The sequence below is a fragment of the Diabrotica virgifera genome, chromosome 1, assembly GCF_917563875.1.
Source record: "Diabrotica virgifera virgifera chromosome 1, PGI_DIABVI_V3a".
NCBI classification, from domain to species: domain Eukaryota; kingdom Metazoa; phylum Arthropoda; class Insecta; order Coleoptera; family Chrysomelidae; genus Diabrotica; species Diabrotica virgifera.
This window is the reverse complement of record NC_065443.1, coordinates 278,756,804-278,828,892: the sequence shown is the minus strand read 5'-3', so window position 1 is coordinate 278,828,892 and position 72,089 is coordinate 278,756,804. Positions and strand designations below refer to the sequence as shown.

The following is a 72,089-nucleotide window of genomic DNA, read 5'->3' as shown; positions in this document are numbered from 1 at the left end:
CTCCTCGAAAGCATAAAAAAGCTGGGTCTGAATGAACATCTTTATAAGACCATGCAGAAAGCTGTATTACTCGCGACGCGACGGCCAGAAGTGTACGAAAATTTTTGGGAGATACACCTGCATTCCAAGTCACCTAGGACTCGATAACACGGAAAGAGTCCCACCAGAGCTCAATCCTTTTGATACCGTAGGTATCAGGGATGAGTCAATTTTCCCCTTGGAGGGAGTGTGAGCCGTATGGCTAAATCTGGTTAATATTAATATTTCATCTAGTGATGAGCGAGACTGGTCTTGGTCTTGCGGTTTTGGTCTTGGTCTTGCAGCAAGACCAAGACCAAGACCGCCTTTTGGTTTGCAAAACCAAGACCAAGACCAGGTATTCAACACCAAGACCAAGACCAAGACCGAACCTTGCAAAACTACGAAAGACCAAGACCAACCTGCAAAACTCTTGTACTTTTTTTGCGAAATTGGTTTTTTATTATTTAACTTTATTTTTTTAGTTCAGTAATATATACTGACATTTTAATAAACCTTAAATAATATCAAATTTTTAAAATAAATAATATTTTGGTTATATTTTTAAGTCGTTTAAGTCAAACAATTTGCATTTTCTCAACCTTCAAAGTGTCCAGAAGGCAAGTTTTCAAACGGCGACAGTTCAAGGACAATTGAAATTACTTGTAAGACAAAAAAATGTAATTATAGATAGGGTAATCCATTTAAAAAAATGCCATTAAAAACGGTTTTTATGTTCCAGTAGTTTTCGCTTTTTTGTCTAATAAAAGTACTGACACTATTTCAATTCTTTTTGCATAATCGAGGAAAAATGTAGGTCGTTAAATTTAAAAGTAATACCAAAAAATATCACAATAGATTTTGACAAGGGATTCACAATGCTGTGAAAGCATTGTGGTCTGAATAAAAAATAACTCGTTGTCGATTGTAATGTGTCAAGCTTGGTATCGCAAAATCCAAAACTTAGGTTCAGTTTCTGAATATAATGACAAAAATTCCGATACTGGGAAATTTTTAAAATTATTTTTTGGATTAGTTTTTTACAATCAACGAAAGTTGGAAGTTGAATTATTTGTGAAAATCCCGGATGACTAGTGTGACTTAACATTTTTATGTTGACATATATTTTTGATGGAATTAAGCCGCAATTGGTTGTAATGATAATTACATTTTTGTTACGTTGTGACGTTTCAATTTCCAATCCGGAAAACGTTCTCAAAAAGGAAAAAATTAGAAATCAACTAATGTTGGATTCCACTTAAAAACATAACCTTATTTTAGGTTAATTTAAAAACGTATTTACCATTATAACCAATTATGTCCCATCAAATCCGATCAAAACTATAATTTTGTCAAACATGCCACAAGAAACCAGCTTCAGAACATTTTTATGTTGATTCAGAACATTTATTTATATTATTGTTAATTATATGTCGAACGATTTAATATGCTTAGAAATGAGAAGAAAGCATTTAAAAAACCCTACGATAGATTCAATACAATAGATCAAATACGATACTTGAAATACAGAAACGAAAAAAAGTCCACGGTTTGAGTTCCATCCAGAGTGCATCCATTTTGGATGTGGTATTTGTATTACGCTCTAGAATTTTCGACTTTTTTTGTCCCACCAATTCAATTTGATGTGAATTCTTGGACAAATAACGTATTCAAAATAGAATTTTACCAAAACGTTGAAAATTCGGATGGCCCGGAAGCCTTGTCCGGGACGCCGGGACACGACTTCTTAATTCGGGCCATGTCCCTTATTTTTCGAACTAGTTGGTCACACTACGGATGACAAACGAGTAAAGAATTTTACTGATTTCATAGTTGAAAACTATTTGGAAGAATCTAAGTTTTCCCCAGAAAGAGCCAGTACTACAAGTACAAATAGGTATGTGTCGTACTTGAAATGCATGCGAATCATTTTAGTGTATTTTAAATTCTAGTCTTTACTACCCACATCCGAATATTTTCAACTTTTTAAATGTCATAATGGGTATTCAATCCAAAAATATGTGAAAATAAAAAGTGCGAATAACTCGTGCTACGAGAGCAATGTAGTTTAAATAAAATTAAAGGACTGCACGATAACAAATTGCAGAATTAAGCGTTTATAACTCCCCTTAGGTTTAGTTATTATGTTTATATATAGTATTATAAGACCGGCTAGTGTAAGACCAAGACAAGACCAATACTGCCTTTTAACTGCAAGACCAAGACCAAAACCAAGCTTGCAAGAACAAGACCAAGACCAAGACTAGCCTGGTCTTGGTCTTATTCTTGTTTCGCTCATCACTAATTGCATCGTCTGCATAGCAGATTATTTTTAGTTGTTTTTCTCCCATTTGGTATCCTTTTTTAGTTCTTACTTTTTTTTAATATTTCCTCCATGATCAGGTTGAACAATAAAGGACTCAAGAATCGCCCTGTCTTGTCCCATTGCCGGCTTCAATTAGGTCAGTTAGTTCATCTTCCACTTTTACTTTTATTGTGTTGTTCTAGTAGATGTTTTCTAGATATAGAAAATGGATAACGTCCTTTAATTTGACCTTGTCAAATGCTTTCTTAAGGTTCACGAAATATAAATATGCCGACTTGTTGTATTCCAACGATTTCTCTTGAACTTGCCTTATTACAAATATAGCGTCGGTGCAAGACCTTCCCGACCTAAAACCTTGTTGTTCTTCTGCTAATGGTATAGTTCCTTTGGTTGTTAATTTTAATGTTGTGTTTAATAAGTTAATTTCTTTGTAATTTTCCGGGTCCGATTTGTCTCCTTTTTTGAAGAGAGGTATTAGGATGCTTGATCCCCATTCTTGTGGTATTCTGTTTTGTTCTATTATTTTTTGTATTAGTTTTATCTGGAGTGTTTTTACTAGTTTTATTAGCAGTTTTATCTGGAAGAAATAATTCCAGATAATAATATAATAATATAATTAGTTTTATAGTTTAAACACTCTGTATAGATACGACGTTTTAATATAAATAAATATGTGACATTTTTAATTATTAATAATTTTAATGATAAATAATTACCAGTGACTTCCATTTGTGCAAGGATACGACCTTTATCAACATTGTTTCTAATATTAAATAATCAACTACAATTAACTTTTTAATATTAGTAATCGACAACTTGCAGCAAGCGAAATGTAATGACTTAACACGTTGGAATAGCTTTGAAAAGTGTTAAACAACAAGCTTTGGTGAACAAGTCAGTATAAAAGCAAATATTTTTGGCAACTTACTATAATTTTAATGAGAATAAAAAATATTTTAATCTTGTTGATTAGAGAACAAAAAATGGAAGAAACTAATAAAAGATAATAAAAAACAATAAAGCGACACAAACGGACGGAATTTCGGCAGAAATATTAAAACATCGAAGATCTCAACTCTGGCAAAGGATTCACTATCTAATAACATTAATATGGACAAACGCCGGCAGCAAGAATGCCGGAAGAATAGGCAGTTAGCATTATACAGTCAATAAGATAGGAATGCCAGAACTATATGAAAATGAGAAATGAATGAAAATTAAATGAAAATATAAGAGACAAAATGCTGGAAGACTTTCTTAATCTAGGTATACCTAAAAAATATATAATAATAATAGACTCCCTTTTATACCCCTACCGCGATTTTGGGAATATAGCAGGGTAATTGAAAAGGCATTTGATAAAGTTCAACATAAAAAGCTTGTAGATGTATTAAAAAGCAAAAATATTGACAGTCGTGATACGAAAATTATATCTAATATATATTGGAATCAAACTGCCAAAAAATACAGAGAGAGGTCCGTCAGGATTGCCTGCTGTCTCCACTACTTTTCAATGTCTACAGTGAAGCGGTATTTCCAGAAGCGCTCTCAGATTCAATAGAGGGTATATCTATCAATGGAGAAGTTTTGAACAACTTACGTTTTGCAGACAATACAGCAATAATAACGGATAACAACAATGATTTACAGAACGTAATGCAACGACTTAATAAACGCTGTCATGAGTACGGATTGAAGATGAATTTAAAGAAAACTAAATGCATGATCATGACTAAATCAGCACACGCAAACATCCAATTAACTATTTAAGATGCTGTAGTTGAGAGTGTGGATAACTAAAAATACTTGGAACATGGATAACATCAAATGTAGACCAAACCAAAGAAATTAAAACACGTATTAAAATAGCACGTGCATCATTCATTAAACTTAAAAAGTTTCTTTGTTGTCGGGATATAAGGTTAGAACTACACCTAAGGATGATTCGATGTTACGTGTTCTCTACTCTTCTTTATGGCTTGGAAGCGTGGACATTGAAACATGTCCATTTGAATAAGTTGGCCGCCTTTGAATTTGGGTGTTACAGAAGAATCCTACGAATATAATGGATTCAAAGGATGTCAATCGTGGAAGTAACTAGAGGGATAGGAAATCAACCAGAAATAATACTAACTATCAAAAGATGAAAACTTGATTACTTGGGAGATGTGATGAGTGGGCAAAAATACTCATAATTACAACTTATTATGCAAGGCAAATCCGAGGAAAGCGAAATGTGGGAAGACGAAGTACATCCTGGCTTAAGAACTTACGGGGATGGTTCGAATGTAGTAGTGCAGAGCTATTTAGAGCGGCAGTCAACAGGATCCGCATTGCCATGATGACTTTCAACCTTCGATAGAAGATGGAGCTTAAAGAAGAAGAATCTGCTATCTCTAGGAGCTACGGTATACAAGGAAGTTAGCAAGACCAGTGCTACACTCTAACAGCCTACTAATACCCCTGGTTTTACCCAAGGTACTTATTTTATTCAGGTTGAGTCGACTTGGGGCCTGTAGACATTTTAAAAAATATCTACGTCTGAGCTATAAACCATGCTATTCAACCAAGTTCTTGAACCAGTCGTCAGAAAACTTAATGTAACCGGCCCTATAAATATCAAAACAGTACAAATTACTGCATATGCAGATGATGTAGCTATCATTAGTAGAAGCAAGCAACGACTAATAGAAACATTCAAGAAAATTCATCCTAAAAAACGAAAGAGAGGACTTAAAATAAATGAAAGCAAAAAAAGTACATGAACGCCAAAAAAACACCTGACAATGAAAACAATATTGCAATAGACAACTATAAAGTTTGTTTAGCAGTAAATGGTTGACTTCAAATAGTACCGACTATAAACATCCTGGGTTAACCAATAATAGTATAAAAGGCCCGGTTTCAGGTAAAATTTAAATATGGTTGAATGTTTGTTTTTCTATAATCTTAGCAATTAAAATAGATTAATTTATTTTAAAACTCGTTTGAAAACATTAATTTCGGGTATATAAGGCAAAGCAATATATTTTACATTCATTTTTTTTTGTTTTTGTCGTCGTAACTATGGTAAATTTTGTGGATCCTTTGCTTTATTATAGGAGTACCGTCTAGTCAGTATTAATTGTCAAAAGACCAACTCTGTCTACCTCGTTTGCTTATCTCTCCTGACCGGTTTTAACAATGGGCCAAGTCAGAAAAATTTAATAATATTTACGACCACACTAATTGAAGTCAACCATTTACTGCTAAACAAACTTTACCATTGGACGCGTGGATGCCTTCACATATCTAGGCACAGAAATCAATCAGAATTCAGAATTTCCAGTGGGAATCGTACATACCATAGATACTAAAATCACAATAAAAATGCACTAGAAATAAATAAACCAAGACACGTATGTTACAAGAAGCAATCCCAAATCATGATTTACAATGTATTGTTGTATAATTTTTTTGGGAAAAATTTAGTAAATAAATTTATATCAGAGACCACGAAATTATAGCTTTTCATCGCCATGTATATGACCAAAAATTGTAATAGGATAAATTTCGTGAGTAATCAGTGTTTTCGCGGAAAAGTGAAATCGTTAAGAAGGTGATTTTCTTAATGGGTTTTTGAACGGACTTAAACAATGGTGCGGTCAGATTAGACAATACAGTTTATTTCGCTTTGCAATGGACAATAAGACATTTTATAAAAAATTCGAAGAAGGTTAAGTAGTAAACAAATTTATTGAGTTTAGAATGTAAGGTTTTTTGTTTAGCAGTTTGAAACAACGAAAGTAATTTGATGTCTCCGAGAATTTAACAAAATGGAAAGATGTATACAAATTAAATTGGTTCTTGAGAAAGCACTGTGTAATGACTATCTGGAGACAGCAGCCCAGTTTTTGAAAAGTGAGAAGTCAGTGTAAAGTGGTGAAATTGGCCTTTGCGAGCAGAATCAAGTTGAAACGAAATCTTTGACCGGTTTGAAAAGTTAATTTTCCTGTGTCCGAGGAAGATTCCTGTTTCTGTCTAGAACGAGTAGCCGATTGGTATCTATTTGCAAAAGATATCGAGCAGAGAGAAAACTGAGTCGAGAATTCGAGCGCGTCCTGTTTGTTTGTGTGTGAAGCAGTTTGGACGTGAGGGACCTTTCGCAACATCCAAGAGTACGTGTGGGAGAATCGAGGACGACGCAATCCGGGAAAATAAGTAGAGAAGAAACAAAAAGGTTAGTCAAACCATTTGTGAAACGGAGAGATTTTGTTTATATCCACACCATATTTGCGTAATTTTTGTATTGAACAGTTCTATAACATAATTAGTCATTCCAAATTTTAAAGAAGAAATAAGTAATCAATTCAAAAAAAAGAGAAAAGTAAATTTTATTAAATTTTGTAAGAATAAATAACGAATTATTTAAATAATATTTTTTTTATTAAAACAGAGGAGATACCAGAATTAAAGCTTAATTTAGTAGATGAGAAATAGTTGCAACAAATTTAGATTTTAGCATATTTTTTAAGTCCTATGTTTATGGTATACTGGATAAATAAATAATATTTTTAACATTTATATGATATTGAGTGTGTTTAATTTCCCTGTTTTTTCCTGGACGAAGTAAGCCACTAGAGATACCAGAAGCCACAAACCAAAGGTATAGCATCAAAAATAAAATAACCCTGAGAATAAAGTTTATTAGAAAAGTTAATTTAAATTTGGTTGTGTTTTACATAAGAAGTGATTAAAATAATTGAGTAATTAATTAAATTAGAATTTGCTCATCAATCTCATAAAAGAGAGAAATGCAGAGCATAAAATTATATACATTTTAAATCCCAAATAATGATTTTTAAATTTTATACATTGTAAATCATGATTCTGGAGTGCTCCTCGTATCATTAAACGTGTTTTGGTTTGTTTAATTCTATACTACAATCACAATAAAGATACACTAGAAATAAAGAAACCAAGACACGTTAAATGTTATGAGGAGCACTCCCAAATCATAATTTACAATGCACAATGTATATGCATTTTAAACCCCAAATCATGATTTACAAAGTTTATACATTGTAAATCATGATTCGGGAGTGCTCCTCGTAACATTCAACGTGTTTTGGTTTGTTTATTTTTAGTGCATATTTATTGTGATTTTAGTATATGCTAATAAAAGTTTGATGACTAGGGAGCGGATTTATATGCGATCAATTTTGATGAAATATGCGCATATATATGCAGTAAAAAATTACGAAATATGCGCAAGATATGCACAAAAATTCAAAAAATGCCCATTTCGAGAAACCACATATTTTTTGTTCTATTCTGTTCTAGGGGGTTCTTTTATAGGGGGAGCGGAGTTCTTATTTATTATCTTTCAAATAAAATCATTATTTTTTATATATGCAATTTATTCACATTTTTTACAAAAACTGGTACCAATAGTTACCTATTTAAAATAAAATAACAATGTCATTATATATTATATATCATCGATTATAATTTACTACAATGTGTTTTTCCAAATTTTTTACGAGAAAACATTTTCTTTGAGCAGATAAAGCACGAAATCTAAACCATGAATATTTCAATTTCCGTTAGAAAATCGTAAAACTATGGTTAAAGGTGTAAATTCTCTTAACAATTGACCATTCCAGGTCACGTGACTTTCGACACCGTTGCTGAGGGGCAAAAATTGTGTATTTGGTGTTATTTTTGCTATTTTCTCGCTTTATTTTAAAAAATCTGTGGTTTTAACTACAAAAATTTTAAATATTGGATATAGGACACCCTCGCAGGGGATTCAAGAACCCGGTATAATCAGAAAATCATTTTTCTTGGCCCATATCGTCGTTCTGTTTACAGTGTATTGTGATTATAGTGATTTAAAACATTTCGGTCTTTAAATGCGGCTGGTATTATAAAAAAAACTTTATCTCTTTTACCTTTACTGGAACACTTTCAAACTGAACAAAACGCTGGTATTTTAATCATATTCTTAAATTAAACAATGGTTTTCTACACTTAACCTAGTTTGTTTACAATATTTTGCCCATCAGTCGCTGTCTAATGACGTCACCCTGGAATGGTCTATAGGTAGGGTTACCATACGTCCGGATTTCGTCCGGACAGTCCGGATTTGAAAGATATGTCCGGATTACCGTCCGGACATGAGAAATGTCAGGATTTTTTTCTTTACTAAAAAAATGGAAAATACTAGGCCCAACGGTGGGAAATTTCATACTGGCAGCACCTAGGTAAGTTGGTCTAGGTAAAATATTATTTTCTAGCTCTAAAGTATGTTAAAACATAGGTGTATATATATTTTAAACTGGCAGACATTTTCGATGTTAGTTGCATATTGTAGCGAAACAGCTGTATGTACTTTTAAATGTGACGCATGCATTTCGCCTATATGTATAATCGTTGACCAATACCTCAATCAATGGTATAATGTAGAGGTAGCAACAGAGTCAAATTCACATTTCACATTTTCTACAACCCTTTGGACTACCCCTGTCCGGATTTGGCCTTAACAAATTATGGTAACCCTATCTATAGGGGATTTAAAATAATCACCAGAATTATAGGCACCTACTAAATTGGGATGCAAATTGTACTAAATATAATAAAAGTAAATAAAATTCGGATTTCCCGGTAAACCATCCTTCATCATTTTAAGAACTTTGTGTAAAGATCGGGTAATTTCTAAGAAAAAATGAAAAGGCAGTGAATGAGGCGTCTCTATCACACTCTATCTTCAGGTAGTTCTCGAATTGATAGAACAGCCTGTGCGGGGAAATATTTTGTGTGGAATTAAAAATTTAAATTTTTTTGGACGTAAATGTTTTTAAATAGGCACAAAATATGCATGTTTCTTTAAAAATATGCAAAATTTAGTAAAGTTCTCAAATATGCGAAATATGCACGCAATATGCATTTAGCATAAAATCCGCTCCCTATTGATGACATCAAAATATCAGACAAAAGAACCAAAATGACTATCTGCAGAATATTGATTAGACCTGTAGTTACCTATGGCTGTGAAACCTAGGTAATGACAAAAAAGAGAAGAAAGCCCAACCCAAGATATTCGAGAAAAATATATACAGAAAAGTATGATCCGAAAAACACCTGAAAATCCATAAAAACATTTTCTTTCATCTCTGAAATCTTTAAAGCACATGTAGCAATCCAAAAACTTCCCAATTTATCGTAACTTAATTTTTACTGTTAAATTTTTAAAATAATATAAAAAATATGTTTTATTTATACTTATTCTCTTATCGTTCAATAACGGTTTTTTTTTAATATAAACAAAGAAAGTGAATCAGCTACGATAAATAAAACCGTGAATAATCCAACGCTTTGTTTAATTTTTTTATATGGAGGGTATTGACTGTAAAATAATGTGATGTTTTTATTTGTTTTTGAAGATATGCTGTCACTGTGTCTTTTTCAATTCTGATGGACAAACTCAACGGTTTCTTATGGATTTTTTGCTGCTGATTACAAATTTCGAGGGTGGATTTCGATCCGAGTGGTAAAAAATTGTTATAAACAATTTAATTGTTTATAAGACTCTGGCTCATAAACTAAAAGAGATAAAAAAAATGTTTTAAAAAGTTATACCCTTTTTAATTTATAATTTTCTTGAAAAAATTGTACATTAATTTGTTTATAACAGTTTCAATCAAATTTGAGCTATAAACATTTATACTTTAATTAACAATAATGATAGAAGAACTTAAAAAAAACAATTTGAGTTTATGAAAATGTGCGTAAGTTTATTTTTGGCCAAGATATCGATATTTTGGCTACGAATTGTGTCATTTACTTGACTGTGAGCCGATCTTGCGCCTCATAGCGCGCCATTAAAATATCGATATCTTGGCCAAAAATAAACTTACGAACATTTTCATAAGCTCAAATTTTTCTTTTGAGTTCTTCTATCATAATTGTTAATTAAAGTATAATTGTTTTTAACTCAAATTTGTTTGAAACCAGTATAAACAAATTAATGTACAATTTATTTAAGAAAATTATAACTTCATACTGGTATACCTTCAAATAAATGAAGTTAAAATAATTTAACAACCTTTGTTTGGAAACCTCTTAACTAAGCTTTAAAATGAGATTTTCTAAGGCTGATTTGAGTTCGTAGAAGCTGAGTTACGAGAATACTTATTTTGCAATTTGCAATTTGTATTGTGCACTAATTTTACAATATCTTGAGTTACAATTGTTGGATTTAAGTTTAGTAAACGTTTTTTTCTTCGTTTTTTATTAAGGAATAAATTTTATTTGAAACATTTTTTATCTCTTTTAGTTTATGAGCCAGAGCCTTATAAACAATTAAATTGTTTATAACAATTTTTTGACCGCTCGGATCGAAATTCACCCTCGAAATTCGTAATCAGCAGCCAAAAATCCATAAGAAACCGTTGAGTTTGTCCATCAGAATTAAAAAGGACACGGTGACCCCTCTGGCGTCTAGACTATAATAAATGTGGAATTTAAATTTTGAAGAAAATGTTTTATTTCTTTTTTAGTGGACAAAAATGTTTCATCTACTGTTTCCTGTGTATATGTTCGTTTACATGTTAGTATTACAATATATCATAATCTATATCTTCTTCTTCTTTCTTAACCGCAGACAAATTGCTACTTTTTCTTAGTGGCTATTGCTACTCATTTAATATTATTATATTTTAGTGCCCCACCTCTCATCATCTCAGCACAGAGAACAAAAGTGAATTGTTCGGGAAGCCAGTGTTAATGTTTGCAGCTTATCTTCAGGTACCAATACCATGTGTAATGTGTATACTGTTTAGTGCTCCATTTCTCATCATCTCCAAGCATAGAGAAGGTGCCATTTGTTTGGGAAGTTACTGTTAAATTGCTTAAATCTCTATAAAATGCCAATTTATAGTGAATGGAACGAAAAATTTGAAAATTAATGTGAAAGAATGAAGTAATAGATGATGAATAGAAAATAGAGGAATATTTACTTAAAAAAGAAAAACAGTAAGAAGATGATGAAAAAGACATTAAATTTAGATTGGATGATTTAGGATGCTGTATTAAATAAATAAAAATGAAAAACTAGAGGCCAATACAATTGGAAGTTGACAACAAAATATAAAAAATAACATGTAGGTAGGTACAATGTACAATTACGAATGCATTTAATAAAATCAATATTTAATTGGGTTTCCAGGTTTATAATGTGATTTGGCAACTTTTAATCTTATCCAGCTACATACGTCAACAATTCTATTTAGCACATGTAATTACAATATCGTAATAATGCATATTATCAACATTTTTTGTCATTATTGATTCGTCATAAAAATTATGCAAATAAATTGGTATCAAATTATTTTTGAATACGGTTTGCATATCAGTCTACAAAATATTTTTTCTACGGCCGTGCTAAAAGAGCCACTTTCACGCACGCATTTCGTTGTCGAAAGTTGCACTTTCCCGCACGGCGTGCGTGAAAGTAAATTTTCCCGCACGGCGTGCGGGGAAGTAAAATACCTTGTATATGGCATTATAATATATTATAATACATGCAATAAACTAATATTTAGATATTATTTACTTTTATTTATTTATTTTAAATGTTTCTTATTGTGTTCATGTTTTAATGAAATTAGCGCGATTATTTCATTCATAGGAAATTCTGACCAATAGAAAGCTACAGAAATAGAAATTAAACTGATTATTTTTTGATGATTTTAACTTCCAATCGTATAGTAAAATATTTGATCACGTGTTTAATTCTGTCCAATCAGATTAAAATTATACTGATAATTTCATTCATAGGAGATTCTGACCAATAGAAAGCTACAGAAATCTGAATTAAATCGATAATTTTTGATAATCTCCCGTCGTTAAGTATATTAATCAGATGCCCTTCGTTGCTACGAAAAAATACATTCAGTGACATTAATGACAATTAATGTTTTAAAAATTATAAAAGTGATGACTTTCAATCGTCAAATATTTATAAAAACTGTGTGTTTAATGGTACTTACATAAAAAAATTACAATAAAATTTTGGTTTTGAACAGTTTTATTCATGAAATAATCGCAACAAATTGCACTCGACCTCTGAAATTAATATAGAATTTTTGCTCTCGTGACACTTTGACATAATTTCACTCGCCTTCGGCTCGTGAAATTAAAACTGTCAAAGTGTCACTCGGGAAAAATTCAATAATTTCAGAGCTCTTGTGAAATTACTACTGAGAATTATCTATTCTAGAAAATTCCCGATAGAATTTGTTTAAGTAGATTGTTTCTGTTTAATGGCAACCAGTTTCCTAGTTTTGACAACTGTCACATTTAAGAAGATATCTATAATATACGTATTAAAAAATAGTCTTACGAATATCACACGACAGTAAGAATAAATAAGAAAATAATGCTTCATTTTTACTCAAATTTGGTTGTCATTGGGCAATAGCCACTCGAGCCCTGCGGGCTATCGTGTCTATTGCCAGACAACAAATTTTCGAAAAACTGTCGCATTATTTTCAATTTATTCTCACTCTTTTGTGATATTATAGCCGATAATTTCTGATAATATCCCGTCATCAAGTATATTACGTCAGATGCCCCTCGTTGCTACGAAAAAATACATTCAGTGGCATTAATGACAATTTAATGTTTTAAAAACTATAAAAGTGATGACTTTCAACCGTTAAATATTTATAACAACTGTGTGTTTAATTGTACTAATTTGTACTTACATAAATAAATTACAATAAAATTTTGGTTTTAAACAGTTTTATTCATGAAATAATCGCAACAAATTACACTCGACCTCTAAAATTATTATTGAATTTTTGCCCTCGTGACCCTTTGACATAATTTCACTCCCCTTCGGGTCGTGAAATTAAAACTGTCAAAGTGTCACTCGGGAAAATTTCGATAATTTTAGAGCTGTTGTGCAATTACTACTGATAATTCGATGAAATAAAACTATTTTGACATAATATTTAAAAGTCAGATCAGTAGACAATTACAAAGATTTTGAATCGTCGTCATGGAAACCAATATCGTCGTCGTGGTAACCCATTATATTAAAAGTTTGGTTTTGACAACCTTGTCAAAGAATTAATTTGTGTATTTTCACTTTTAAATAAAAATTGATATAACTATATTTTTTGTGGCTTTTTTCCAAACGTACGGCCCTAGAAAAAATATTGTTCCTAATAGACCAGGGCGCATCTGTAAAAATATTAGTACATTTGGACGTTGAGAGGTGACTCAAATTTTTTTGCAGAAATTGCTTGAAAATAAGTCAAATAATAATATTTGAGTTATCCTCCCTCTCAAAAAGGTCCGGAACATTGTTTAAATAATCAAAATGTCAAAAAATGAAGGAAAATTTCGATTCTTTTCTTCGTTTTTTGATTATAACTTTAAAAGTATTCATTTCCGAGAAAACTTGTACTGACATAAAAGTTGTGTATTTAAATTTCCAACAATATAGAATTGGTTAAAAATTTAGAAAATTGTCATCCTTGTTGCAAAATAGCAATGATTGCGAAAAAACCATACAAAAACAAGTATTCGCATTTTACGTTTTTCAGTCATTTATACTACACTTAGGACCTTCATATTTCATTCACAGAAACTTTATGATACAATAAAACAATACTGTAAATTTAATTAAGATTGGTTAAATAGATTTTGCAATCCAGGTTTCGCAAAAAAAATTCATTTTTTCAAAATGTTACAGGACTGAAAATAAAGCAGATAGCAAGTTGAAATTTTTTTTGCTTATATAAGTGTACTGTACCTTTCATTCGCAATTTGCAAAACTAAAATCGATTAACTACCACGGCGTCAGGATTTTTTTTAAATAAACATTAATTATTGGTGCTACGCGCAGGACAGCGGATAATTTGCTCTGATTGGGCATTCCAATGACCTTTGATAATGATCGATACATTTTAAGTTTTATTATACTTCGATATAAATAAATAAATTTGTTTATTCCAAAATAAAAACACATAATCTATCCTTTGAAATAACACTTTTTTTAGCAAAAACTTTCTTTGTTGATATATTTTAACTTAGAGAATAAAAGTTTATTATTTTTAAACATATCCAATTGTTTAAACAATATTTCACAAACAATAATAAAATTAGTTTGATTTTTGTGGAATTAAAATATTAAAATACAAGAAAATATGGAGTAAGAAAATAATATTTTAGATAAAGATTGGAAGAAATTTTGGTGGAAATCAACTTGTGTGAATTCTACACCGCTGTCCTGCGCGTAGCACCAAAAATTAATGTTTATTTAAAAAATTTCCTGACGCCGTTGTAATTAATAGATTTTAATGTTGAAAATTGCAAAGGGAAGGTACAGTACACTTCTATAAGCAGAAAAAATTCAACTTGCTATCTACTTTATTTTCAGTCCTGCAACATTTTAAAAAAATGATTTTTTTTGCGAAAGCTGGATTGCCAAATTTATTTTGCAAAATCTATTAAACCGATCTTAATTAAATTTACAATGCGGTTTAACTATATCATAGAATTTTTCTGAGTAAAATATGAAGGTCCTAAGTGTAGCATAAATGGTTGAAAAACGTAAAATGCAAATACTTGTTTTTGCATGTTTTTTTTTCGCAATTATTGCTATTTTGCAACAAGGATGACTATTTTTTAAATTTTCGACCAATTCTATATTGTAGGAAATTTAATTACGCAACTTTTATGTCAGTACAACTTTTCTCAGAAATGAATAGTTTTAAGGTTATAATCCAAAAACCAATAAAAAAATCGAATTTTTCCTTTCATATTTTGACATTTTGATTATTTAAACAATATTCCGGACCATTTTGAGTGGGAGGATAACTTAAATATTATTATTTGAGCTATTTTCAAGCAATTTCTGCAAAAAAATTTGAGTCACCTCTCAACGTCCATCTCAAAACAGATCCGCCCTGGACTATAACTCATGCGGAAAGTGTCTTCCCCGCACTCGACTGCTTGCCCGAACTCCGCTATCGCGTCGTTCGGGTCAACGGCAGTCTCGTGCGTGAAAGAATCACTTTCCGCACTAGTTAGGAAAATAACTATATTTTTTATATATTGAAATAAAAAAATACTAGTCAACATAATTCTATTTAAACAAAATCAATGGGAAAATCCCAGTAGCTCGCTGTATACCATAATTAAAAATCATATAGAAGTAAAAAACTTCGTTTGTACAATGGTATAAATAGTTTATTACAAAACTATTAAAAAGTCATCCAAAAGGATTCGCAAAACGTTTTCGATCTAGATCAGATCATCTTCAGTTCGTTCTGCTTAGTAGATGAAACTAGCAACCTTATAAAATTGGTAACATCGCGAAATATTGTTTACATGTTAATAATGTGATATTTGTAGCGACTCCAAGTCGATGTTAAAAGATTAAATTTGTTAAAAAGGCTCAAAGGGCAACATGGATCCCTGCTCGATAAGAACGTGTGGTTCTTGCCAGTTCAATGGACACAGGAAAAAAACTGTGTCCATTGAACTTTCTTTCCTTATTAATTCTCCTTTTTTTGGGGTGGTTCGGGGAAAAAAATGGGGGTGCATTATACCAATTTGTGAATAACACCAGTACATGGATAATTGCTGAAAGTTTTTTTACTCTAGCATAAGCAGTTCAGATGGTATAAAAGCTTTTTTAAATGTAACACCCTGTAATTAAAAAATAGGCAACTACCCTTAAATGAAACCTATATCAAAAAATCAGCCACTGAATTGTGATTAATTGCCGCAGGGTTTCTTCTTGATTTCTGTTACAGTTAGGAAAAAATAATTTTTTTTTAAAATATCTTTTTTAAAAACTTGTCAACTTTCGGGCGCCACCCCCACTAAAGGGTGGGTGATAGACATATGCTGTCGGGGAATAAATAATAGGAAATATAGTCCTCTTTATTTTACTCTAAAGTAATTTTTTTGCAAAACGTACAGGAAGGGCTACGTTTCGCAAAAACCGCAAATTACCCCATTTAAAGGGATGAAAAGGGGAGTTCCGGGGCGAAATTTTTTAAGAAAAAGTTAGTCTCATAATAAGCACCCATTTATATATCAGAAAAAAAATAAAACCGGACTTCTATCCATTTTGCGAGATTCAACCTTTGTTTCCTACAATATTAGCCGTTAAAAAAATGTAAATTATTTTGTATGTAATTTGATCAACCATACTCACATTTACTAATAGCTAGGGAGCGGATTTTATGCTAAATGCATATTGCATGCATATTTCGCATATTTGAGCACTTTACTAAATTTTGCATATTTTAAAAGAAACATGCATATTTTGTGCATATTTAAAAACATTTAATTAAAAAAAAATTTTATTTTTTAATTCGACACAAAATATTTCCCCGCACAGGCTGTCGTATCTATTAATTGGAGAACTACCTGAAGAGAGACGGTTCATTCACTGTCTTTTCATTTTTTCTTAGAAAATACCCGATCTTTACACAAACTACTTATAGTGCTTATAGAACGCCGTTATAAAATGATTGTAGGATGTTAAAATGATGAAGGATGGTTTACCGGGAAATCCGAATTTTATTTACTTTTATTATATTTAGTACAATTTGTATCCAAATTTAGTAGGTACCTATAATTCTGGTGATTCTTTAAATCCCATATTGTTAGGAGAATTTACACATTTAACCATAGATTTACGATTTTCTAACGGAAATTGAAATATTCATGCTTTAGATCAGATCCCGTCTTTAAACGGCTTTAAAACTTTGGAGGACATAATATGCGAAATTTTTAATGGAAATTTTGAAATTGATTTTAGTGCAGAATTTTCGTCTTTAACAAGTTATTTTAATGCGCCCCAATTACTTCTGTTGATATTGAAAGGAGTTTTTCAAGTTATAAAAATATTTTATCTGATCAAAGAAAATGTTTCCTCGTGAAAAATTTGGAAAAACACATTGTAGTGAATTACTCGTATAATCGAAGATATATATAGTGATATTGTTGTTTTATTTTGAATAGGTAACTATTGGTATCAGTTTTTGTAAAAAATGTGAATAAATTGCATTGTATAAAAAATAACGATTTTATTTGAAAGATAATAAATAAGATTGCCGCCCCCCCTGTAAAAGAACCCCCTAGAATAGAATAGAACAGAAAATTTGTGGTTTCTCGAAATGCGCATTTTTTGAATTTTTCTGCATATCTTGCGCATATTTCGTAATTTTTCACTGCATATATATGCGCATATTTCATCAAAATTGATCGCATATAAATCCGCTCCCTACTAATAGCTTTTAATAGCAGATTGTAAATTTGCAAAGTTTAATAAAAAAAAGTTTGATCAAGCTAATTTACCATAATTATTGCCAAATTTAGATACTTTTTATTATTGTTCTCTATACTACGTGTATGAAATAATATTATTATTAATAAATCTTTTGGTAAACACTAAAAAACAAAGAAATTAAAATCTCTTTTAACTAGGTTTTTGTTTTTAACTTTTTATTTAAAAACAGGATACAAATTACCAAATTATTACATACTTAAAATATACAGGGTGTAACAAAAATACAGGTCATAAATTAAATCACATATTCAGGGACCAAAAATAGTTTGATTGAACGTAACTTAACTTAGTACAAATATGCACATAAAAAAAGTTACAGCCCTTTTTAGTTACAAAATGAAAATCGATTTTTCCGATATATCAAAAACTAGTAGAGATTTTTTAATGAAAATGGACATGTGGTATTCTTATGGCAGCTACATCTTCAAAAGGAATTCTGGTGAAATTTGTGCACCCCATAAAAATTTTATGTGGGTTTTGTTCCCTTAAACCCCCCAAACTTTGATGTACGTTCCAATTTAATTATTATTGTGGTACCATTAGTTAAACACAATGTTTGTAAAACGTTTTTGCCTTTTAGTATTTTTTTGATAAACCAGTTTTAATCGAGATGCGGCTTCTTTTTTAATATCTTTACATAAAAATTGTATGGGGGTTTTGAGCCTTTAAACCCCCCAAATGTTTGTGTATATTCCAATTAAACTATTATTGTGGTACCATTAGTTAAACACAGTGTTTTTAAAACTTTTTTAAGTCTTAGTGTTTTTCCGATAAGGCACCTTTTATCGAGATGTGGCTTCTTTTTTACTATGGTTCAAAATATATCTCAAACTGTAATTTATAAATAAATTTTCATATTATTACCAGGTCTCTATAATCGTACTCAGTATACAAATATGTGGTGGATTTGACAAATATTCAAAATATCTCGATAAAACTAGTTTTGCGAAAAAGTACTGAGGGGCAAAAAATTTTAAAAATCATTGTGTTTAACTCATGGTGCCACAATGATAATTTAATTGAAACGTACATAAAAGTTTGAGGGGTTTAAGGGAACAAAACCTCCATAAAATTTTTATGGGGTGCACAAATTTCACTATAATTTTTTTAAGGTTTTCCTGTCATGTCGGTTTTCAATAAGAAACCTCAAATAATTTTCGATATATTGGAAAAAATCGATTTTTATTTTGTAACTTCAAAGGGCTGTAACTTTTTTTATGTGCACATTTGTACTTAAGTTCAATCACTATTTTGGTCCCAGAACATGTGATTTAATTTATGACCTGTATTTTTGTTACACCCTGTATAATATATTCTACGATTTGTAGACATTATTTGTAGATATAACTCGACTTTTCATAACAGAACAAATTGTTTTATAGTTCCTTGGCATATTGTGCACAAATTCGAAGTTTTAAGAGCGTAGGTGCAAACTTTTGGTCAATGCTTTTTAAATGCATTCATTTTTTTTCGAATCCTGAGAAAGCTAATAAATATTTTTTAAATTGTAACGCACAATGAAAGATTGCATTATTACCGAGGGCCGAAAGTCCCTGAAAACTTTTATAAGGTTTATTTTAATAGGTTACAGGGGTGAAAAGAAGAGAAAATTGAGTGTGATTTTTCATTTCAAATATCTCATTCAAAAGAAACTTTTTGTTTATTCTAAGGTCCTCGGTAATAATGTGTAATCTTTTATTCTGTGTTTAAATTTTTTTTAAATATTAATTAGCTTTCTCAGGATTCGAAAAAAATGAATGCATTTTAAAAGCATAGGTCCAAAATTTTGCGAATACACTCTTAAACTTAAAAAGCCTTTTATAGACATCATAATAGTGTTTGTCCAGAATTTATGTTGATATTTTACTTAAATTTTATCATATTATTTTTTTGTTATTGTTTCGAAAGTCTTATCTATTTTGTCACCTGAGTGCCTACACAGTTTTTAATGCCCAAGCAAGATACCTACACTTTTTTCTATTCCAAACGCACAATCACATTTAACAGAAGAATTCACTATAACATACTTACATTATTCAGACGAAGAAAAGGAATTTGATCGAGTTGAACATGACCTACTTTTTAAATGCATGGATACGGAATGATTGGATAACGATGAATTAAGACTACTAAAATATCTTCATTATAACCATGTAGTATATGTCCAAACTGGAGACGGCTACACCAAGAAACTGCCCATATAAAGCAGAGTATGATAAAGTTGTTTATTAACGCCAAATCTTTTTATAATTTATATTCCGAGGAAATATTTAAGGACGCCTTGGATGGTAGACCAGAAGGAATAAAAATACGTGGAGCAAAAATTGATAATATCAGATTTACTGTTGATACAGAGATTTTTCGAAGTCGAAAAGCAAAATTGTAGAACATTGTCAAATACAAGTCAAAGAAAAGATCTCAAAATATATACTAAGAAAATAAAGTGGATGGCAGGCAAAAACAATAAAGCTCAATTTCAACAACTTCTACGAAGCTGAATAGCACGCACATAAGACAGTAGTCCAGGGTAATAAGGTTTTTTCCATGAGACTTAAACAGCCAGGCTACTGATGCGTTTTTTTGGCAGGTAGTACCTATAAGAGCAAATTGTAACTATTTCCTGCGTAGGATCTGGCGGCCATTTTTATTTATAAACAATTAAGTGTCAAAAATGGCATTTTTCATTATTTTTTCAAATCAATGGAAAACAGGGAAACATGGTTTTTTTAGTACAAATATCTTCGAGATTATGGAAAAAGCTTTAAAATGGCGTATTACAAAGTTTGATATACTCATTTATTCTTAATATAATTGCGAAAAAAGGTCGGAATTGCAAAAAAAAATATTTTCGCAATAACTCTTGTAAAAATTAGTGTACAGCTTTGAAATTTTTGTCAAATAAGGGTTCTTTTGTGCTTAAAACGTGATAAAAATTTCAAAGCGATTCATTTAATAGTCTAAGAGCTGGGAACGGATTTTGTGCGTGATAAGTAATATGGAAAAACTATACGGGGATATATTGAATTAGTTGTGTACATGACTTTCACCAACGGCCGGAAACCAGAGTTGGGGCCGAGGGTAGTTATAAGGGGTCAAAGTCGTGGATTTTATTATTTTTTTATGACGCTCATGATCGAGATAGTGCACCAAAATTTGGGAATAAGTAGGTCATGACGTACATAAGTAAATTCTCTAGGGGCTCAACGCTGCGTGGCCGACAAAGTGGTGAGGGTAGGGGTGAATATAAAAAATATAAGGGGGTTTTTGCGACGTTCGTGATTGAGATAGTGCACCAAAATTTGGGTATAAGTAGACCATGACATAAATAATTAAAATCCCCAGCGCCGGAAACCAGAGTGGGGAAGGAAGGTAGTTATAAGGGGTCAATGTTCCGTTTTTCATTATTTTTTTGTGACGCTCATGATTGAGATAGCTCGCCAAAATTTGGGAATAAGTATGTCATGACGTAACTAAGTAAAATCTCCAGGAGTGGAACGCTGCGTGGCCGCCAAAGGGATGGGGCAGGGGTGAATATAAAAAAATGTAAGGGGTCTTTTGCGATGTTCGTGATTGAGATAGTGCACCAAACTTTGGGAATAAGTAGATCATGACATAACTAAGTAATATCCCCAGAGGCGGAAACCAGAGTGGCGGACGAGGGTAGTTATAAGGGGTAAAAGTCGCGGTTTTTATTATTTTTTTTTGTGGCACTCATGATGGAGATAGGGCACCAAAATTTGGGAGTAAGTAGGTTATGACGTAACTAAATAAAATCTTCAGGGACGGAATGCTGCTTGGGGTACAAAGGGGTGGTAGGCAGGGGTGAGTATAAAAATATATGGGGGTTTTTTTGCCGTTCGTGATAGAGATAGTGTACCAAAATTTGGGAATAAGTAGATCATGACATTACTAAGTAAAATCTCCAGGGGCGGAACGCTGCGTGGGGGACAAATGTTGTGCCGCATCACAAAAAAATAATACAATACTGCGATTTTGACCCCTTCAAACCACCCTCATCCCCAACTCTGGTTTCCGGCTCTGGGGATTTTACTTAGCTAGGTCATGGTCTACTTATTCCCAAATTTTGGTGCACTATCTCAATCTAGCACGTCGCAAAAAACCCCTTATATTTTTTATATTAACACCTACTCCCACCCCTTTATCGGCCACGCAGCGTTCCACCCTGGAGATTGTACTTAGTTACCTCATGACCTATTTATTCCCAAATTTTGGTGCACTATCTCGATCATGAGCTTCACAAAAAAAAAATAATAAAAACGGCGATTTTGACCCCTTATAACTACCCTCATGCCCAACTCTGGTGTCCGGCTCTGAGGATTTTACTTAGTTATGTCATGGTCTACCTATTTCTCAAATTTTGGTGCACTCTCTCAATGACGAACGTCGCAAAGAACCCCTTATATTTTTTGTATTCACCCCTGCCCCACCCCTTTGTCGGCCACGCACCGTGCCACCTCTGGAGATTTTACTTAGTTACGTCATGACCTACTTATTCCCAAATTTTGGTGCACTCTCTCGATCATGAGCGTCACAAAAAAAAATAATAAAAACGGCGACTTTGACCCCTTATAACTACCGTCATACCCAACTCTGGTTTCCGGCTCTGGGGATTTTACTTAGTAATGTCATGATCTACTTATTCCCAAATTTTGGTCCACAATCTCAATCACGAACGTCGCAAAAAACCCTTTATTATTTTTTATATTCACCCCTACCCCCACCCCTTTGTCGGCCACACAGCGTTCCGCCCCTAGAGATTTTACTTAGTTACGTCATGACCTACTTATTCCCAAATTTTGGTGCACTATCTCGATCATGAGCGTCATAAAAAAAATAATAAAATCCGCGAATTTGACCCCTTATAACTACCCTCGGCCCCAACTCTGGTTTCCGGCCGTTGGTGAAAGTTATGTACACAACTAATTTAACATATCCCCGTATAGTTTTCCCATATTACTTATCACGCACAAAATCCGCTTCTATCTCTTCGACTATAATTGTTTAAATTTTATTCAAATTGTTTATCTCAGAGAGCATTTTTTGCAATAACATAAGTCAGAAGTAAATGACGTTAGAACCATTCCACAGGTGTTAAATGAAAGAGCATGAGCTATATTTTCAACTTGGTTTAAAAAAGTGAATAAAAAATGTATTTTTTAGTAATAAATAATTATGCAAAAGTATCGTAAATCTTTCCTTATAAACTTTTTATTTTGTTATATAAGAAATTATACATATTTATTACAATTTTTTTTATCAAATATGATGTAGATAACATTCCTTGGTAGTTATGCACTTAAAACAGGGTAAAAAAGTTAATTTTTTGGAAAAAAGTTATTCAAAAAGTTTATGAAGAAAAATTGGCGATACTTTTGCATAATTATTTATTCTAATAAATGCATTTTTTATTCACTTTTTTAAACCATGTTGAAAATGTAGCTCAGCTCATGCTCTTTCATTTGACACCTGTGGAATTATTCTAAGGTCATTTTATTCTGACTTATGTCATTGCAAAAAAAAATGCTCTCTGGGATAAACAATTTGAATAAAATTTAAACAATTGAATAAATCGCTTTGAAATTTTTATCACATAATAAGGACCAAAGAACCCTCATTTGACAAAAATTCGAAAGCTGTACACTAATTTTTACAACAGTTATTGAGAAAATATTCCGACCTTTTTTCGCAATTATATTAACCATAAATGAGTAAATCACACTTTGTAATACGTCATTTTAAAGCTTTTTCCATAATCTCGAAGATACTTGTACTAAAAAATCATAAGTTTCACTGTTCTCCGTTGATTTGAAAAAAAAAGGGGAAAATGCCATTTTTTGACAGTTAATTGTTTATAAATAAAAATGGCCGCCAGATCCTACGCAGGAAATAGGTATTACCTGTCAAAAAAACGCTTTAGTGCCCTGGCTGCTGAAGTGTCACGAACAGGGTAGGTATATTTTTGTCTTATTACCCTGGCCTACAGAGGTAATTGGTACCAAATAGTCAAACAAGTTATATCAGGCCACTACACCCATAGGAAGGAGAAAATATAGAGGGGGACTATTATTTTGTAAAATCTGTGTGCACCTTGTTGACTGTATCACTGTATGAAGATGAAGTTATTGGCAATATTAGCTGAACTAGCTAGGCACAAGAGAGCCCAGCGAAGCAAAAATATTACCCGTCACAAAATCTGACTTTACAAAAAATATAATTAAATAAAACAAGGTATATCAAAACACTAGAAATAGGTATTATATGTGTATGTGGTCTTTTCAAAGTAAACGACTCATTATAGTTTGAGGGCCCGTTCTCATGACAGGCGCTTAACGAGCGATTACAACTACATAAATTTTACTTCAGACTATGCCGTAAACACTAATACCTGTCACCTCTCACTATGTAGTATAAGTACAAAAGTATAACATCTTCAATCTCATTTCTAGTTCCAAAACCCAGTCCTAAGAATATTTAGTAAGTGTGTCTCCTACTTCAATATAGAAAACACGCATATAAGTTTTGTAGAAACTACACCATCAATATCTTTATCTTGATCTCGAGACACGACGATGGATTGTTTTGAAACTCTATCAATCTTAAGGTCAATACTAATAACAACGGTACAAAAATTTTTAAAATATCTTTTTATTTTTTATAAATAAACCAAATAAAATTTCAGTCTTCGAATGTCTTCGTCTTTTGTTACCAGTAAACTATGGACGACATGGAATGTCTCGTCAGATGAATATTAATTTGTCCTCTGTTCTTATTTCTGTCAATTATAGCTACATCTATATCATAATCTTTCCTACAAACCATTTAAAATTTTAATAATAAAACATCATTAAAAAGCTTTAAAGAGAAGTAGTCCAGGGCCCATCTGTTTTGAGATGGACGTTGAGAGGGGACTCAAATTTTTTTGCAGAAATTGCTTGAAAAGAACTCAATTACTAATATTTGGGTTATCCTCCCTCTCAAAAAGGTCCGGAACATTGTTTAAATAATTAAAATGTCAAAAAATGAAGAAAAAATTTTTTTCTTGGTTTTTTGATGATAACTTTAAAAGTATTCATTTCCGAGAAAAGATGTACTGACATAAAAGTTGCGTAATTAAATTTGCTACAATATAGAATTAGCTAAAAATTTAAAAAATAGTCGCCCTTGTTGCAAAATAGCAATAATTACGAAAAAACCATACAAAAACAAGTATTTGCATTTTACGTTTTTCAACCATTTATGCTACACTTGAGAAATTCATATTTCACCCAGAAAAACTTTATGATACAGTTAAATAATACTGTAAATTTTGTTAAGATCGCTTCAACAGATTTTGCAAAATAAATATTGCAATCCAGCTTTCGCAAAAATAGTACATTGTTTACCGGGTAGGAAAAGCTTAACATTCCTGGACGACTGTGAAGATTGCTAAGTCGAGGCGCAAGCCGAGACTTAGCAACACAGAGTCCAGGAATGTGGCTTTTCCTACGAGGTAAACATACTATTTTTCCGCAAATCGTTTAAAATTCGACAGATATTGATTGATTTAAAAAAAAACGCGATAATTTTATTCCCAAATAAATGGTGCTTTGAAATTCCTAATAAAATTACTTGGGTTACTATGGAAACGTATTGAGGTTGAATTGTCAAACTTGACGCTTATAAATTTAATTGCTGGTGTTCTCGAAAGTAAAATGATAAGTGATGATGAAATTTCCATTCCTGGGACTCCTCCAGAGCTGGTTGAGGCAGTGAATACTGCTTCATTAGAATTATTGCCAAAGAAATCAAGAGAAAAGTACGAAAATGCATACAGACGTTTTATGGATTATCGCATGAGTAAAAATACGAGTTCTTTCTCAGAAAATGTTGTAATGGCATACTTCCTAGACCTTTGTTTAAAGATGAAATCTTCAACATTATGGGCCAATTATTCAATGCTGAAGTCAACCCTTGCACTTAAACACAATGTAGATATATCTACATACTCAAAACTTCGTTCTTTATTGAAACGGCAAGCTCAAGGTTATAGGGCAAAGAGATCTAAGATTTTAACGAAGGAAGAAATTGAAAAATTTATCCAGGAAGCTCCAGATAAAGAAAATTTAATGATTAAGGTAATTTACAAGGTTTTAATAGCAATGTGTTTTCTATCATTTATGTAGAACTCTAACAACTGTACGGAGTAAGGAAATGACATTTCCTTACAGTAAGGAAGTCCTGACTTTTTCTTCAAGAAATTTTGACAGGAATGTCAAAATTTCCTGGCGATTTGCGGAAAAATTCATTTTTTCAAACTGTTACAGGAATGAAAATAAAATAGATAGCAAGTTGAAATTTTTTTTACATATAGAAGTGTATTGTACTTTTCATTTACAATTTGTAAAATTAAAATTTATTAACTACCACGGCGTCAGGAATTTTTTTAAATAAATATTAATTATTGGTGCTATGCGCAGGACAGCGGTGTTCGATTCACATAAGTTGATTTCCACCAAAATTTCTTCCAATCTTTATCTAATATATTATTTTTTTACTCTATATTTTGTTGTATTTTAATATTTTAATTCCACAAAAATCAAACTAATTTTATTATTGTTTGTGAAATATTGTTTAAACAATTGCATATGTATAAAAATAATAAACTTTTATTCTCTAAGTTAAAATATATGAACAAAGAAAGTTTTTGCTAAAAAAAGTGTTATTTCAAAGGATAGAGTATGTGTTTTTATTTTGCAATAAACAAATTTATTTATTTATATCGAAATGTAACAAAAGTTAAAATGTATCAATCATTATCAAAGGTCATTGGAATGCCCAATCAGAGCAAACTATCCGCTGTCCTGCGCACAGCACCAATAATTAATGTTTATTTAAAAAAAATTCTGACGCCGTGGTAGTTAATTGATTTTAATTTTGCTAGTTGCAAATGAAAGATACAGTACAGTTCTATAAGCAAAAAAAAATTCAACTTGCTATCTGCTTTATTTTTAGTCCTGTAATATTTTGAAAAAATGAATTTTTTTTGCGAAAGCTGGATTGCAAAATTTATTTTGCAAAATCTATTAAACCGATCTTAATGAAGTTTACAGTATTATGTTACTGTATTATAAAGTTTTTCTGGGTGAAATATGAAGGTCCTAAGTGTAGCATAAATGGTTGAAAAACGTAAAATTCGAATACTTGTTTTTGTATGGTTTGTTTGGCAATTATTGCTATATTGCAGCAAGGGTGACTATTTTTTAAATATTTCACCAATTTTATATTATAGGAAATTTAATTACGCAACTTTTATGTAAATACAACTTTTCTCGGAAATGAATACTTTTAAAGTTATAATCAAAAAACCAAGAAAACAATCGAATTTTTCCTTCATTTTTTGACATTTTGATTATTTAAACAATGTTCCGGACCTTTCTGAGAGGGAGGATAACTCAAATATTATTATTTGAGTTATTTTCAAGCAATTTCTGCAAAAAAATTTGAGTCACCTCTCAACGTCCAAATGTACTAATATTTTTACAGATGCGCCCTGGTCTAAAGTAAAAACTAGTGTTATTGGTAGGGTATATATTTAATGAAACATTAAATCAAAAATTTAAATGGATTACAATTGTTGAAAATAATTCAAAAGGAATGTTTTCGATCTGATCAGACAATCATCAGTGGACATATTATACAGGGTGTCCCCGAAAATAGTGCGCACGGTACACAGAGAACCGGTATGTTCGCACGCATGGAAGGCGAACGCGTGACGTCATATGGGAACCTTAATTTTCATCCGGCAATGCTAAATGAAGCGGTAATATTGTTCGCATTTCGAATTTTAAAATTATATACCTATCATCGCTTTTTAAATAAGAAATTGTATTTTATATTATTTTTACTGTAATTTTCCAATATGCATTTAGTTTAAACATGAATTTCCATTGAAAAATAAAGATTTTAGGTATGTGTTGTCCAATATATATTTACCATAGTATATTAAAAAACAAAACAGAAATAATATAAACATTCACTTTACTTCTGGGTCTGTAAAAATGTTTCACATAAAATTGTGTCTACTTACTGCTATTCTAAATTGTTGAAAAATATTTGACTAAAAATAAAACTACAAATCAATTAGGAAATTTTAAGTTTTAGATGAAGCTTAGAACCAATTACTTGATGACTTTCAAATTTTATTTACAAAATAAGAGATCTATATACAGAATCAGATCTATATTTACAGAAAAAGGTTGATTTTAAGTTAAACCAGGTTATGAATCTAAACATTTCAAGTGCGAACATTTTATTAGACTGTAATATAGTACATACATATACAGAGTGGGTCAAAGAAAACAGTCCACCTCGCTATTTGGCAGTATTTATTAGATTTTAAGGAAATGACGAAACAAGTCGATTTTTAATCTAAGTGGGACACATTTTTACGGTACACACATTTGTCATTTGTCAACCCCCTCTCTTCCAATTCCCCCGCCCCTATTTTTAAATGGGGAATAGGGGTCGTGTGCTAGCTCATTTAAAAGGTTACTTGATTCTCTATTCAGTAATATAAACATTAACATAATTATTTATATCGGGTGTTCAAGAAAAAAATATTTTAATTAAATTAATTGACACAAAAAGAAGAATGCATGTAATTTATTTAATTCAAAATACATTCTACTGCTGTCACAAAACAGAAAAAATATTTTTTGATAAATAAACATTGCTCTTCGCTTAATTTCAATATTCAAGCTGCTACCCATCTGCCTCTTGGTAGATGGGTATGGGTTGAATAATGAATTTAAGCGAAAAACAATATTTATTTGTCAAATCAACATTTTTCTCTGTTTTCTGTCAGTAGTAGAATGTATTTTGATTTAAGTAAATTGCATACATTCTTCTTTTTGTGTCAATTAATTTAATTCAAAATAATTTTTCTTGGACACCCTGTATAAATAATTATGTCAATGTTAATATTACTGAATAGAGAATCAAGTAACCTTTTAAATGAGCTAGCACACGACCCCTATTCCCCATTTAAAAATAGGGGCGGGGGAATTGGAAGAGAGGGGGTTGACAAATGACAAATGTGTGTACCGTAAAAATGTGTCCCCCTTAGATCAAAAATCGACCTGTTTGTTCATTTCCTTAAAATCTAATAAATACTGCCAAATATCGAGGGGGACTGTTTTCTTTGGCCCACTCTGTATATGTATGTAGAAAATGTTCCCACTTTAAATTTTTAGATTCCTAACCTGGTTTCACTTTAAATCAATTATGTATATTAATACATATTATGTATAATATTATGTATAATACATATTATGTATATTAATAAAAAAAAAACAAATTTGCGGGAAAAGTGTTATTGAGAATATTAGAATTAGTATCTATAATTAAAATCATTTTTTAAAATTAGAAAATTTAGATATCTTTTTGTCAAGTGCTCTATGGCAGTTTTTAAAACTTATTTTTCTGTTAATATCTCTCATTTTAATATATGTTCTGCACATGCATAATATCACCTCAAACGGCATTATTGTCTCGGTTTTAATAAATTACTATAAAACTAATAATTATATTATAATAGTTTTAAAAATACACAGTTATGCTAATAAATAACAATGTGTAGCTAAAATAATATAGAATTACTTCAACATTAACAGCTTAATATTTTAAAACCGCCCCAATTTATTCACTTTCAACGCCACGACATACGAAATAATGCATCCAAACAATAAGCAAATATCTGTTAGGTTCCCACGTGACGTGCTGCGCGGCCGAACTAAATTTAGCGACGACAATCAGCATACCGGTTCTCTGTGTATCGTGATAGTGCGTTCCTTTAAGGTGTGGATATAATACACAATTTAGAACAAAAAAGTCTTATAACATTTTCTCCTAAAGTTAACCGTTTTCAAAAAAAAAATACAATGTTCTCCATATGAGTAAATTTTTATTTTCATAAATTTATATGACTTGGCAACATGGCGTAGAAAAATCTGTGTCTGTGAAATTTAATCAAATGGAACCCTTTGTTTATTTACTATTTGAGTTGGGATTTTTAGGGTTGTTGACATCCCTAGATGTAGGTACCTACCTGCAAAATAATTATTTCTTGCTTTAATAATGTGGCATTTTTGCTGTTAATATCCGAATTAATTAAGGTTTCGGATTAAGGCTCGAAATTTTACATAAATTATAACGTTTACTTAAGTACATAACTATGGTTCAAATCCTAAAATATAATTAAAGCTCTTAGGAAAAATTTTTTTTGTATCTAATTTTTTCTCAAATCTGTTGAAATATGGAATAATTTTAAACGAATTGATAAAATGGCAATACTTTGCAATAAGAAACACTTTATCTTTTAACTAAACTAGGATTATGTATATAATGTCCGACTGGTATATTATTTGACAAATAATGACATGATTTCGAAGTCAGTTAAGTATGATATAATGCCCTAGGGCGTTATTTTGAAAAATGACGCCCAAGGGCATTAAATTTCAGTAACTAGTTAAATACTGTCAAGTTGACAAATAAAAATCTAAGTAAAACTATGGTTACCACAATTACGTTACGACTCTTTCTGGTAAATGTACTTATTTAAAAACTAATTAATTCAAAATTTATTCAAATTTTTTGCATATAAAGAATAATTTAGTCGGACATTAAACGTTGAAGGCACCACGGGTATTATAAATAATAACGCTTTCGGTCAACGTATATACCTCGGGCCGATGGCCCTCGGTCTATACACCATTGACCTCAAGCGTTATTATCCTTATAATACCCTTGGTATCTTAATAACTATATTGTATTTCTTAAGCCTTAAAGGTGTTCAATGCAAGGGTTTTAACTGAATTACATAGTTTACAGTGGAAATTAAATACAACAGACAACGTTTAATAATTATTACCACATTTGACGTCGTGTTTGCACGTCTTCAAGTACAGGCAAACCATTTTGCAAAAAATTTATAGGCCTCTCAATTTAGTGTTCTGAGTAATTCATTAAATATTGTACCCTTTACCCTTTCTGTATCCTTTACAAATTCCTCGTTGTTAAGAAATACCTGTTCTTTTGGAATAAAACTAAATTACCCCAAATATAAAATGCCAATAACATCAAGCAATGGTTTCTTTCTTGCTTTGATGGCATTCTTGGTTTGTTTGATATGAGAGGACCAGAACAGGGTGAAAAAATGTAAACACTAGTTATTTGGTTGATATTTACATTATTACTTTACTACCTACCAGATGCAAATGACCTACAAACCTACTATTTTTAAACGTGTCAACCTTTAGCTTTTGTGTTGCACACGGTGTTGCCAGACTTCAATTTGCATATCAAAATGTATTTTCGTTTTTTGGTCAAACGGCTGAATTTAGAAAAAAAATGTTATAAGACTTTTTTGCTCTACATTGTGCCTTCCATCTATACCTTTAAGGAACGCACTATTTTCGGGGACACCCTGTATATTGATGAAGCCTAGAGATAGTGGAAGAAGAAGTGCAATGTAATGGGACTGTCGATAGGAGATACGATACCCTACACGCTGCACTATGCAGATGACCAAATTTTAATTGCAGAGGATAAGTAAGATCTTAAATATATGGCAATAGAGGAATATAGAAAATGGGGTCTCGAGGTTAATACCAAAAAAAAAACAAAAAAATATCTATGCGTAGGAAGATCTTCCTCTGGTGCCTATTCGTTTCGAATATTGGCGATTATTCTGGCTATAATCATTTTATTAACTGATGCTTTAAATAGATTAGTTGTTGTTGTGGAGAACCATTTCCTCAGGTTCTTTAACCATGATATTCTTCTTCTCTCAATTCCTCGCTTTCCGAATACTTTTCTTGAAGGATTACCTTCAGTAATCTGTATTTAGTGCCGTTTCTCGTAGGAAAGTAAGAAACGGACAACCTGACAACGAGGACGACCAGCAACCACATGCATAAATGGCATCTCCAAGACAATTTCGAAAAGAAAATTGAGAGAAGACTGCCACAATAGAAAGGAGAGGCGATTAGGAACAAAAGGCTTTTAAAATAGGTTTAATCTACAGGGTTGCGAGAAAGTCTGGCAACACTTTTTGGCAACAATTTTTATGGATTTTGGTGGGTGAGGGTCTTTTAATGCGGCCGATATCATAGTGGTTTTTACATTGTTGTCAAATCCTTTGTTTTTCTGGAAATCTACTGAACTTTCTTATTTCAAATGGAACACCCTATATATTTTTAAGTTTTGGAATCCTTAAGCGATACTCATTATTTTTTCATATGATTTTCCCTATACCTAAATGCCGTAATTTCGGAGTTATTGCTACATTTATTAAAAAAATTTAAACAATTTATAAAAATCAATTTTTTCGGCCCGGCTAGATTATATTTTAGGTACTTTAGATCATTGGGAACAAAAAAGGTCTTTTGTAATTTTTCTCTAAAATTATACGTTTTCGAGTTATAAACAATTTAAAACTGAAAAAAAAAAACGAAAAGTGACGATTTTTAAGGTTTAAAAACACCAGTAAAAAAATAATTTTTGAAATTGCATTTTTGGCACGTTTTATTCTAAAATATTGTTTTTTATTATTAATGAAGCGCATATGAGAAAACTGGCATTAACAAATAAAAATAATTTTTTGAAATGAAACAAGACCAAATTTCTTATCGGTAACTGATAAATAAGGCTTAAGCTTGAATTTAGGCACTTCGTAGTTACAAAAATAATATTTTTTACTTGTGTTTTTCAACCTAGAAAATCGTCATTTTTCGATTTTTTTCAGTTTTAAATTGTTTATAACTCGGAAACGATTAATTTTAGAGGAAAATTACAAAAGCCCTTTTTTGTTCACAATAATCCAATGAACCTAAAATAATGTCTACCCGGGCTGAAAAAATTTATTTTTATAAATTGTTTAAATTTTTTTTTTTCTAATAAATGTAGCAATAACTCCGTAATTATGGCATTTAGGTATTCGCGGTGTGCAAGTACTTGGAAGAGAATTGAGAAACGATCGTGCGCGAATAGCGGAGAAATATTGCAACTTTCTTAAATATATTGTCAATTGTAATTGTCAAATTGACGTACATTTCATATCTACTGTCATTGAAGAAGAAAAATTATATGTTGCTCCACAATATTGATATGATATGAAATTATTATATAAAGGTAAATTTAATTAATTGTATTTTGCTTGCAGTCCTGCATTTTAATAACTAATTTTATTTACTACATACAATTGTTTACGTTTACTACATACAATATAATTAAAAGTGCGAATAAAGTTGCAGAGCGTAGAAATAGGTGTGGCTTTGTCGAACTTGCACGATCCCAATAGGGAATATCATATGCAAAATGATTAGTATCCCTTAGGAATTCCAAAACGCAAAAAAAATATGGGGTGTTCTATTTGAAATTAGAAGTTCATTAGATTTCCAGAAAATGGAAGATTAAGACCCTCACCCACTAAAATCCATAAAAATCGTTCTAGCTGTTTCCGAGAAATTACCGTGTTGCCAGCCTTTCTCGCAACCCTGTATATTGAGAGATATAATTGCTTACGTATTAGCTATTAATATTGCAATTCCACCATCCGGTCTTCTAAATGCTACAGTTGTTTTAGCAGAATCGTATTGGGATACTTCAAGAAACTTGGATCCTGGAGGTACAAATTTTGAAAAATGGCCCATTATATAAAACATGGGCTGCTTATAGAATTCTCCAGCAGTTTTATTGACAATAATTGGAGAATCAGCGTTGGTATTGTAATGGGAAGGACCACCTACTAAATCCAGCGCCATGTTCCAGTCTATCCAACCGGTAACCCAGTGTTGCAAATTCTACAAAAAAATCTAAAATTAAACTTAACCTAGATATCGTCTCTTATTCTGTCCATATCTATATCCAGTGCTCTTGTTATCCATCATATTTGTTAAGATTGTTCATTTTATTTCAGATGTATGTCTGGTTGAGCCAATAAATCTTAAGCTCCAGGTTCGCCCAGCTCAGCTGATACAGTTCCTGCTCAATTTATTAGACTCACCTTAGAAAAAGCAGTTTTTTTAATTTCAAGCACCTTAAAAGTATCTTCAAAGTGATACGGAACTGCTAAATAGGATAAATAATAATTACTTAATAATTGTGCTACATAATTAAATTAAAAATGGTAATTATTTTGGAATTGTGAAAACTTGACAGATGGTAATGGAATGTGCTAAAAATGCACACGGACTCGACTTTTTTCAACTTCAGTTTTTTAGTTAAATTAGTGATTGGTGTTCAATTTTCGTAAAATTTGCAGTGGTGAGTGTTAATATTGTTCTATATCAATGTTTATTTTAATTTGTTTAATTTATTTTAAGATACAAATATGTTAATTTTTAAAAGACGAATAATATCTTGGATTAAAATTTTTCATATGAGTGATTGTAAAAATCAATCTGTTAAGCCAATCTCTTCTGTTACTGCTCTCTTAGAAAATACCACATGCATTAAAGAGAAATAGCAAAAAAATATGGCATATCTTAATCGACGAATGTTGGGCTAAAAAATTAAAAAGACACATCCTGTCACATTGGTTTGGAGGGATCGGTATGGCAGAAATAGTTCAGTCACCCCAGAGGGCAACGAATTTTAAAGAATTTGGCTGTAAAACACAGAAGAGTCACCCATGGGGATATACGGAATAAATTGGAAGAATCAGAGTGTTCAGTATCGGAGTCCACTGTACGCCGAACAATGGACAGCATGGGATTCAAATGTCATAGACCGGTTAAGGAACCAAAACCATCACCAAAAATGTCAAAGAAACGCTTAGTTTTGGCCAATTTGCACAAATATTATATGACAATACAGCCTTTATGCAAATTGGCCCAAACTAAGCGTTCTTTGAGCATTTGTGATGATAGTTGGTTGTTTTTTGGTTCCTTAACTGGCCTATGAGATTTGAATCCCTTAGTCTACAAATTTCGGAGTACAGTGGACTCCGATACTGAACAATATGATTCTTCCAATTTATTCCGTATATCGTTATGGGTGACTCTTTTGTGTACTACAGCCAAATTCTTTAAAATTATTTGCCCTCTGGGGGTGACTCAAATCTTTATACCGTACCGACCCCTCCAAACCGATGTAACAGGGTGTTTTTCTTTCGACCTGACGATTAAGATATGCCATATTTCTTTTTGATACATGTGGTATTTTCTAATAGAGCAGTAACAGACGAGATCAGAAGAGATTTACTCAACAAAAAGATCTTTACAATCACCCATATGAAAAAATTCCAATCGAAGACATTCGTCTTTTAGAAATTAACATATTTTTATTAATATCTTAAACTAAATTAAACAAATTAAAAACTAACATTAACAAAGACTAATATTAACATTTACTACAGCCAATTTTACGAAAATTTGAATATTAACCACTAATTTAATTAAAAAACTAAAGTTGAAAAAGTCGAGTCACTGCACCCTTTTAGCCCATTCAGCAGTACCGTATGAATTTGACCATCCTTTTAAGGTGTTTCAAAGAAAAAAAAAAGAATATGTGTACTTTGTACGCACGTAAGAAATTATACTTCTATTATATGATTTCAACGAAATCAATATACTTTAAACAGTTTCTCTACTACTTTCCAAAAATTTTTATTAAAACAATACCAAAAATTAAAAAAATAAAAGAATAAAACACATACAAACACATTGAAAAATGACACAAATGATTTCTGAGCAATAATTGTTGTCAAAAATTTTAATTAAATACGTATTTTCTGAAAAAAATTATATAATAATATACTTACAATCATAAAATCTATAAAAAAAATAAAAAAATGATATAACTTGCATTGGGTTTGAACCTACTTCCCGTGTATCCCGCCGTACGAGAGTCGAAGCGATTTCAAACTGCACCACCTTCGCGTATACGTCATGTGGGAATATACACAAACTGAACAACTTTTTGACATTTTGTTTATATGAATTTTTATTAGTTTGATTTTTGTCGAATTAAAATACAACAATATATAGAGTAAGAAAACAATTTAGATGAAAATTTGTAGAAAGTTTGTTCGTAATCAGATTATGTAAATAAAAACATTGCCTACTAGGGGTATAGCATAGCAAGTACTAGGTAAGTACATTATTTTTTTACATTTTCCAAATAGGTATGAAGATAATTTTTTATTGGAATACAACTGAAACATTTAGAATTACGTACCTGTGGCTTTTCAAAACTATTTAAAAAGTCACTATAATTATAAATTTGATTTTATTTCTGTCCTCACAACAATAAAAACTAATATATTATACAACATTTTTGTTTACCGATAACCTCCATTTTGAACAATTATTGACAGATCATTTCAACACCCAATCAGAGCCCGTATAAAGACTAATACCAAACTGTCGGTGTGCGCATGCGCGCAGATCAATATAAATTCACCCTCAATCTCAATCGCGCCTAAAGAAGTATAACTTCAAAAACTAATATTTCTAGGGTATGTAAGTCTAATAAATTGAGCAAGAACTGTTGATAGGGCCGCTTTAAGTCTCACTTAAATTCACCATCATTTTCTTTTCTTATCTAAGCACGTCTTAACTGACACGAAGTAAGATGCAATCCACGTGGCAATCCATTATGTCAAGCAAAATTAATCTAAGACTCAAAGGTACAACGCGTATGTTTCGTAAGCTGAATTCCCATATTTAGTAAAAGATTATCTTCTTTTTCCATCTCAAATCCTTTTGTCGAATGATGTGACCTGCAAGTTTTATTCTTCCTCTATAGCTTCTATCTCTTTGGTAATTTCTTCTTTTTATGTAAACACGACTCTGTCTGTTTTAAATACGCCTCCAGTAAATTATCGTTCTATTATGTACGTGATCTTACCACTGATCTTCTTCTTATTAGAAAACCGTTACTCGCCGTCTTTACTACTACCTTTGTTGTCACTCCGCTTATATGATCGTTCCATTCTACCTTCTTATCCAGTCTTTGAGTTCAATGAGTTTGTTCCGTTGGTGGTTAACGGAAACAATTAATATAAATTAAAATAAGTGTAAAACAACGAACAGTAATATATTTACTTATTTTTGGTTAAAAAAGCGTGCTTATATCTCGTAAGAGGGTTTGTTATTGCTTGGGCCCAGCGAGGGTTGTATGACCGACCGATGCCTGCTGGGGTTGTGTATCGACTGATACCACAACACTATTAGTCATCATGTCTGCGGTTCTACCATGTGGCCAGAAAAGACGATAAATTTCTAAATCTGGCGTTTTAAAAGCTGAGAGAACCTTTCTGTAGTTTTTAAGAAGTTGACATAAAGAGCGTGGCCAATCTGGCCATTTGTGTTTCCCTGAAAAAGCCATTAATTTTATACAATCTGGTTTTGTATTTAGGAGCGAAACACATGTGAATTTTAGATGACCCATGTTATTTTCGTTTAGAAAAGAAAGTTAATATTTAAAATTAGCAACTAAAAAAATAATAAATGAAGCGTGTCGCTATAACACCCACACGCTTCATTTATTATTTTTTTAATTGCTAATTTTAATATTAACTTTCTTTTCTAAACGAAAATAATATGGGTCATTTTAAATTAGCAATTAAAAAATAATAAATGAAGCGTGTCGCTATAAGTTCATAAATCCTAAGTCTTACCTTAGCAGGTATTTAGGTCTTATCTTTATAGATAATAATGACAATGCACTTACAGTACATATGGCACAATACGGGTCAGCCTCACGCTGGGTCAAAACTGTTTTAAATAGCGGTAATATATTTTAGACTAATAGTATTTATGAATAGGATATTTTTATGGACTTCAAAAAAGTGATTTAGATAAATTTGAATTACAATTTACGCCGTTATTAATCAAACTTTAGAGTTGGCACAACAATATGATATGATTGTAATTTCGAGGCAATTCTATTGTAAACTGCTCGTCAAAAGTTAGGGATATAGAAAATTCTGCTGATTTTCATAGTTGACTTTTTCGCGAACAGACGGATTCCGCTATTTTTTTTTTATTTTAGCCTTTTCTTTAGTATTTACACAGTTGTGCAAAGGTCTACTTAAACTTATTTTTTACTTATACCGGGTGGAAGAAAATAATATGTTTTTCTTGTGTTAAGTTTGAGACACTCTGTAGGGAGAACTAGGTACAAATGTGAGTATACATCAGAATAATATTGTAGTCTTATATTTTGTGAACATGCTGTTGTCTGAATGTCCCTGATATCTTTAGAAACAAAATAAATAGACGGTTTTGTAATTTAACATGTATTTTAACCGAAACAAAAGTTTGAGACACCTTGTAGGGAGAAAAAGGCACAAAGGTGAGTATACCCCGATATTATCTTGTAGTCTCATATTTTTTGAATATTTTATTTTTTTAATTTCTCTGATATCTTTAATAACAAAGAAACTAGACGGTATTACTCTTTAATATGTTTTTGCGTATATGCGTCACATGTGTGATGTGACGCATGTCGTCAGTTAAAACGCATATTAAAGAGTAATATCGTCTAGTTTCTTTGTTATTAAAGATATCAGATAAATTAAAAAAATAAAATATTCACAAAATATGAGACTACAACAAAATATCGAGGTATACTCACCTTTGTGCCTTTTTCTCCCTACAAGGTGTCTCAAACTTTTGTTTCGGTTAGAACACATGTTAAATTACAAAACCGTCTATTTTTGTTATTTCTTAAGATATCAGGGACATTCAAAAAACAAAATGTTCACAAAACATAAGACAACAATACGATTTCGATATATACTCCCATTTGTACCACCGTCCTCCCTACAGGGCGTCTCAAACTTAACATAAGAGAAACATTTCTTTTCTTCCACTCGGTATAAGTACAAAAAAAAAGTTTGAGTAAACCTTTGCATAACTGTGTAAATACTAAAGAAAAGTCTAAAATAATAAAAAAAAATAGCGGAATCCGTTAATCTGTTCACGAAAAAATCTACTATAAAAATTCAGCAGAATTTGCTATATCCCTAACTTTTGACGAGCAGTTTATTTGAGTCCATTACATTTGCCATAAGATTTGTGCGGTGTCCATTGCCGATTTTTTTTATTTGTATAAATCTGCTGCCTCCTTGATTGTCTTGTCGACGTTAAAAATATCGTGTTTGCGGTCTACTCCAAATTCACAATCAAGATGCTGTAGAAATAAACAAACCAAGACACGTTAAATATTACTAGGGGCACTCCCAAATCATAATTTACAATGTATTTACATTGTTAATCCCAAATTATGATTTAAAAAGTTTATACATTGTAAATTATGATTCGGGAGTGCTCCTTGTAACATTTAACGTGTCCTGGTTTGTTTATTTCTACTGCATCTTGATTGTGAATTTAGAGTAGGTATTCATACATTTAAGTTCTAAATGGGTGCATTTTATATTTACTGAAAATTATCGAAATAGATAGATAATAGATAGATAATAGCTATCTATTATCGAAATAGAAATATTTTGATAGAATAGATAATAAAAGATTTGTAAGATAATACTAACTACAAACCTCCATGATGCTTTTCACATAATCTTCGCCCCTTTGCCAAGATCCTAGAATAACATCTGGTTCAAAAGGAATATTACCTATAAAAAATAATATAAGAATACCTATTATATGTTAAATGCAATCGATTTATAGTCGAACCTGCTTATTTGAATAGCCTTTGTGCCAATCAAAAGTATTCCTATAACCGGGATATTCTAATAACCGATTATTGGTCGCTAGTAGAAACGTTTCGGGACCTCAAATTTCTATTCCTTAAACCGGGATATTCCTTTAAGAGGTATTCTAATAAGCGGTTTTGACTGTATCTGTTATATTTTTCTGCAAAGCAATCTAGGTAAAAAGGACAAAGGACTACTAACTAGGTGAAGGATACAAATTGTGGTATGTAGGGAAAACTAACACTATTAATGGAGTTGGTATAATTGCTAACAGTGAAAAGAAAGATAGCGTAATAGAAGTTGTAAGAACGAGTGATAAAATAATGTCAGTTAAATTTTTAATTGATAAGGAAGTATTTTTTGTTGCGTGTGTAGGTATAGTAGGCGCGGGATTCGGTTGGAAAATTTACACCGAATATAACAAAATTCAGTTTGGCAACATTGTATGAATGTTGATATTAACATAAATATACCTTCTAAGATAAACATAACTGTAATTTAGTCCAGACAAATGAATATACTATTTTGCCAACATAAATGAAATAATGAATGAAATGCACAAAATAATTTTGAATTAGGTTCCCCTAATAAACGTGCTTTTTTGTCATTAAAGTAGTAAAAACGTTAAATTTATCTTACATAATCATTATCGTCCAGTTATCGTCTAATTATTTTAACTGTACTAATATCCGTCGACTAATTCAGAATGATTAATTGTTAAAACATCTTATCTTTAGCGGCTTCTGGAATGTCTTAAGCATAGCAAATTTCATTGATAAAATGCACACTCCCACCGATTTGCGTTTGCGTGAGAACTAAAGGAAAGCTTTCTATGATCTATTGGTCATACTGACTGATATTCCATCAGAGGAGAAAGTTATAATAGAAAGTTATTTTATATCACATGTGCCAATTATTGTATTATTATGTAAAATTATATTATAGACAATTGAAAACAATATATGAAGCAATACATTAATAGTTAGTAAGACAGTAAGCCGACAACAGTTCTTGTGCTGGACATCGAAGTCAAAAGCAAAACTAAATCAAAATATCGGAGAGAATAAAGAAAATTTACTTCTAAACAATTAAGTATAAAAAATTTAATCTATTATTTATTAAGACTTATTACAACTTTAGTAATGAACACTTACCTCGGCAGCCTTCTGTTCCAATAATAAATTTATCTGAATAAAAATTATGAGTTAAATCTAAGTCAAAAGTTGGAGAAATTGAGTCTAAATACCAATGAACACCAATGCCGTCAATATATTGTTTTGCTCCGGGAACAAACAAAAACATCTAAAAAATAATATGTGACAAAAAGGTATCGCTACATAGTCCAGAGAAATAAGGATTTTCTCAGGACATTCAAAGAGCCAGGTAGCTGACTACTTTTTTAGTTGTTGTAGACCTATAGGAAGAAAACCTACCTGTTTCCTGCCTAAAGTTCGTCTCAGTTTTCTAACTGCTAACAATTTACTGCAAAAAACGCGATTTTTTCGATTTTTTGCACCCCAATAAAAAGCTAAATAGTTGACATAAAATTACAAAATTTGATTTTTTAGAACATTAAAAAAGCTTCAAAATACCGATTTTTGAATGTTAAAAAGTCAATTTGTTGCTTCGCAAATTGCAAAATAAATGAAAATCGATTTTTGTTAATAACATTTACTAAATTTAACCTAGAATTTTAGGGTTTCACCCAAAGTTGGGTATTTTGGTACTTAACAAACGCTCAAAACTTGAGACTGATCCATTAATTATTAGTTTAAAAGTTATTCTATCTGGTTATCCCAGAGACCTTTATTTTGCAATAACATAAGACAGAAAAGAATAAACGTAGGGCAACTCCGAGTATGCGATATGAAAGTAGAAGAGTGGTAGTATCAAAATGTATTAAAAAAAGATAAAAAAATTAATTAATATAGCCAACAATCCTAATGCCAAATTTTTGAAATTTTGTAGTTTATAAACATTTAGAATAACTTTAAAAATAATATCTGTAGAAACAATCTTTTTATATATTCGAAAAGCTAGTATTCACACGAATTTTCAAATAAAGAAATTTAGCCTGGCTTCATTTGGGACAAAGTTAGCTTGTGTTTTTTTTTAATTCACAGCTAATTTGTTTATAATAATTAAGGAATCTCATTAATGCCCTTTTAAAGAATAAGATTTGTATTTTTTGTTAAAAAAATTTCACAAACGTTGTACCTTCACAACACCCTCTACGATTTTTCAAAAATGTAGTTCAAACGGTTACTAGGGGAGCGTACAAATCCAGAGTTAAAATACCGAAAAAGCAATTCCAAGCTAATACAGTCGAACCCGCTTAATGGAATAGCCTTTGTGCCAAGCAAAAATATTACTATAACAGGGATATTCTAATAACCGATCATTGGTAGCTAGAAGAAATGTTTAAGTACCTTAAATTTTTATTCCTTAAACCGGGATATTCCTATAACGGGTATTATAATAAGCGGGTTCTACTTTACAATTTTCTGTATCTCCCGATCAACTCAATGGATTCTGATCTTTCTTTTTTTAATTTGTGTGTGATTTCTCCGTACATTACAAATATGCAATTTGTTTATAAATTTATTAATTAATAAACAGTCTAATTTGTTTAAACAATTCTTGAAAAAATATTTTTTTACAACAATCTATTTTTTTAATCATAGTATCATTAATGATTATAGAAAAAGTTAAAGTACACTTTAATAAATAAATTATTTTTATTAGATAATTATTTATTGAAGATAATTTATTTATAAAAGTATACCTTAACTTTTTCTATGATAAATAATGATTAAAAACACATGGATTTTTAGGAAAAAATTATTTTTTAAAAATTGTTTAAACAAATTAGACTGTTTAATAATTAATTAATATCTTGACAAATTGAATATTTGTAATATACAGAAATATTACATAGAAATTAAAAAAAAAAGATCCAAATATTCAGTAGATCCCGAGCAGGGGCGTCATTTGGGCGTCCAGGGGGGGGCATTTGCCCCCCCTGGCCCTGAAAATGACTGAAATTTACAGAAAATACATCAATATTCATCATAACATCATATATAATGTATTGTATATAGTGCTTGCCCCCCCCCCCAAACAAAATTTCAAATGACGCTCCTGATCACGAGATATAGAAAATGATAGTAGTTTTAAGTTGCCTTTTTTAGTTTTTGAACTCGTGCATTTGACGGCTCCCAGCTCCCCCTTAACTTACCACGACTAGTCACCAATTGCACTATATTTTTAAAACTTTTCGTAAAATACCAGCATTTTGAATATGTAAAATGATTTTTTCTACGGACAATATTTTTAAAGTTATTCAAAATGTTTATAAACTACAAAATTTCAAAAATTTGGCATTAGGATTTTTGACTGTATTCGACAATTTTTTATCTTTTTTTAGTACATTTTGATAGTATCACGTTTCTAGTTTCATTTGGCATACGCAGAATTGCCCTATCTTCATTATTTTATATCTTATGGTATTGCAAAATAAAGGTATCTGGGATAAACAAATAGAATAACTTTTAAACTAATTAATGCATCGGTCTCAAATATTGAGGGTTTGTTAAGTACCCAATACCTAATGGTAGGGGAGCAAAGTATGCTAAATGTGCAGTCACTCGAGCGCTTTGGGGACCTATTGGTTTGTGAAGAGTAGGTCCTAAAACCAAAAAATATTAAGTAACGTTTTCCATTTTAGTGGGCGCTTGCTATTTTTTAATTTAATTTTCCATTTCCAACAATCGTTTTTTCCGATTATAACGCCATCTATGCATAATTCGAAAAAATGTTTCGAATAAAAGTTACTTATTTTTTCGTAAGGAATCCAAATCTGTTATAAAAATGGGGGCTCCTATTTCAGATTTTAAAGTAACCCCCCACCCCACCTCCGTGTTGGGTCGTATTTAGTGCCATTCGATAGATTTTTAAAAAATATTAAATAAGTGTATTTTACAGTTTTTAGAGCCGATGTTCATTTCGCGAAATATCGCGGGATTCGTGTCTAAAATATTAAATTTACCCCCTACCCCTCTCCGTGGGAAGTCGTGTTTGATATCATTCGATAGATTTTTAAAAAATATTGAGCACATATTTTTTAGTTTTTCGATCTGTCATTCATTTCGCGAAATATTCGCTTTGTTCTTGTGAAATTTTGGGACTCCCCCATTTCCTTACGCCCGGCTCAAATCGTCAGATTTTTGAAATATACACTCTTTTGCACGTACTTAACTTACCTTATCTTAATCTGACAATTTCGAGTTTTTTTAAGGATAGATTTTTTTTCGGGCCCCCCTTAACGAACTCCCCTGTGTTAAGAACCAATATATGGTAGAGGTAGGTATATATGCAGAACACCAGGTTTGTCCCCATATGATAATCTGACGCGCTCGAGTAACTGCAAAAATCCCCGCTTGGGCTCCCCTACCATAACTTTGGGTAAAACACTAGAGTTTCAATGTAGTTTTAGTAAAAGTTATTAACAAATAACGATTTTCACTTATTTTGCAGTTTGCGTAGCAACAAATCAACATTTTAACTTTCAAAAATCGACATTTTAAAGGGTTTTCAATGTTCTAAAAATTAAATTTTGTAATTTTATATGTCAATTATTTAGCTTTTGAATAAGGTGCAAAAAATCGAAAAAATCGCGATTATTGCACTAAATTGTTAATAATTAAAAAACGGACGCCAACTCTAGGCAGGAAACAGGTAGGTTTTCTTCCTATAGGTCTACAATAACTAAAATATTAGTCAGCTACCTTGATCTTTGAGTGTCCCGATCACGGTCTATTTCTAGCTTATTTCCCTGGAGTATCATGGTGATGGATCCAAGTTTCATCCATAGTGGTAAATCGATGCACAAAATCTAGTTTATCCTTTCGAAAACGCTCTAAATGTTACTGAGAAAGTCACACGCGAATGTGAGTTTGTTCCGCTCTTAGCGAATGCGGCACTCATTGTGAATACAGCTTTTTGAAACCCAATACTTCAGTCAAAATATTTGTTACACTGACCAATGAGATACTTCTACTAAATTTCTGTCAGTCACTAGACGATTTTCATGTATCATATCCTGTATTTTTTCTACGATTTCTGGTGTTGTTGCTGTTTTTGGACGTCATTGGCGTGACACGTCGATACTAAATGGTTTGTAAGCAAATAATTAATTGACAGATTGAAATGAAACTTCTCACGCGTTCATAGCAAGACTGTACCAACCTAACAAAATAAAATTATAGTTTAGAGAAATAAGGAAAAAAAAAATATCGTGTTGGTGACACAACCCCCTCCAGGCCGAAACCAAATTTTTCGAGTAATATGGTCATCTATAATAATAACCTATATGTTTCCTGCAGCCGATTTTGATGATATACATAGTTATAAACAAATGAAGATCAAAAAACGGTAAATTTTCGCTTTTTTCGTCTATTACTAAAAAATTGGGCATTTTAAAAAAATTTGAGAGTAATAAACTCATAAACCGTATAAAAAACTTCAATATGGCGTTCGCTGAATATGTCTATCCTTATTGGTTGCTTAGAAAATTGCCAAATAAATAATAAATTTTGAGTTTTTATAAATATTCATAACTTATGTAAAAATTAACTTAAAACCTTCTTATTACACAAAATGCTGAGACTTATGGTGCTTAAATTATACCCTAAATTTCAAAGCAATTGGTCAAATAGTTTAAAAGTTATTTAATTTGTTTATCCAAAATTATTTTTTTTGTAACACTGTAAGTCAGAAAATGATGAAGTTACAGTAATATTTTGGATAGTTTATGAAAGAGCAAAATTTACAGTATTTAGTTAAATAAAAAAAATGACAAAAAATAATTATAAATATTGCAAAATACCTTTGCAAAAACATGTGAATTAAAAAAATAGGGGGGCTAACTTTGTCCCTAAATGCCCTAGAACAGTTGTTTTTCTTTCTAAATGTGTATAAAAATTCAGTCTTTCTAAATGTGAAAAAATAATTTTTCTACGGGTAACGGTTAAAAAGTTATTCTAATTGTTTATAAGTAAGCAAAAAATCGACAAGTTTTTGCAAAATAATTTTACACTGTTTAAAATTATTTGTTGTCATTTATTTTTAATTAAGGTAATAGTATAAATGTTCTTTTCATAAACTGTCTGAAGTATTATTGTAACCTCGTAATTTTCTGACTTATAGTGTTGCAAAAAAAAATGAATTTGGGATAAACAAATTAAATAACTTTTAAACTATTTGACCAATTGCTTTGAAATTTAAAATATAATTTAAGTACAAGAAGTCTCGGCACTCCGTGTAATAAGAAGATTCTAATTTAATTTTTACCTAAGTTATGAATATTTATAAAAACTCAAAATTTATGATTTATTTTGCAATTTTCTAAGCAACCAATAAGGATGGACATATTCAGCGAATGCCATATTGAACTTTTTTATACGATTTATGACTTTCTTACTCTCAAATTTGTTTAAAGTGCTTAACTTTTTGGTAATAGACGAAAAAAGCGATAATTTACCGTTTTTCGATCTTCATTTGTTTATAACTATGTATATCATTAAAATCGGCTGCAGGAAACATATAGGTTAATAATATAGATGTCCATACTACTCAAAAAATTTGGTTTCGGCCTGGAGGGGGATGTGTCACGAGAAAAATCTTATTTCTCTGGACTATTAGGCCTATTAACCAAAACTTACTGAACAGCCTAGTATATAAGAAAGAATTAACCACTTGTTTCTTTCAACGTTAAAAATATTTATTTACATACAATAAACGGATTAATATTGGAGCGAATTAATGACTATGATATATAAGAGAAAAAAGAAAACCGAAAAGAAAATGCTAGATTAAATATGAAGAATAGAAATTATTCAATAAAGTAGGTATAATAAAAAATTTTATACTTACATCTACTAACCATAAAGGTAGAAACAAACGTTGGTCATCTAACGTGATAATTTTTAGATCAGAGAATTCAGATTTTTTAAGTGTTGGACCCAAGTTTTGAGAAATCCATCTTCCCTAAAATAAGAAGCAAATGTAATTGCTTTGGTTCTGGCTGTGTGACTATTAATATAGAAAAAATTTATCTTCTGCATAGTTGGTACCAAGTATTGTATGATTTCTTCGATTTAACAAATAATATCCAGAAAACTCTCGTATTCTCTATATACAAGCTTTTATCTTGATTGGATTTACAAGTCATTTACATAAGCAAAAAAGTAAAAGTAGAGCAAATAATACCAAAAATTACAAAAAACTTATCAAGTAAGTAAACAAAAAAGACAAAACTTATCAAGTAATAATTAGATATTGTCATTTTTCTTCCTTTCTCGTGTTTCAGATCTCAAATACAACAGAAATATAACTTTACTGTGACCCTCCATACCAATTTAACAACGATCTTAACAGTTAATTATATTGTCTCTAAGTCTGACAAACGCCCTTTAGAGGAACCAAATCATCTAGACCTAACCTATTGGCCTAACCTATGTTCTTCTAAAGAGTATTGAAAAAATATTAAATGCGTTAGCAAGAAGAAATTCATTTTGGTCCGTAGCTGGTCTTCTACAAGTTCTTCGAGATCTACGTATATAATCCAAAATTTGCGTATTAGAATTTGAAAATGCGGTCTCGAATTATCTAGCATTCATCGTCATCATCACACAGCCAAATTTGTCCACTGTCGGACATAGGCCTCCTCAAGATGTCTCCAACCTTCTCTGTCCTGGGCAGCTGCAATGCAGTTTGTCGCTATTCTTTTAATGTCGTGCCATTTTTAGTTATGACTGTTCAAAGTTTCTATGTTATGTATTTATTTTCCTATTATCGACACCTGTATGTGTTAACAATGTAAATTCAAAAAAAAATAATATATTTTTATTAACCGTAAAATGTTACTTATATATATATATAATAAGCGAGTCTTCTACAGCTGTCGCCGCTTCTCACATCCTAATCTCCAGCTATTTCTGTCGAAGCAATCTTCAGTTTTTAAGTCTCTGGCGGTCATTGCATCTTCGACATCTTCTCTTCAGGATCGTCTTGGTCTACCTCGTTTTCTTCTTGTGGGTGGAGTCCATTTTTCTATTTTTTTCGGCCATCTATTTTCAGGCATTCTCTGAAGGTGTCCATACCAGTTAAGTCTTTTGGCTTCGATTGTGTCTATTATATCTAGATCGATTTCCATTTGTCTCCTAATATCTTCGTTTCTCACCCTATCAAGTCTAGTGAGTCGGCAACATCGTCTCCAATAGTTCATTTCCATCGCCTTGATTTTTGACTTGTTTCTTTGGTTAATTTCCCAGAGTTCAGCGCCGTACAACCCAATACTTTCTATTATTGTTTTATACATTCTTCTTTTATTTTCTTTTGTTATTTTATTACTCCACAATAGTCCGTGTAGCTGTCTGGTGGCTGATCTTGCTTGGCCAATTCTGGAATGTATTTCGTCGTTACTCCCTGCTTTTGAAGATATTTGGACTCCTAAGTATTTGAAGACTTCTGTTGGATTTATAGTTCCCATTTCAACTTGTAGGCGTTCTGGTGTTTCTCCTACAACTAAGTACTCGGTTTTTTGTATATTAATTGTAAGGCCCCACTTAGTGTACTCCTCTTCCAGTTTTCTGAGCATATAGTCTATATCACTCTCGTCTTCAGCTAGAATGGCTTGATCGTCAGCGAAGTGTATTGTGTACAATCTATCGTCATCGATTGGGATGCCCATATTGCAGCACTTTCTTCTCCACAGTGAGAGTGCCTCATTTAAATATATTTTAAAGAGTGTAGGTGCTATGCAGCAGCCTTGCTTTAGGCTCTTACTAATAGGAATTTCTCTCGTTAATTTGTTTCCAGTTTTAATGTTTACCGTCATATTTTTGTAAAGCTGTTGTATATTTTTTTTGCTTATTCCTTGTTTTTCCATTGCTATCCAGAGCATTGAAAGTGGTACACTATCGTATGCCTTTGTCAGATCAATAAAAACTATATGGGTGGAAAGGTTGTGGGCTAATCTTTTCTCAATAACTTGCTTTAGAGAAAATATGCTGTCCATACAGGATCTGCCTGCACGAAAGCCATTTTGTTCTTCTACATCTGTCATCTCTTTTTCAATTTTATTTTTTATTATTTTTCCATAGAGTCTTGAGAGTGAGTTTATGACACTAAGCCCCCTGTAGTTTGAACAATTTTTTCTATCTCCTTTTTTGTATATATTGTTAATATGTGCTTTTGTCCACTCATGTGGTAAATCATGACCTTTATAGAATAAGGTGAAAACATACGCAAGTAATTCTCGTAATACTTGTGGGCTGTGTTTTAGTAATTCGTTCGGTATTCCTTGTGGTCCGCATGACTTTCGATTTTTTAGAGTTCGTATTGCATTCTCGACTTCCTGTACTGTTATTTCATCGTCTTCATCGTATTCTACTTCATATGTTGTTGTACTGATGTTCGTGAATTGCAGTCCTGTTTCAGTCAAAAATTGCGAGTAATGTTCGATCCAAGATCTTTCTTCTATTAAATCTATTCTACTAGTCTCTTTTCTGTTTGTTCTCAGATTTTTTATCGTTTTCCATGCTTCTCTTGATCTTGTTGACCCTATATATTTGTTGAGCTCTTCGCATTTACTTTCCCAGGAATTATTTTTTTGCTTTCGTTACTAGATTTTTTACTTCTCTGTTTGATCTTGCATACGTTCGTCATCATCTGGGTCATCTGTCAAAAATAATATATTTTTATTAACCGTAAAATGTTACTTCAATAGTTAATACAAAGGAGTTCTGATATGAGAAATGATTCAAATTTATTTAATAAAGGTTTTTCTTCCACATAATAGACTTGTTTAACAATTATTATATAATAAAATAACTCGGAGTTATTTGGTAAAGTCTTATTGTTAACTTATAAACACTTTTAGTTCTTGTAGATAGGAAATTGTGTACTTAGTTGACTGTTTTTATGTCAGTTAGAACTTTGTTAACTTATCAACATTTAAGATAGAAACGCAGATAGAACCTTGTAACTCACGTATTTCAACCACCTGTTAATAGATATCGTTGCTAGTATCATATTAAGGTGAAGAACATAAAATAAAACCAAGTTACATAAAAATCTCAGTTTAGACAAAAATTGCAGATAGAACCTTGTTATTCGAACTGTCTTTCGGCCCTTTTCCCAGACGAAAAGAATGCAAATACGTGATCGTGTCCTTTATTTGATTTCTTCTATTTTCATCGTCTCTGTGCTTATATATTGTAAAAGACAGAGATACGGGATGCAACCAGAAAGCAGTTTCTTAACGAAAAGTTTTGGATTGAAAATATTGTTTATTATTTTTCTTTCAGTTATTTTAATTGTTTTACTTGTAGTAAACTTTGTATCTAGGGCTTTTCATCTTCCTCGTTTTACGAGAGACGAGAGACGTCCTTTTTTTGCGTCTCAAATGTGAAATCATTGCTTCGCGGTGATTTCCCTTAAATAGGCAGGTTGTTAATATTTTAGAGATGTGACTGCATAGCTCCACCGAAGACGCATAAGATGCAGAAATAGCTATCTGACTCGGAATCAAATAAAAACAGAAACCTCCTTTTCCTTTTATTTATTACTTATTATTTTTTATCTCAAAAAGTCTTACCAACTGTGTGGGGCCCATAGCTAATCCAGGTATATTGAACGTAATGTAACCTATAGTCGGTTGGTTACCAGTGGTGAGTCCCCAAAAGGTAACGTTATTCTGTTTGTATGCTTCCAGGAACTTTAAATGATAGTTTGCCCATGGCTGATACATGTCTGACCTTAAAGTTCCAAAGATTGTGGCATATTTCGGTATAACTTTCATCCATATTGGTGACGACCAGGCTGAACCTATCAATCTAATGGGACGGCCAGCCAGTTGATTTGCTTTTTGAATTAATGGGATCTACAATATAAAAAATGTTAATCTGTAATATAAAAATGAATAAATAAAAATCTCTTTTTTAAATTTTATGATACACAAACTTAAGATTTATGATACACAAATTTAAGAAAAATGCACAAACAATTGAAAAATTTCAAAAATTTAACGACTACCTACCTATTTAAACTAAGAAGGTTTACAATTGAATTGCTTATTGTATAAAGGGGATAAGTCCACTTCCGTATGAAATTAAAGTGACATATACATTTTGTTAAATACGTCGACGTATCGATGTATAAAGGAAATTTGTATCTCTCACCATACGCAAAATATCGCACGATAAAAATTGTTGTTGAGCGTATAAAGGGAACTAGTCCGGGACTGATTACCTTTATACAATAATTATTGTGGCGCCACCATCGTTTGGGGCATTTTGTTTACAAAGTCGTTTATTTTATTACTTCGGTTAGCTTACGTTAGTTAGTTTTACAATGTATTTTAGGTTTTGTTTGTAATAATAAACCTCATTTTAATACTAAATTAATGATTTAACTATACAGGGTGATCAACTTCTGTGACAAAGTCCAATATATCTGTTATTATAAAATATATAAAAAAAGTTGTTAATAAAAGTTATAGACACCTTTAATGTACATATTTTAAAATTAGCGAGAAATATACAGGGTCCTCCATAACAGGGTGCCAAACCAAAGTTATGTTTTTTTAAATGGAACACCCTGTATTTTATTCAAAATCTGGTTTCTCTACATTTTTCTGATTAAAAGGATATATCACTTGTCTAGGGTTATACTGAATGTTTCAAAGTTATGAGCACTTTTATCTAAAAATCATACTGATTTGATCGCCCTGTATAATTCTAACAGTATAATATAAACTTATTTTTTTACTGCTGTTGACTGTCAATATTAAAGTAGTTTTGCAACAACGTACAATTTTTGTATCACTACACAAATTGTATACAGGGTAAGTCAAAATGCAAATAAAAGATTTTCTTCATATTTTTAAATGGAACACCCTGTATTTTATATTACCATCGAAAAGTTCTTTCATTATACTTGCATATCTTTTAAATATTCCCTATACCTAAAATTATTAGTTTTCGAGATATTTTAGTTTTATTGTTGATAACTCATAGATACGTTTATTACAGTAATTACCCTTAATATTAGAAACCTCCAATGAGTTTGTTAATGATAATTAAAATTAGACTGCATTTCATTTTTTCTCTAAGTTTATGGTAAATTCTATACAATAACGACAATGTTATATTTACTAACAAAATGATAGTAATTTTCCGCGAAGAAATGGGAACTATAAATTGCTGCTAGTTCTTAAGGTTACTTTGAAATAATTGACACAAGAACTGTCAGATGTAAGATTTTAATTACCTGTACGTTTTTATTTTTGTTATTGATTATAATTGTTCGCCATATTGTTATAATTGTTACCTAACAATGAATTTTAGTCGTGAAGAAATGACAGACATGATATCGATTTTAGGAGAGTGTTTCAAAAACTCATTAGTTGCCACAAGAATTTATAAGGAACGGTGTCCATAGCGTCAACAACCAAATAAGAGAGCATTTGACAACTTATTAGACAGGCTTAATCGTACTGGTTCTGTTTATGAAGCAAAGGAAAAAACAAAAATCATTATTACGGATGAAAATGAATTAAATGTTTTACTGCCTGTTACAGAAAATCCTCATGCAAGTATTCAAAATATTACAAGAGAGCAAGATATAAGATATGGATGGATCTATCCAAAATATACTCAAGAAAAATAACATGCACCCATATCATATACAATTACATCAGGAACTTGTTGGGGATGATTTCGAACGAAGAGTACAATTTTGACAATGGTCACAACAACAAAGAGTTATACAGAGAGATTTTTTGTTACTTTTTTGGGGACGAGGCAACATTCCACAAAAATGGTAGTGTAAAGAGACACAATTTTCATTATTATTTCACAACCAATCCGTACTGTGCTCAGACACATAGTCAAACGAGATGGTCCTTAAATGTTTGGGGTGGAATCATAGGCAATTACGTTATAGGTCCTTTTTTCTTTGAGGAATCGGTAAATGGTGAGGTTTATTTAAATTTTCTAGTGAATCATTTGCATATTCTACTTGAAAATGTAGCACTAAACATCCGCCAACATATGTGGTGCCTTCACGACGGAGCCTCTGCTCACCACAACGCACTTGTCAACGGTGAACTCGATGAACTATTTCCTGAAAAATGGATAGGAAGAGATGGGCCAGTTCACTGGCCACCAAGATCACCAGAATTAAACGAAGTTGACTTCTTTTTCTGGGGTTATATTAAAGATGTAGTGTATAGGACACCTCCAACAATAGTTGACGATATGAAAATAATGATTCTAAACGCCTTTCAAAGTGTCGCACAAAAAATGCTTACAAACATCAGCAGGTCTTTCAAAACTCGTGTCCAGGCTTGTGTAGACGTTATGGGAGGACATTTTGAACACATTTTATAATATAAGAAGTACGTTAAACATTTTTTTTATTTAATTTTTTTTTAATAAATTTGGATTAATTAAAGTATTGTTACTAATAACTAATACATGTTGTTATAAACAATAAAACTAAAATATCTCGAAAACTAATAACTTTAGGTATAGGGAATATTTAAAAGATATGTAAGTATAGTAAAAGAACTTTTTGATAATAATATAAAATACAGGGTGTTCCATTTAAAATTATGAAGAAAATCTTGTATTTACATTTTGACTTACCCTGTATACAATTTGTGTAGTTATAAAAAAATTGTACATTGTTGCAAAACTACTTTAATATTGACAGTCAAAAGCATTAAAAAAATAAGTTTATATTACACCGTTGGAAACATACAGGGCGATCAAATCAGTATGATTTTTTAATAAAAGTGCTCGTAACTTTGAAACACTCAGTATAAACCTGGACAAGTGTTATATCTATGGGATCATTAAAATGTAGAGAAACCAGATTTTGAATAAAATACAGGGTGTTCCATTTAAAAAAACATAACTTTGGTTTGGAACCTTGTTATGGAGGACCCTGTATATTTCTCACTAATTTTAAAATATGTACATTAAAGGTGTCTATAACTTTTATTAACAACTTTTTTTCATATATTGTATAATAACAGATATATTGGACTTTGTCAAAGAAGTTGATCACCCTGTACAAAAGAAGCACTATTTCGTCTTTTATTAATTGATTGTATAAAGGAATCAAGTCCCAGCCTTTAAAAACTAATTTTTGTCCTTAATCGTGTTCAAAGCCAAATTTGTTGTATCACATGTCACTCTACTAGTCTCCTTCTACATTTCATCTGTAGAACAAAATTTGATAGACCATCAAGTTTCTAAACTAAATAGTTTTTTTCGTTTTTCTCAAAACTAAGTATTGTGGACTTATACCGTTTATAGAAAAAGCGCTTCAATTATTAATTTCGTGTTACTACAATTCAAATGTCGTAGTAAAAATGTTTTAATTTAATGACTTACAAGGCTTATATTCCTATAATCGACTCATTTTATAGTGTGTTTTTTCGGAGAATTTAAAAAAGTTAATTTTAACTAATTAGAAATTTGGGGAATTTGGCTTAGATCGCCCATTATTAGTATTACTCCATTTCTACTTACTGATCGTATTGATAATGTTAATAAGGTCTTTTAAAGTATCTGCAAAATTTTTCTGAGATGCCGTTAGGAGTATTCTTTTTGACACGGGTAATACAAAGTGGCGTCCCAGATTTTAGGCTGGTATAAAGTCAAACAGTGCTTGACTCAAAAAAAGGCCAACATACAAGAATCGGGATGAAAAATCAGGATATAGTTCTCCTGGCGGTAATCCACAGCTCCAACGAAGGAAGGCCTATCGATTAGGGGTGGGGACAACTCTGCTTTCAGCACGAGAAACCTAGTCTTAGCCTTATTTCATACTTTACAACTTCCGTCGTCACGACAAACAGTCGTAACGACAGTTAGTCGTACATTCCATTAGTCCAGTACTGTCCAATGTACGGAGCCTTTCACACAGGACGACCACGAATACCTGTCGTGCCGTTGCTCGTCGCCTGTCGTCCAGTGTCACTGCAATGGACGACGGCCATGTCGTGTCGTGCTATCAGTGAACCACTGGCATAAATTAGTGCTTCCGTACTTAACGACAGTTAATCGTGTAGTACCATTGAACCCAGTGGCACGTACATAATGGCAGACAATATAGATAGGGAATTTTTAATTGCACTGGTACAAAGTAGACCAGTGTTGTGGGACAAAACTTTGGATGTGTATAAAGACAGAAATGCGACAAGGAAGGCATGGCGTGAAGTTTTAGTGTAGGTTAACTCTGATTTTCAAAACTTAGAGGACCAGGAGAAAACTAAGTTTGGTAAGTTGTAACTTACTTTATTTTACATTTAAAGTATACACGTAGATTACAAACCTGAATTTTTTAGCCCATTAATTTTCAACGTTATGTAAACGCAACATTTTTAATTGTATTATTTTTAATGTATCACTACTTGAATAACATTTTTATTGCTACATTTTATTTAAAACAGAACATAAAGTACAAATCTAATCAAATATTTTGAAATAATTATGGCATGTAATGTAATACGCATAAAGATAAAGACAAGAAGAAGAAGAAGAAGAAGAAGAAGAATAAGAAGTATTTTGATGACGATTTCCGAAGTGGAAATCGAAAGGTCAAATAAACTTAATCATAAAATAAAATTGTGGCTTATTCCCAACTAAAATAGTAAATTTCATAAGAGACCACAAGAAAATAGCTTCAGAACCATTATTATTTTTTATGTTATTTAATTACAAAAGGTTATAATTAGGATTTTTGTAAAAATGCTTATTTTAAAGATATGTTGCTTATCTTTGTTTATTTTACTTCTATGATAAACTATCTATAGTAAAATTTCGTGTTACTTCCTGTCTCAAGCAAAATTCTATGAAGTATACAAAATAAAATTCTATTAATTCAATAAGTCATAAGAATTTCAATCCCTTGGGCTTAGGAGATAAGCGGGAAAACCCATCGTTACCTGCCATGTAATAAACTAATATTTGTCTGCAGAAAGCCCAAATTTACTATATTGTTGTAAAATAGTACCGGCATATTTGTCTAAATTTAGATACGCCCAAATCACATCTTCAGATGTTTAAAGAACTTTTTTTACGTATAAATAATATTATGTATAAATAATAAATTTTTTCTCTATTCATTTTACGCCCTGTGCTCTCTACGACAATAAGATGAATACTGTCGTAAAGTGTGAAAGTCCGATGAGCACGACAAACGGTCGCACGACCGTTTGTCGTGACGACCAAAGTCCTAAAGTATAAAATCGGCCTTAAGGTACGTATTCATTACGTTGGTGCTCCGTGCTCGGTGTAGCTGCTCCACATAGTGGATACGTTGTTGCTGCCGAAAAGGCGCTCACCACCGGCGACCCAACCGGTGGCGGTTTATATGTAGAGCAGCGAATGCCGTATCCATTAAATCAGTTACACAGAGCACCAACTTAATGGATACGTACCTTTAAATTTCAACAAACGTCAAAAACAGAAACAGAGAGTGGTAGGGAAATCACGTGGCAATTTCATTATTCATAATAAGACCTACTCCATCTATATGTATTGCTGTTCATAAGATTTCTTGAGTAGTAAATTGTGTGACCTCTAATTACTTGGTGACCTCTGTGTCCCTTTGGTGGACATTATTTTCATTTCTGGTATATCATACCTTATATTGAAAATCTTCAGGAGCTAATGTAAAATTCTTTAATGAAGGATCATACGATTCTGCATACGAGTAGGCACGTAATCCGAAATCAGATGCACCTATTGGCACTCTTCCTAATGTATATTCTATACCATCCTTTCCAAAATACGATCTGAAAATATAAAAAATATATTATGTATTACATTATGTACCTATTATCGCTGATTGTTAAATATATTATACAAATATAGCTCGTAGAGTTAGACGATTATGCATAGTTCTTTTACTTTATTTATTTTATTTTTCTGCTTCTAAAATTAAACTTGTCCATAAAAATCCCAACAAGTTAAATAAGAATAAACAATACGACATGTTTTTGATTAGTGTTGCCCAAAATCGGTCTTGGTCTTGCAGTCTTGGTCTTCTTCTTGCGTTTTTGCAAGACCAAGACCAAGACCAAGACCGCCTAATTTGAGCAAGATAAAGACCAAGACTTACCGTATAAGATTTGAGCAAGAACAAGACTCTTGCGTCTTGCAGTTAGAACTGAGGGTCGTTTTAGAGAGTATATTAGTTCGGGTATATTCTTAGATACGCTATGAGAGGCAAAAAAATTTTAAAAAAAAATTTGGAAAATTTGACTTATGCGCATTACGAACAATACCACAAACATACATAGCGAATCAAAATATCTATTAAAATAATACTTGACACATTTGACACGTACTCAGAGATCATTATTACAATGCGATAATAAAATATTTTTACATGCTTTCCCAGCAGACGACATCTTCGCTCTGAAATAAATTGTTAAGGTTTTAAGTATAGCCGGCCTTTATTCATAAATTAATATTCTTGTGTTGCGACCTTGCGATGCCGACAATAATGTTGTTAAAAATCTGTAGATGATAAAAAATATACCTATTACATCTTATCGGTATATAGAATAGTAAGACTATTATGTATATTGTTTCTGATGATTGTGCAATGACCTCATTCGGTTAGACAAAATTTGCTGAAAGAATGCGGCTAATACTTAAAAGTATTAATAACGAGACACATTAATGCAGATAATGCCGGCTATACATACCGTGTAAACAAACTAACGAAATATTTAATAACGATATACTGTCTACCCAGGCATTGAACAAAGAAGTAATACAGTGAAACGTATGCAAGACAAAAGCACATTTATAGCAGTTTTGTCCGTAGTTAAATTAAATTGGTCATTTGTTTTATCAATCAACTGTTCTTTTGTTACTCTTTGTGTTTGGTGATATACACTACTCCAAGAAATTAACGCACCACCTTAAAAACAAGTCATTTTTATGTCTTGAATTTCCTAAACCTGTTGTCCGATTGAAGTGATTTTTTCAATATGTTATAGCTTTATTCTTTAACAATATCGCTGTAATAATACTATTGCTAGGCAGGTAAATTTTCGTTGTATACCGGGTGTACCAATCAAACTGGGTTTTTTTTTTCTCAAAGTTCGCATCACCCTATGGAATATTCTAGCTTATAAAATATTAAAATTAAAACCCAACTATAGCCTCATATTTTCTTTACATTTTGTTTTTTGATTCATTCGCTTATGTTGGGGAATAAAAAGTTACGTACTCTTTTAGCTAGCCATGTTTTTTATCAATACAGGGTGTTTTTAAATAAGTATGGCAAACTTTAAGGGGTAATTACTGTGCACGAAAAAGTAATGACTTTGCTTTTAAACGTATTGTTATGACAGTTCCGTAGATTGTTCCTACATAGAAAGAGTCCCTCGACGTGAAAGAAGAAGTAGTCACGTACGAGAATATTCTGGATGTCATGGAATAACCCAGAAATGTCTGGTGACATCTAGAACGTCAGAAAACTATATAAACATTATGTGTTTGACATTCTATAGTTCAGTTGTATTTTGAGATTTTGAGTATTTAAAGTTGTCAGTTTGTTCAAGTTGTTAACGTATTGTAATATTGTATTGGAGTTTAAATAAAGTATTGTAAAGAACTTGTAACATTGGTGACAGCGGTGGGATAAGAAGACATTAAGTAATTTGTATATGGTCAATACAAGATCTACTAAATTCGAGAAAGAAATGGATACATCCGGACCACCAGAATGGTTTTTAAAAATGGAAGAGTTGAAAGAGAAACGTAGGCAAGCAGAGAAAGACAATGAAGAGAAACGTAGGCAAGAAGAGAAAGACAATGAAGAGAAACGTAGGCAAGCAGAGAAAGAAAATGAAGAGAAACGTAGGCAAGAAGAGAAAGAAAATGAAGAGAAACGTAGGCAAGAAGAGGAGGAGAAAAACAAAGCTATTTAGATAATAAACTAGAACAGCAACAAAATGATTTAAAGCAACAACAAGATAATTTAAAATCTAGTTTAGAAAGACAAATAGTTATGTTAGAACGAAAAATTAATACCCAAGCTTCTTTATCTCGTATTGTTTCAGTAACGAATGTCGAATCTGAAACAGCCCCTTCATCTTCACATCCCCTAAATCTTCTTGAATCAGGCACAATCAGAAATAGCAAAATTTTGAAACCACCCACCTTCGATGGCCAAACAGCATGGGAAACGTATCGTTTCCAATTTGAAGCTGCAGCTAAAGCAAATGGCTGGACTGAAAGAGAAATGGCAGCTTCCTTGGTGGTGTCGCTTCGAGGTCAGGCAGCAACCGTCCTTCAATTTCTTCCTCAGGATTCACCTAGTTATGACTCACTTGTTCAAGCTTTAGAAACAAGATATGGCCAACAACATCTGAAGCAGGTTTTTCAAAGTCAGCTTAAAGTTCGGTATCAAAAACATAACGATAGCCTACAAGAATTTGAAGCTGATATTAAAAGATTACTACATTTGGCATACCCTCAGGCACCTAAAGATTTTCTTGAACAAATCGGTATACAGGCATTCATAGACGGACTACATGATATCGAAATGCAACAGGCTCTCCGATTACAACACCACAAAACGCTAAATGGAGCACTAGTTTCATCCCAGGAGTTTGAAGCGGCTAAAAGTATTTCAAGATCTCGCCCAAGATTAAAAGAAATAAGATTTCGAGAAGATGAACAAGTCCCCACCACAGATAATCAACAACCTATTTTGTCCCAGATGTTGAACATACTCCAAAATCTTCAACAAAATCAACAAAAAGCTCAAAATCAAAACAGAAGATGTTTTAACTGCGGAAGAATTGGACATTTGCAGGTCAATTGTAGAAGTGGATCCCAAGCGAGAAAAGAAGAATACAATAATGATGTCAGAAGGTCGCCTAGATCGACATCCAGAAGCCCATCATATAGTCCTACTAGAAATATTAGTAGAGATAGGTATGTAAGAAGTCGATCTCCTACAACTGACCACAGATATTCAAACAATAGCCAGGGAAACGAATAAAAGTCGACACTAAGGGGCGGGCGTCGGCTGAATCTAATAAAAGCCCCCAAATTCGCAGTTATACGTTAAACAAAAATGAACAGAATTTATTACTTAAGGGCTACGTTGACAATCAAAAATGCACTTTTCTTATTGATACCGGTGCAACAAGATCTTTCGTTCGCAAAGAACTTCTCAACAGAAAACTGCAGCCATCTAAAACAAACTTAGTTCTTGAAACAGCTTCAGGTCAAACCATTCCAATTCATGGAGAAGTATCGGCGACCATAAAGATTGGCAACACCTTGATAAAACACATATTTCTTGTAGCCGATATTAAAGATGAATGCATTCTTGGAATGGACATTATGCAAAACAAATTTATCATAGATCTTCAAAATAAAATTTTGTTTATTGAAAATGAAGAAATAGTCCTAAATTTTGAAGAGTCTACACCTCAAGTAAGAGTTATAGTTAGTGAAGATACAGAAATTCCTCAAAATTCTGAAAGTATAGTCCTGGCGAGACTGAGTCAAAAACCTGAAGGTTTATATTTCGGCGTTGTTGAAAGCGAGGAACTTGTTAATGACGGAATCTTGATAGCCAGATGCCTCGTGAATGTAGATGAGATAATTCCAGTAAGGGTTGCTAATTTGTCCAAAAAGCCTTTTAAGTTGAAGAAAGAACAACAAATAGCACTCTGTACGCCAATAGAAAAAATAATCAAGTGCGAAAAGTATTTGAAAAAGAATACAGCTTTAAGTTACCAAGTTGACGCTAACCTGGCGAAAGAACTGATCAAAAATGTTGATCACTTAACAACTGAAGAAGTAGAAAAAGCTAATGAATTTATTAATGAAAACTACACATTTTTGAATCCGAGAAATCTACAGGGCGTACTAGTCTAGTTCAACATAGAATCGATACTGGAGATGCAAGACCAATTCGTCAAGCCCCACGCAGATTACCGTTTGCTAGACAAAAAGAAGTTGAAAACATAATACAAGACATGATAAATTCCGATATCATTGAAGAAGCTTCGGGCCCCTGGTGTTCACCAGTAGTCTTAGTAACTAAGAAAGACGGATCTACTCGTTTTTGTGTAGACTACAGAAGATTAAACCATGTTACACAAAAGGACAGTTATCCATTGCCACGAATAGATGATACACTAAACACTTTATCAGGTGCTAAATGGTTTTCGACTCTAGATTTAAAAAGCGGCTACTGGCAAGTAGAAGTACATCCTGATGATCGAGACAAAACAGCTTTTTCAACTGGCCGTGGTCTCTACAGGTTTCAGGTTCTACCATTTGGTCTTTGTAATGCTCCAGCTACGTTTGAACGCCTGATAGAAATGGTTTTAAGAGGACTTACTTGGAAAACATGTCTAGTATATCTTGATGATATAATGATTATGTCCAAAACCTTTGATGAACATCTGAAAAACTTAAGCGAGGTATTTGAAAGACTGCGAAATGCCAACTTAAAGCTTAATTATAAGAAATGTTCACTATTTCAAAGAGAAGCGTACTATCTAGGACATATCGTGTCAGCAGATGGAATTAAAACTGATCCAGAGAAGATTTCAGTTATTAAAGATTGGCCTAAACCAGGAAATAAAAAAGAAATTAGAAGTTTTCTTGGACTCTGTTCATATTACCGAAAATTCATAAAAGATTTTGGCCGCATCGCTAAGCCTCTTTATCGACTAACCGAAAACAACATTGAATTTGACTGGACACCGGATTGTCAAAATGCCTTCGTAGATTTAAAAAAACTACTTACAACAGCACCTATCCTAGCCTATCCACGAGAAGATGGAAAATTTCTGTTGGATTGTGACGCATCTCAGCATGGTATTGGCGCTGTATTATCACAAGAACAGGAAGGTGAAGAAAAAGTTATTGCATATTTTAGTAAAACCATAGGAAAGGCAGAAAAGAATTATTGCGTTACCAGAAAAGAGCTCCTAGCTATTATAAAAGCCCTAGAACACTTTCATACCTTCCTTTATAACAGAAATTTTACAATCAGAACAGACCATAGCGCTTTGCAGTGGCTAATGAATTTTAAAAAGCCAGAAGGACAAGTGGCTCGATGGATAGAGAGACTCCAACAGTATAACTTCGACATAGTACATCGAAAAGGGCGTCTCCATAACAATGCCGATATTCTTTCTAGGCGACCCTGTTTAGAACGACAATGCCAGTACTGTAAAAGACTTGAAGAAAAAGAGAGCGTAACTGAAGAAGTAAGTCTCTGCATGACCACGGTTGAACAGGAAGAAGATAATGATCAGACTTCCCTGGAAAACATTAAGAAGAGTCAAAAGAAAGATAATGACTTAAGAGTCATACGAGAATGGCTTAGAAATGGAGTAAGACCTCTTTGGCAGGAAATATCTAAATATAGTCGAATTATAAAGGCGTAATGGGAATCTTTGCATCTTTCGAATGGTCTATCATATCGGAAGTGGGAAAGTCCCGATGGAGTACGTATAGTTCAACAAGTGGTACTGCCAAAATCACACATTAAAAGTGTGTTGCAAGAACTTCATAGCAGCCTGTCTGGAGGACATTTTGGGGTAAAAAGAACACTGGCCAGGGTTCGAGACAGATTTTATTGGATCAATTGTCGCCGAGATGTAGAAGAATGGTGTAAGAAATGCGACTTATGTAACGGTAGAAAAGGCCCTAGAACAAGAAGTCGTGGCAAAATGGCACAATATCTTTCCGGAGAGCCTTTTGAACGACTTGCAGTTGATATTCTCGGTCCACTTCCAACGACAGAGAGAGGTAACAAGTACTTAATGGTTGCAATGGATTATTTTTCAAAATGGCCTGAAATTGCACCTCTTCCTAATCAAGAAGCGACGACTGTAGCAGAAGCATTCATAACACACGTCGTATCAAGACATGGAGTTCCTTTAGAGTTGCATTCTGATCAGGGACGAAATTTTGAATCCGAATTATGGCAAGAATTAATGAAAATCTTGGGTATTAAGAAAACTCGAACTACGCCTCTCCACCCACAATCAGACGGAATGATCGAAAGACATAATAGAACTATTTGTCAATACCTCTCAATGTTTGTTGCTGATAATCAAAAAGATTGGGATACCCTAATACCTCTATTCCTGTTAGCCTACAGAAGTTCTGAACATGAAGCAACCGGTTATTCTCCATCAATGATGATCACCGGAAGAGAAATGAAGCTTCCTCAAGATCTTATTTTCGGAAAATTGCCTACCTGTGAAGAAGAACCTTCATCCCTGACGTACCTAGAAAGCTTAAGAGAAAAACTGGAAAAAGTCCACGAATTTGCTCGTAAAAGTTTGAAGCTTCAAAGTGATAAAGCCAAGTCCAGGTTCGATGTGCAAGCTACAGGGACAACTTTCGAAAGAGGTGATCCAGTATGGCTATACAATCCCACACGCAAGAAAGGACTTTGTCCGAAACTTCAACGAAACTGGGAAGGCCCGTACACCGTCTTAAAGAAAATAAATGATCTGGTCTACCGCATCCAGTTTTCAGCGAGAAGTAAACCCAAGGTAGTTCACATTGAGAGATTAGCCCCATATCATGGAACTGATCCACCCTGTTGGCTTCAACCAGACCCTGATAGACCAGTTATTCGAGGCGAATAACTATAAAGGAGGGAGCAGTGTTATGACAGTTCCGTAGATTGTTCCTACATAGAAAGAGTCCCTCGACGTGAAAGAAGAAGTAGTCACGTACGAGAATATTCTGGATGTCATGGAATAACCGAGAAATGTCTGGTGACATCTAGAACGTCAGAAAACATTATGTGTTTGACATTCTATAGTTCAGTTGTATTTTGAGATTTTGAGTATTTAAAGTTGTCAGTTTGTTCAAGTTGTTAACGTATTGTAATATTGTATTGGAGTTTAAATAAAGTATTGTAAAGAACTTGTAACAGTATGTTCGCAAATGCTTCGTTTCCAAAATTGGCGATGTTAAAATTGTTCTTATAAAGATTTTAATATTCACCAATGGCGCGCATACCTACATGTAGCCGGTTTGCTTAGAATTACCCCTTAAAATTTGCCATACTTATTTCAAAACAGCCTGTATTGATGAAAAACATGGCTAGTTATTAAAATACCTAACTTTGTTGGTTCTAAGCGAATGAATAAAAAAACAGAATGTTAAGAAAATATCAGACTGTAGTATTGTTTTAATTTCGGTATTTTATAAATGCTAGGCTAGAATATTCCACAGGATGATGCGAACTTTGAGAAAAAAACACAGTTTGATTTGTACATTCATTGGTACCGGTACCTATAGGTACAACGACAATTTACCTTCTAGCAATAATATTATTACAGCGAAATTGTTAACGAATAAATAATTCAAACTTAAAATTTACCCACTCTGTTACGTTGTTCTAAGATATGTAAGAGACGAATGGGCAACTGCGAGACTTGCAAGACTCTTGCTGCAAGACCAAGACCAAGACCAAGACCTGGAGCGCAATACCAAGACCAGTTGTACTGTTTCAAGACCAAGACCAAGACTGTCTAAGTCTCGTCTTGATCTTGCATTTGGGCAACACTATCTTTGATACCTTGTTTACTATGAATTTTGACGTTTTCATTTTCAGTGACATTAGCGCAATAAAATTGTTGTGTTTAGTTGTTAATTTGAAATTATGGTTTGTTTTGTTTTTCAAATTATTTAACTTTTAGCCTTTGTGGATGATATTTTAATTTTTTTAACATTTGTTATATTTTTGACGTAGAGAGTCAACTTAGGTATATCACCGAACGTCACTTGAAACTTACTGATGAATTGTGATGTAGCTTATCTTACCTCAATAAATTTTCTTTCGCCCCTTCGTTTAGAGAATTGACATTTATCCCTGTAGAATCCGTAAAAGCACCTCCAAAACCATGTATCTCTTGATGCTCTTTGGTATAGACATAAACTTTCTTAGCATTAGTTTTTTTCTGTTCTGGTAAAAAACTACCTTCAGTCTTTTCGAACCTTAGACCTTTTTTGTTTGAGGTGTATATCAAGTAATATGTCTTATCAACTGGTTGAATTTTTGGTAAAAAATCGCAGTAAGTGTCATTGCACACACAAACTGTGCCACCTTTGCCATAATCTTTGCTAATGCATTGTTGCATTGTGACAGAAAAAAGTCCTAAAAATTAAAGTATCTTAGCCATACTACAAAGTCGCGGTCAGTCCTATAAGTACTTAGCTTTCAAAATAAAAACGAAAATTTTGGAATAGTGGTGATTTATTTCTGAACGAAGTCTCCTTTTAGTTTGATACACTTGACCCAGCGATCCTCCAACCTATTTATCCCATCTGAAAAATACGTTTTCTCCAACGGCTTAGGTGTAAGCCGGTGCTTTGTCAAGGTGAAAGACCATTTTGTTTTTTCTCCAACTGCGACCGTTTTGCCCTTTTCCCTTGTTAATCCCAGCAAACGGTGACCAACACCTTGGTGGCCGATAGGACAGACTTCGCTTTCTTTGGAGCACGTTTGCGGGGTGACGTGTTTACTGTATCGAGTATTCCTTGGTCTTTAGTGTGTACCAGAGGATCCATTTCTTGTCGTTGGATATGAAGTAACGTAAACACTCCTTTGGATTACGCTTAAGCAGCCTCAAAGACTGCTTTGATTTGGGATGGTATAAAGTTGCGCTTTTTGGCCTGAGTGAGGAAACGCGGCACCCTTCACTACGACAGCTTTCTTATGCTCAAAATTTCATGCAGGATATGACACATGTGATCTTTTGAGATGACCAATGTCTCAGCTATCTCGTGAACCTTCAATCGGCGGTCTACCAATAAAGATTGTAATCTTCTTTCACGTTATCCTCCTGGGGCACCTGGGCGTGGCTTATAAAAAGCCGATGTGCGATCACGTTGAAACTCACTAAACCAATTTTGGTGGTTGCCATCGAAGGAGAAGAATCAGCTTATACAGCTTTGATTTCTCTGCGCCATTTTCCTTTCAGAAACAAGGATCGAATCATTGACCGATATTGTTTTTTCATTTTTTTTAATTCCCAGACGCCAGACATGCCCTTTTCCACACGCGGTCAAAGCAAAACTACGGGTCCGATTTGGCTGAAATTTTGATATCGGACGTCTACAAGAATGTATTATACGATAGTACATTTCTCTTGCGATATGGCGCCATCGTGCGGATAGCCTAAGTACTTATCGGATCACCCACGTATAAAAAGAATTGTTATATAAAAATAATATTTCTAACAATATTGCAAATGCCTGTTTTTGTGGAATGTTAGTTCTTTTTAGTAGTCTGAAAACCAATATTCGCAAGATTTGCCTGGGAGAGATGGTGAGATATTATAATATAATATTGTTGAACGTGTTTTCTCCTACGAAAACAGCACTAGATATAGGAGCAGAATATGACATCGAAAACCTATAAAATAAAATTTTTGACTGAATTTATTAATTTATATCTTATACAGAGAGAGTCTGTAATTTGGAATAAATTCATTATCTCAAATACTAATTGTTTTTTTGAAAATTGCTCAGATTCGTCGATTAGTATTTCAAATTGTCCTTTTTGTCATACAATAATAATGTATACAGGTTGTCCCAATTTAGAGATATGACGTCATCGTTGATTTTCTTAAATGGCAACACTGTCATTTTGATAGCTATTTTGATAGGGTGTCTTAAGTTATACACAACTGCAAAATATCAAATTTTTATTCTCTACCGTTTACAAGATAATAGAAGATAACAAAGTTGTGTCTGTAATTTGGAATAAATTCAATAATTAAAATACTAATTGTTTTTTTAAAAAATGCTCAGACCCTTCGATTAGTATTTCAAATTGTCATTTTTGACATACAATAATAATGTATACAGGGTGTCCCAATTTAGAGACATGACGTCATAGTTGATTTTCTTAAATGGCAACACTATTATTTTAATAGCTATTTTGATAGGGTGTGTAAAGTTATACACAAATGCAAAATTTCAAATTTTTATTCCCTACCATTTACAAGATAATAAAAAATATCAAAGTTATGAAAAACAAGTAAACAAATAATAATTGAATTTAATTATTTCAATTAAGCAGATACTCATAATGTTGTCCTCAATTATTTTCAAATTGTCAATGGGCAACGTTATGAGCATTTGCTTATTTGAAATAATTAAACTCAATTATTATTTGATATTCATAACTTTGAGTTCATAACTTTGTTATTTTTTTATTATCTTGTAAATGGTAGGAAATAAAAATTTTGAAATTTTGCAGTTGTGTATAACTTTAGACACCCCTATCAAAATATCAATCAAAATGACAGTGTTTCAAATTAAGAAAATCAATGATGACGTCATATCTCTAAATTGGGACACCCTGTGTACATTATTATTGTATGTCAAAAATGAAAATTTGAAATAATACTCGACGGGTTAAAGCATTTTTCAAAAAAGCAATTAGTATTGTAATTATTGAATTTATTCCAAATTACAGACATAACTTTGTTATTTTCTATTATCTTGTAAATGGTAGAGAATAAAAATTTAATATTTTGCAGTTGTGTATAACTTTACACACCCTATCAAAATAGCTATTAAAATGATAGTGTCTCTAAATTGGGACACCCTGTATATATTATTATTGTATGTCAAAAAGGACAATTTGAAATACTAATCGACGGGTCTGAGCATTTTTCAAAAAAGCAATTAGTATTTGAGATATTGAATTTATTCCAAATTACAGACTCTCTCTGTATATAAAAATCAATTGCTATATTTGTAGAAGTTCAGGGAAGGTTTATACTGTTTTATATAGTCATTTTAGTAGCCACCAAAATGTTTACATCTATACATATAAAATGCTCTTTTCACAGTATTTGTTGCCGTACTCCTCCGAAACGGTCTGACCGATTTTTATAAAATTTTACACGTGTATTCGGCAGGTCTAAGAATAGGTTGTTATCTGTTTTTCATACCAGTACGTCATAAGGGGGGTTGCTAATGACGCCATAACTCTCATAATAATGACGTGAAAAATACGAAATTAAGTAGGTAGACTCCTTGCGAATTTGGAGCAGAACCGTACTAAAATTTTTTCTTTAGCGCAATCGGTGTCCGAAATACAATATCTCAAGCCGTAGAAATATTCTGAGAACAGAAGAACGAGCAACAAATTCCATAGAAGAGAAGCTGAACAGTTTAACTTTGGGACTCAAATTGGGCAAAATATGAATTTTTTAATATTGCGAAATTTTCAAAAAATATCCCTAAACGGAACTTTTCTGACAAACCGTAAGCAGGAGAAAAATTCTGAGCACACGAAAAGAACAATCAGCAAATTATAAAATTTTATTTAATTTTAAATAATTTTGTTTAATTTTATTTAATTTTATTTAATTTTATTTAATTTTATTTAATTTTATTTAATTTTATTTAATTTTATTTAATTTTATTTAATTTTATTTAATTTTATTTAATTTTATTTAATTTTATTTAATTTTATTTAATTTTATTTAATTTTATTTAATTTTATTTAATTTTATTTAATTTAATTTAATTTAATTTAATTTAAGTATTTTATTTATTTTCGTTTATTTTATTTTATTTCATTTTTTAATTCCATTTATTTTTTTATTTTATGTCATTTTATTAAATTTTATTTATTTTTATCTAATTTCATTAATTTTATTTAATTTTATTCAGTTTTATTGACTTTTATCCTATTTAATTTTATTTTATTTTATTTAATGTTATTTAATTTTAATTTTATTTTATTTTATTTAATCAACAACTATAGAGTTGGAACCACCCCGAATCCAATCATACATACAGGGTTGTTTTGAATGTAGATAAAATAAAGCTGTTATGTTCATTATAAGATAAACAAATTTAAGATTGTAACTGTTGCACTACAAACTTTATTTTGTTACTTCTATCTAAACTTTATTACTTCAAACATCATGTGTAATTAATTAAAAATAATAATAAAACCTCATTCACATCGAGCATTGTTTGTTTATTAATTACGAATTCCTTTTCTTTATTTTAAGTTTATTGTATACAAAAGTTTGTTTTTGTCTATTGAGGCAGTACGAAGTCTGCCAGGTCAGCTAGTACTATACTACAATCACAATAAAGATACACTAGAAATAAACAAAATAAGACATGTTGAATATTACGAGGAGCACCCCCAAATCATAATTTTTAATATAGGTATACAATATACAACATGGTAAAACCCAAATTATGATTTACAAAGTTTATACACTCTAAATCATGATTAGGGAGTGCTCCTCGTATCATTCAGCGTGCCTTGGTTCGTTTATTTCTAGTGCATCTTTATTGTGATTTTAGTATAGACATTAAATGAACTATGTGATAACATAATAGAGAATTAGTTGAAGAAATAAAGAAGCTCTTTAGAATAGTAATGATAAAACAGCAAATGAAAAAATCGGGTTAAAACGAATAAAAGACACAAAACAGATAATTATATATACTTTACAGCTCATAGAAAAATAGCAAAAGTTAAGAATTTTTTTATTTTTAATTAAAAATTAATCGTAACAAGTATAATTAAGAAGAATTTCTCTTAGAGATATAATAAAAATACATTAAGAGAAACTGGAGTTCATGATGTGATGAGATGGACACCAGCATAATGCTGAAAATGGAGAGATCATCTCGACAGAATGAACCCAAGCAGACTCGCGAAATGGTCAAAAATGCATAAACCGAATATAAAAAGACCCTAGAAAGACCTCCGAAGAGATGGTATGCCAACTCAACATCAAAATCACAAGATTTGGATTAATGGAATAAACCGGACCATGTCCTAAAACAAGAAGAAATAGAACAAGAAGGTGTAATTTTTCAAAGACGCATAACATCATATTATCTAGTCCATGTTTTTTGGAATAATAAATACAGCCTACTACAACTGAGTCTAAATAAAAAATCCGAGATAGTTCTAAATACCAGAAGCTGCAAACAATACGTGCAATACAAAACAGGGTATAGTAGTCTAATGTATGATGGTTGCCAACCTTCATTAGAAAGAAGGCGCATTAAGCAGGAAAAGAAGAGGAAGAAGAAGATGAAGAAGAAAAGTGCATGATTTTGAAGTGAAAGTTAGAATTTATTTTAGAAAAAACAATTCTATATAGACGGGATATAAGGAGAAAGAAAATTTTGGTGAAATAATCAATATGTCACCTTGATATATTTTATTGATTGGATCCATAAGATGTAATGTTTCTTGACAAACATGATGATTATACTTGCCACATTTGGTCTGGAAAATAATCAAAAGGAAATGGAATAAGTTATACTTAATTTGAAGAGATAAATATCTTCTTTAAACATTTACCTGTTTGAACAAATAAAATACACTGGAAATAAATTACTTTTTTAAACATATTGTTTACTTAACATAGGCACTAAATAAAATATTTCGTTATGATCTTTTGTACAATACATATAAAATATTCATATGGTTAAATATGTATTTATTATTAAAACCAAGGGCGTAACAAAATACCGAATTTGTATTTGAAAGGACGAGTTAATCATAAATGGATTCTACATTATTAAAAAAATAAGAAGAATAAAATAACAAATAAATAGTTGTTACTTTTAAATGGCTATACTATGTTTATTAAAATTCTAAATCCTTTATCATTGTTGAAAATTTTACAGTCACTGTTAGGTCTTCTTGCAACCTCTTTGATCTTGTTTCTTTGTCATCTATTTCATCCTCCTGGATTCCATTCTATCATAACCCCTGTTGGGCTGCCCCCATCCTACTTGCAAAAATTAAAAAACAAATAGCGCTGATTTACGAGCTATTTATCTTTTACGAGCTCGAGTCTTATTCCGCAAATTAAAAATTTTGAGCTCGTTACGCTGGGCAGGAATTTAATATTTTAGTGGGGGGACTGACTCAACCCCCTCAAAATTAAGGAGTTAAGATGAAAATAAGAGGACCCATTCGATTTTTTTAGGAAAAAGTGAAAAATAAAATGTACGCCATTTCCACAAAAATTAAAATCTTTAGCAATCCCTATAAGACTTTCTTTACTTTAGCATAAGTAATGACCTCAAACATTTTGACCGGTTTAGAATGCATATTTTTGAAAAAAAAAATATATGATTTAAAAAATAATCAGAATTTTTCAAATTTTCGTTGTAAGTTAACTCCAACAATACTCGATACACGTAAAAAATGATAGAAAACGAAATTTGAGATTTTTTATTAGCAAAGATGTGTCTTTTTTTTTAGGAATCAAAATAACCAGAATAGAAACGTTTAAAGCCTAAATTTTATTACGCGAACAATGTAATCTATTATTCCTTTAACTTATTATCCTAAAAAAATAAAGGATGTAAAAGAATAAAGTTAATACAGGTTTATGTTTATGAAAAGGGGGCCTTAGCTCATTCCCCATATTTTCCACGATTTTTGAAAAAACTCACACTTTTTGAAGTTATACTTCTTTAGGCGCGATTGAGATTGAGGGTGAATTTATATTGATCTGCGCGCATGCGCACACCCACAGTATGGTATTAGTCGTTATACGGGCTCTGATTGGGTGTTGAAATGATCTGTCAATAATAAATAATTGTTCAATATGAAGGTAAATAAATGTATAATATATTAGTTTTATTGTTGTGAGGACAGAAACAAAAAAGTTTATAATTGTAGTGACATTTAAATAGTTTTTAAAATCAACAGGTACGTAATAATTGTAAATGTATCATAGGTACCTACATATTTGAACCTACCAAAATACATAGTATGTAATACTTTTATTTACATAATTTGATTACCATCAAAATTTCTATCAATGTTCACCTAATATATTGTTTTCTTACTCTACTTCAATTCTAAATCATTTCAATTCAAAATCAAAATAAATTAATTTAATTCAAAAATGTTAAAAGCTTAATCCGTTTAGTTAGTCGATCTTCGCATATAATGACAAATTGCCTCCGTGGCGAAGCGTTTAAGGCGAATGAACCCCAATATACCAACCGCGCTGAGAGCTGGTTCGAATCCGAATAAAAACTTTTATTTTTTTTTTATACATTTTATGATTGTAAGTATATTTATTATATAATTTTACGAGTATTTTCAGAAAATACCTACGTATTTAGTTAAAAAAATTTCCGAATATTAATGTTCAGAAATCATTTGTGGCATTTTTAATGTGTTTGTGTGTGTTTTATTCTTTTATTATTTTAATTTTTGGCACTGTTTTAATAAAAATGTTTGAGAAGTAGTAAGTGTAAATTAGTTTAATATTTAAATAAAATATAAATAAACAGTATATTAATTTCGTTTAAATAATATAATAGAAGTATAACTTCTTACGTGCGTACAAAGTACACACACATTCTTTTTTTGTCATGCATAATTTAATTCAGCATGGAATTGGAATTCGAAAGTACCCCGCACAAACCTTATGGAAATTAGATCCCAGTGGATTTCGTTCATACTTTGGGAAAATACTCTTTAAAGCATCCTGATAAAAAGTTCTTATGGGCACAACTCAATCGTATGAAGGATTTTCAAGATATAGA

At 31.7% G+C, this 72,089-nt stretch overlaps 1 protein-coding gene across 1 annotated transcript; it reads right to left on the bottom strand.

Moving 5' to 3' along the window:
• Positions 1-24,352: 24,352 nt before the first annotated feature.
• Positions 24,353-64,669, bottom strand: LOC114333883 (lysosomal acid glucosylceramidase-like). The gene is made up of 8 exons (XM_028283878.2): positions 64,341-64,669; positions 56,146-56,296; positions 50,084-50,368; positions 46,357-46,470; positions 40,578-40,725; positions 39,266-39,342; positions 33,285-33,562; positions 24,353-24,531 (listed from the first exon to the last, which is right to left on the bottom strand). Exons 1-8 carry the CDS (start codon positions 64,655-64,657, stop codon positions 24,426-24,428), a joined length of 1,476 nt encoding a protein of 491 aa, XP_028139679.2. The 5' UTR covers positions 64,658-64,669; the 3' UTR covers positions 24,353-24,425.
• Positions 64,670-72,089: the final 7,420 nt, after the last annotated feature.

Coding starts and splice junctions, on each gene's coding strand:
- LOC114333883 (XM_028283878.2), bottom strand. CDS start 64,657: ATGCAACAATGCATTAGCAAAGATTATGGCAAAGGTGGCACAGTTTGT. Junction 50,369..56,145: donor CTGAAGATTTTCAATATAAG/GTATGATATACC, acceptor TTTATATTGTAG/ATCCCATTAATTCAAAAAGC. Junction 24,532..33,284: donor GCAATATTAATAGCTAATAC/GTAAGCAATTAT, acceptor AATGGTTTGTAG/GAAAGATTATGATATAGATG.